The sequence below is a fragment of the Talpa occidentalis genome, unplaced genomic scaffold (genome assembly GCF_014898055.3).
Source record: "Talpa occidentalis isolate TD23 unplaced genomic scaffold, MPIMG_talOcc4v2.1 talOcc4.7, whole genome shotgun sequence".
Lineage (NCBI taxonomy): Eukaryota > Metazoa > Chordata > Mammalia > Eulipotyphla > Talpidae > Talpa > Talpa occidentalis.
The window spans coordinates 4,374,957-4,437,904 of record NW_023605083.1 but is presented as its reverse complement, the minus strand read 5'-3'; the positions used below and the strand labels follow the sequence as shown (position 1 = coordinate 4,437,904).

At 60.9% G+C, this 62,948-nt stretch overlaps 2 long non-coding RNA genes across 5 annotated transcripts; both read right to left on the bottom strand.

Moving 5' to 3' along the window:
• Window positions 1–5,585: 5,585 nt before the first annotated feature.
• LOC119232015 (uncharacterized) lies at window positions 5,586–28,243 on the bottom strand. Of its 4 annotated transcripts, none has more exons than XR_008549596.1 (9): window positions 28,173–28,243; window positions 26,666–26,756; window positions 25,272–25,376; window positions 25,012–25,180; window positions 23,486–23,551; window positions 17,002–17,511; window positions 15,865–16,075; window positions 6,557–6,720; window positions 5,586–5,960 (listed from the first exon to the last, which is right to left on the bottom strand). It is a non-coding gene; the product is annotated as an uncharacterized LOC119232015 (long non-coding RNA). The 4 variants fall into 4 exon arrangements; XR_008549597.1 differs by lacking the exon at window positions 28,173–28,243 and adding an exon at window positions 27,162–27,283; XR_005121982.2 differs by lacking the exons at window positions 5,586–5,960; window positions 6,557–6,720 and adding an exon at window positions 11,517–11,852.
• A 13,090-nt stretch (window positions 28,244–41,333) lies between these two features.
• Window positions 41,334–54,967, bottom strand: LOC129144877 (uncharacterized). The gene is made up of 4 exons (XR_008549666.1): window positions 54,629–54,967; window positions 52,982–53,187; window positions 47,738–47,892; window positions 41,334–42,258 (listed from the first exon to the last, which is right to left on the bottom strand). It is a non-coding gene; the product is annotated as an uncharacterized LOC129144877 (long non-coding RNA).
• Window positions 54,968–62,948: the final 7,981 nt, after the last annotated feature.

The following is a 62,948-nucleotide window of genomic DNA, read 5'->3' as shown; positions in this document are numbered from 1 at the left end:
ACGCGCGCCAGCCGAGCCGGGAAGCGGCCGCGCTGAGTAACACCGTTGCCATGGCGACGTGGCCGCGAGGAACAGGAAGCGGCAGAAATAGCAGCCGCCGCGGCCCGCGCCGCCCGGCCCCTCCCCCCGCGAGCCCGTTGCCACGGAGACCGGCCGAGCGAGGCTGCGCGGGCGGCCGCGGCCTCCTGCGCCCCGGCCCGCGCATGCGCCCCGCGCCGGCCCCGCGCGGGCGTCGCGGGGGCACCCGCGGCCGCCCCGGCGCCGCGCGGACCCCAGAGCTGCCCGGGCGCCCGCTCGGGTGGGGAGTAAAAGCGAAACTGTTTATTGTCTGACTTTGGGAAGGAGCCCCGCCTTTGTTCCTCCCGCTTCCAGGCGCGCGGGCGGGGCGCCGCGGGGGCGGGGGCGCAGCAGCCCGGCTTCCTGCGCGCGGGGCGCTGGGGCGCGTCCGGGACCCCCCGGGGACGCCCCGCCCGCCCCGCCCCGCCCCGGCCCGCCCGGCCGCCTCCCAGGCCCGGCCCCACCTGGGCCCACGTCGGCCCTGAGCCTGGGCGCCCCCGCGGGTGGGGCCGCCGCCCGGTGGGGCCCTGGGGTCCCCGCCTGCCCAGAGCAGCGGGAGAACGAGGTCCCGCCGAGCCCGGCCTCACCCCCACACCCTGTTCCCGGGAAACTGCGACACAGGCCACCCCCGAAGTTGAGGGGAGTCTACATGTTTCCTGAACAAAAGCCACCCCCCACACACACACAACTTGTTCCTGAGGAAGCGCAGCCGCAGCTGGCGTGTCTGGGGGCCCTGCGAGTTAGGGGTACACACAGCATCACCCGAGGCTATTGGGAATGTTTTTCTCTCCAGATTTGGCCCGGTTTCAACAAGGGTCGGGTCCAGACTTCTGTGGGGAGAGGGGAGGGTCACCTCGGAGGGACAGGCCAGGATCGCACCCGAGAGGCAGGGGCTGGAGCCCAGAAACCAGAGTCTCCCCATCTGGCCTGCTCCCCGAAGCCAGGGGAGTCGTGGGCGCCCGTCTCCCCGTGGCAGGACAGCTGCCATTCCCGGCCCCTGCCCTGGCCGCGCCGGCCGAGAGGGCAGCAGCAGAGTGGCTGGGCCGGGGGCCCAGGGCGCACGCAAGGTGCTTCTGTTTTCCGCCGGGAGACTTCCAGCACCGCTGACCCCGGGAGGGTAGGAAGCTTGTGGCAGGGAAGGAGCAGCAGCTTCCAACCTCCCCCACCCACCACTCAACCTGGCCCCCCAGTGCGGCTGTGGGCAGACTGGGGCTTCAGGCGCTCAGCATCCCCGGAGCCCAGGTGAGAGGGAGGGCCCTTGGCTGCTCTTCCTTCCTACCCCGCCCCAGAGGTGGGGGTGACTGGCGCTGCCCTCAGGGGAAGCTGGTCTGATGTCCACCATGGCCCCCCACTTGGCATCATATCTCCCCTCTCCTGGAGGAGGACATGAAGAACTGGGGAGAGGAGAACTGGGAGCAGTTGTCACGGAGCCGGGCCCACCTGTGCCCAGAGGGCAGTGGCTGGGGCTGAGAAGCAGGCCTGGAGTCAGTCCTGGTGGGGACCCACAGCTCCACCGAAGCCTGTGCATGGGTAAGATGGGGACAGTGCCGTGCCACCCCCAATCCTCCCTGCCTCCCCTGGGCCCCACATGCTGTGATGGTTCCATGAGCCGAGGCATTAAAGTGCTTGGCAGCACCTGGCACGGAGAAGCTCTCAAAGCAATCCTGGTGTCACCAGGACTGCCCCGGGGGCTCTGACCTGGCTGTGTCCCAAGGCAAGTCCATCTTCGGCCCTGGCTCTGCCACCAACCCATCCTCCAACCCAAGGCAAGTCACTGGCCTTCTTTGGGCCTCAGTCTTCCCCTCCGGCCGGTGGGGATGAGAATTCCAACTCGGATCTTGAACTTACTCTGCCATCTCCTCACTGAATTTAGCCCTCCAGCGCCCTGCAAGGGAAGTAGCCTGGTGAACCCAATTTCACAGAGAGGACAGAACCTCAGAGAGGTGGAGTCACTTGTGGTGGTGGCACAGAATGCACCGTGGCCCCCCACAAGTATCCGTCTGCTATTTGTGTTATTCTCATCCCCCCAAGTTCTCCCCGCCCCCCCACCTCTGCACCCTTGCTCCAACCATTCTGGATTGTTCTGAGATTGGCAGGGGAAGAGCCAGGGGGGCCCCACGCAGTCCCAGAGGTCAGCTTGGCAGCTCACGCCAGTGGCCCCACCCCTCCGCCCCTCCCTGCCATTTACACGGTTGGGCTGGGGTCCCTCACACACCCAGGTGGACGCGTGGCATCCAGATGGTACAGTGATCACTGATTGCACTGGAGGCCGTAAATCTCCGTTATTGTCCCAGCGCCACTCTGCCACGCTGAGCTGTCACCTCCAGGAGCTGATGGGAGAAGCCCCTCCAGCCCCGCCCACACGCCCCAGGCTTTGTTCCTGCTCAGTAGCCAGGCAGGAAATGGCCCAGTTGTGCCTCCACTGCTGACGTTTGAATCCTGGCCTTGTCCTTTCCTGCCTGTTTTCCCAAGCCTCCACGTCCATAAATTAGGGATGGCCCAGCAGCTGCCTGTCCGGGAGCATCAGGGCCCGCTGTGGGTGAGCCCTCTGCACTGCCCTGCTCCAGGGGGGCCTGGGGATGCTGCTGATTATAGCATGCTGGGGGACACAGCAACCCCCATTTCACAGGTGACAAGGCTGAGACTCAAAGAAGGGAAGTGAGTTGCCCAAAGCCCCACAGCCAATTAGCAGAGCAACGGGATTAAACCCAGCAGGCCGGTGCTGGGCTAAAGCCCTCCCCATGACCTAGGGTTCCTGGCCCTCCCCCAGGGCCCCCCTGGGACTCTCTGCCTAGGTCTGCAGTGACAGCATCGTTAGCCTGCCCAGAGTCGCTTTCTAACCCCAATCCAAAGACACTGGGTTAATAGGTCCTTAATAAAGCCAGTGTTGGCGTCTGTGTCTTCCCCAGGCAGGGGCCAAGGGGCCAGGGGCTGCAGATGCGTCCTAATGAAAATGCTGGGGAGGGGGAGGGGCCGGGGGTGACCGTCTTTGAATGCTTCCCAGAGCAGGGGACAGTCAGCCCACACTGACTCCGCATCACTGCCATCACCTTTGTTCATTCACTCACACAGCAAATATTTATTACTGTGCTCTGTTCCGTGGGCTGGGCCCCAGGCCAGCTGCTGGTACGGATCCCAGATAAGAGTAGATCCTACAGTCTAGAGGGTGGGGAACAGGTGTCGCCTGGACTGCCAAATCCACAGTTGGGAAAGACTATTGGGAGGATTCTAATCTAGATTTAGAGGGAAGAGATCTGTGATTAATTAGTAATGTCTGCCACAAACGCAGAGAGAGGAGCACAAGCCAGCAGTGCATTTGCCTCAAAATTGAAGAACAGGAGGACCTGAGACAGGTGCCCCTTGGGCTGTAGCAGGTCTGCTACCTGAGCTTGGGCAAGGCTACCACCTGCCGTGTTGCACCTCTGTGTGAGTCAGATGCTGACATGGAATTCTGCATTTGTAGAGGTAGAAGGTGCTAGAGCATGACAGCTCAGCTTTCCTGTTTGAACCCTCCAGTTCTGGGGAGACATAAAGATCAGCTGGGAGGTGTCCCCACGGAGCTGTGGGGTTCCCCCAATCCTCGGACTGGGACCTGGGAGCAGTGGGCCAGAGGACTGAGGTCAGGCCTCTAGCTTCTGATTCTCCCACTACCCTGACAGCAGTCTCTGTGTTTTTTTTTTTTTAAAGATTTATATATTTATTTATACAAGCACTGGGTATAGTCAGAAGCACGGAAGGGCGAGAGAATTCACCAGAGTCAGAGCAGAGAGCAGAGCAGGCAGACTGTCGAAGTACACTGCTGAGGGGAGCAGCGGGCGGCAGGAGAGGTCTGCGCACCATGTGGGACCCTCACCCGGTGGCCTGGGATCGAACCAGCACTGCAGAGGCTGCGGGCAGCTTCGCAACCCAGCGCTCAACCGCTGCACCACCGGGGAGGCCCAGCAGTCTCTGTTTTTCTCGACTATGTTGTTGCACAAAGATCAGAGGGAAGGCAAGGCAGAAGGCTAGGAGGCCTGGAGAGACCATCGGTCCTGAAACAGATCTGCCAACTCTCCATGTACAGACTTGGGGGTATGGAGCTCTGAGTGAAGTCCTTGGGGTGAAACCCAAAGTCCTCAGAGGCAGCACATGCCACTGGGTGTGAGCTGGGAGCCCTGGTCCAAGTCCCAGCCTGGCTGCTCTCCGCTGTGTGACCACCAACAGCTTACCTAACCAATCTGGGCCCATTTCCTCACCTGTCAATGGTGAGGTCTCACCCAGTGGGATTGTTGGAGGGCAGTGTGCCAGGTGAGCGTGGCACCGTGCAGGGCACGTCCTCTCTGGTCAGTGCCAGGGTGGCTATTGTTGCCATTAGTGTTATTGATTCTGAGATTTGGTAGAGCCAGACCTGGAGACCCTATCTGCTTCTCCTGGACATCAGCCCCACCCTTTTGCCCACCCCACTCTCCCAGCTCTGGTCTGCTCCCAGCCCAGCACCACTCGTGCCCCTGGGCCTTTGCTCACGCTGTGCCCTCTGCCAGGAACACTCCTTCCCTCCAAGCTGCTTTCAGACCCCCGGTGGCAGTCAACGGCTATGGGGCCCGCCGCCTGGGGAGGCGCTAGGCATCCTCTGGGCACACTGGGTGGATGGCAGCTGTCCCAGGTCACCGCCTGCGCTGACCTGGGGCTGATCCTCCGGCCGCAGCGTGCCCAGCACTGCACTGGCCCGCAGTAGGCACCCGGCAGAGTAGGGCGGTGGTGGAAGCCATCTGTCCCCAGAGCGGTGAGCACTGCCGCAGAGGACACAGACCACGCCTGCTCCTCCCTGCTTATCAAGGACAAACAGGCCGCCTCAGCGCCTCCCTGATGATTCCCGCGGGAGAAGCCTCAGTGAAATGCTGGGGCCTCCAAGAGCCTGGAGCTAGGGAGGCATGGGAGGCCCCACAGCCTGGCCTTCTCCCCCCCGCCGCCCCCCACCCCGGTACCTGTCTTAGCCCTCCCCTGCTGACCTCACCTGACCTACTCCTGTTCCCATCCCCCTGTGACCTCAGGAGAGGGACTTGGTGGCTCTGGGCCTCTAATGATTCATCTGCAAAGTGGGGACCATGGTATCTGTCCCCAAGGGCTGCTGTGGGGGCTCAGTGAGACAATGTCGGGGTGCAGAGTCTGGTGATCACAAGCCTTCCAGGGCCCCATCCTTTTCACGAAGGATACTGCTGTGGAGAAAGCGCTTGTCTTTGGCTGTGGAACTGGCCTGAAAGACCTGGTCTCGGGGCCTCCATTTCCCAGGGCGTGAGCTTCAGAGCTCCTGGGGGGAGCTGTGGGGTCCCTCCGGAATGGAAGCCCCATCTGGTCGCCCCTCGGCCCTCCCTGTCAGTCCACCACGGCCACCCCTCTTCTCCCGCACTGGGGGCTGGTCCCCGGCCCCACCCCCACTCCCGCTGCTGCTCGCTGTCCTTAGCAGAGGAGACAGGAGGATGGGCTGAGGGTGGGGTGTACACTTACCAGCCATGTTTCCCTGGCAGCTCTGAAAAGTAATTGGCCTTTAATGTGGCATAGTATTTATTTTAATTAGCAGGAAATTGACCAATTTCTTAATAGGGGGCTTTGTGGAGGCTCCATCTTTGGGGTTGGGGTGTGTGTGTGGGGGGGTGATGATCGAGCAAGAGTAACACCCACAGTCCAAAAGGGGGTTTGTGGGCGCTGCATTACCTCCCTGCCTGTGACTCCCCAGGTGGGCAGAAGAGGGGGGCTGCCTACTCCCAGGAAACCAGGCAGTAGTGAGGAGTGGGGCTCTGGCCCTGGGCCTCCTGGGGCCCAATGACCCTGATTCTGCCTTTGACCTTGTTGGCTGGGGTCCTGGTCTGGATCACTGACCGCCAGGTGGTGGTTTGCTCCCGTACCTTCACAGCATCACTCCGAACCTGGAGAACCCACAAAGCAAACCAGCACCGATTTCTAAAAGGACCGACTTGCTTTCCTTTCATGTAACATTGTCACAGGCGGTCTGCGCTCGGCTGAGTTGCTCCTTCACAAACGGGGAGGTGGGGCTGGGGAGAGTGCAGTGCCCCCATCTATGCCGGGGCCCCTACACCTGGCTGCCCAAGAAGGGGGAGCTCCCGGGCCCGGGCCTCTCGGCCCCCTCTTTCTCCTGTCCTTCCGCGTCCTGTGGCAGTGAGCACGAGCCTGCCCAGCGGGTGGCAGGGACTTTAAGCCCCCTGGGCAGACTCTGTGGCTGGCACTCAGCTTTATGCCCCAGAGCCGGGCACAGGGAGGGGCCTGCTGCATCTCTGTGGAATGGGCGAGGGAATGAATGAGAGAGAGAATGAGGGTGGGAGGGAGTGAGTGAGCGATGAAGTCAGCCGAAAAACAGCCTGAACACTTCGGGGGGAACCGTGGCACCCCCCACCCTACCCTGTCATGATTTTATGCTTTAATCGTGGTGGGTGCTGGAGGGACTTGCCTCCTCTCTCTGCCCCTCTCGCTCACCCTCCGGGACTGTCCTTATGCCCCGTATTACCTGGGTCTGACCAGGAGGCTGTGTGTCCGTGTGCCCGTCCAGGGGGAGGCGGAGGGGGCGTGTTCCTTCCCTGGCGGGGTCCGGCGGCTGGGCTCAGGGGCGATGCCTGAGAGAAAAGCCTGGCTTGGCAAGTCCTCGGGGCGTCAGGGAGTAGGTTCGATGATCTGGTGTGGAGGGGAAGGAAAGAATGTAAGGCTGAACCCAGATCTCTAGACAAGGCCTTGGGGTGACAGCGATGCTCTTTGGGGGAGATTGATGAACTGGATTTGTGCTCCTCGAGCGCCAGGTACCCAAGACAATCTTAGTGGGAGGCTCTGCTGCCAGTGGCCATGGTGTCCAACACCCCGGGGAGCCAGAGCCAGAGGTGGGGCCCGCAGCGGGGTGGGGGGAGGCACGGGGGGGGGGGAGCTGCTGACTGGCCTGACTGCCTTTCTCAAAGAAGAGTTTGGGTCAGCCTTCTTTGTGCTGTTCCCGGCTGAGCTGCATGATGTCTTCAGTATAGAACATTCTGGAATCTTGACTTTTCCCCAGGTTTGTGGAGTCCTTCAAAGTCCCCACCTTGCTTACACATTCCTTCCATTGTGAACCAAAGTATCTGATGCTGACAGGGGAAGAAGGGGCCCCTGGGGGCTCAGCTTGACCCTCTCTGAGCTTTCAGAAGCAGGCATTGCCCTCACCTCCTACGTGTGGGGTCTGGTGCCGTCTTCACCCCTGGGACCTTGGGAATGATGATGGGGTAGAGATGGTGGGGTGAAGCCGTGACCTCACGCAAGCAGGGCTGGGGGGTCCTGGTTATTCCTTTGGAGAGCATTCCTTCCACCCTTGGGTGGGGGTGCCGTTTCTGTTTTGTCCCTGGTGCCGGGGGCTGGGCAGGGGCCCAGCTGGGCTCTGTTGCTGGGTTTTGCAGACTGATGGAGAAGGGGTGTGTGTGTGTGTGTGTGTGTGTGTGTGTGAGGGAAAGAGAGAGAGAGAGAGAGGGAGAGAGCGCGCGAGAGGGAGAGCGCCCGCCTGAAACCTAATTGTCCGCTGTCTAATCCGTCAGCCCGAGGACAGCGTGCCAGCCCCTCCCGAGCGGGCTGATAAACGCCAGCGAGGCCCCCCCTGCGCCGGAGCCGCCTTAATTGGTATCAGGACGTGCCTGGCCTCCAGCCCCAGCCCTGCCTTCCACCTCTCCCGCTGCTGCCTCCAGCCTGCGGGGCTCACCTGCTGCCTCAGCCCCAGGAGGAGGAGACCCAGACCGCAGCTCTGTTATGTGGCACCGACTGTGTGCGTGGACCCGCACCGGCTCTGCTGGTCAGACTCAGCCGCCCCTCCCTCCCACACACACACACACACACACACACACGCACACACGCACACTCACGCACACATGCACGCTGGGCATGGGGAGGCACCAGGGACAGACTTGGGGACTGCTGCCCCCTGCTACCTGGCAGGAAGGGGCTTATACCCAGACAGCTGGACCCGGAGGGCTGAAGGGTGGCAGTTGGCTCTGCCCATTATGGGAAGCCCAGAGCGGTTTGGCAGCCTGCCTAGGATCACACAGCCAGAAAAGGAGGGCAAGGGAACCCTCAAAATGACCACTCGGTTGGTTGTCTGTGTCAGATGTGTCCAGATTATTTGGGGTGCTAGTTAGAGGCTCGGATGCCCCCACCCCGAGATTCAGAATGACAATTCAGACTCTGCATGGACATCCCACTAGCCGGTGAGCGGGCGGCCCAGGCCCCTGACGGGGATGTCCCGATGACAGGCAGCCGGGGGGGGGGGGGGGGGGGGGGGGGCAAAGCGGGTAGGACGGGAAGGTGCCTGGTTCGCGCGTCAAGCCCACACTTGCTGAGTGGCTGTTGGCCCAGGCGGCGTCCTGGCGCGGCAGGACTGGCCGTGAGTCCAGCCCCGCGCGGAGGAGAGCAGGCCCCTTGCGCCGGGCGCGCTGAGGGCTTCAAGACGCTGACACGTGCGCACTCCCGGGAGCCGGGCCCGAGGCGCCGCACAGGGGGCTCGGCCTGGAAGCCAGCCCTGCAGTGCGGGAGACCCCGGCCCACCAGCCCCACCGCATCCTGACTGGCCCCTGAGTGGAATTCTGAAATTAACAAAAGGTCAATCAACAACAGCCGGGTTCTCTTGTGAGAGGTTGGCAGACTCATGTGGAGGCAAAAACCCGACCTCCACGGACAGGAAACTATAGTTTTATTTATTCCCCTTGATGTGAACATTTGTACATGTCATCGCGGAGATATGAATGTGTTTGATTGTGGGGACCCTGCTGGCCCAGCTGGGGTGACAGCTAATACATACCCCGCGTGCCCCATCGCTCTTCCAGAAGGAGCAGACGTGAGTCCCTGGTTGCCTCGGGCCCAGGGCTTAGGGGAAGGGGCTCAGACTCACCAAGAACCTCTGTCTTCACCCCTAACCAGACGACGACCCTGTGCCCCATTTATTCTGCATGGCCCAGAGACGGCGTGGGGGGACGCCGATCTGACCATGCCAGCCCCGACCCTGGGGGCGGGACCTGGGCTGGCTGGGAGCAGGGTCCTTTTGTTTGGAAGGAATTGGGGGAGGTCAAGCCACGCAGCAGTTTTCTCAAAAAAGAAAGGAGAAAACAGCTTTACTGATGAAGGAAGTGTAGTGCGTATCCACTGTTAAAGAAGAAAGTCACGCAGAAGCAGCCAGGAGGGGCAGCCCGGACCCCAGCCTTCCGCCGCCGAGGCTGCTGCTGAGGTTGCCGCCAGCCCCCTTCCTTGCGCATTTTCCTCCATCTCTCTTTTTCCCTCCAGCGCGGGGACGACCCCCCTCGCCAGCCTACCCGGGTTTTGCGACCTCATTCCACCCCCAGCCCCAAGCAGCACGCTGTGGCCGCCTCCCCACATCTCAGTCACCACCGTGCTCCAAAGGGAACTCCGGGGCGCCTGTGTCCCGTCGCCAGGTCAAACCACGCCCCTGCGCAGTCTGTTCCATTCCCACGGCTCATTCCCACGCACACCCCCACGATGGCACCCCTGTGCCCGCACTGGCCTATTCCAGTGCTTCTGTGCATCCCAGAGGTCCGCAGAGCTGGGACCCTGGGTCCTTGCAGGGCGCCCGCATGTATCAGGGGTAGACACGGCCGGGGGGGCGTGCCCCAAGCCTGTCTGTCCCCAGAGGCCGTGCTCTGAGCATCCAGGCCAGGCAGGGGGCTCCTGCCAGAGCTGCGCCCCAGCCCCGCGGCTGTAGGGGTGGTGGGGAGCCAGCAGGGGCACCTGGTCAGCACCGCCACAGAGCCCTCCGGCCACCTTTGCAGGATGGGCTCCCCTGCCCCTCCACTTGCTCACAGCCCACTGTCCCCGGCCCCCACCACCGCCCCCAGGGCCTCTGGTTCTCTCTTCTCAGCTGGGGGTACAGTCTGGACCCCAGGCCCCATCACACCCTAATCACTTGAGCTTTCTCCTGATTTGCATGTCCTCAAGGAGCCTGATTAACACCACTTCCTAGGACCTTCTCTGCTCCAGCCACGAGGGCTCTGATTGCAAAGTGGCCTCGACTTCTTTAAAAAGAAGACAAATCCTCCTCACGCAAGCCCATGCTTCCCCGAACAGTACGAGATCTGGAGGCGTCTTCCAGGATTCCCAGCGGCAAAGAAACATCGAAACTACTGGAAGGAACCAGACCATTTCTTTAACTGTCAGGCCGGCTCCCAGTCTCAGCACCAACATTAACCCTCACGGCTGTGGTTGGACGTGGACATCCTCTCCCCATGCAGACAAGAAACGGGCTCAGAGGGGGGTAAGCCCCTTGCTCAAGGTCACCCAGCCAGGCAGGGTTCAGCTCAGTTGGATTTGAGCTCAACACTGTCTGATGCCAGCCGGACCTTTAGCTGATCCTCTTCCCTGCTTTGCTCATCAAGCAGGCTGGGCCCGAAGCCGGGGTCCCGGGAAGGCTGAGGCTGAAAGGACAGACACAAGGTGGCTGGGACCTCTGCCCTGGGTGTCCTTGCAGTTGGTGCAGCCGGGCCACACCCCTGAGGACAGAACTAGTGTCCCTCTGCTGTATGTTTTTGATATCTGGAGTGCTGTGGGTCTAGTGACCTTTTGCCATGGTGCATGGTCCCACGGGCACCCCACCCCTGCGCCCCCATTGTAGCTGCGCACTTCCCATACACGGGCCTAACCCCCTGTGCATTCTAGTCTCCAACGTTAGAACGAACCCAAAATGCCGCCCTGGACCAGATGCTCTTGCTGCCGGCCCAGCCCTCAGGGCCCTGTGCCGAGCAGGATGGTCCCAGGGCAGCAAGACACGGAGATCTGGCTAAACTCCCTGCCCTGCCACCCTCTCCACCTCCCAGCAGCTCCCTAGTCTGCCTCCCGCGGATCTTCCCGCTTCTCAGGGCAGGCTGGTGCGAGCTGCAAGGTTTAAGATGCTGTGAGTGTAGCACAGTGTTCGCCTTTTATCTCCCTGGTGGAGCAGTTTCCTGATGTGCTGCTGCTGCCAAGACCCTCTCCCAGGCGCCCCCTCTCCAGATGGGGCTCGGCTGGGCCTCCAGGGCATTTTGCAGAGCCCGAGGTCCTGGACTCTCCCATGAGTACCTGCTATCCCTGCCCAACCCAGGCTGCGACCTACCAAGCCACTGGGCTCTGGAGCAGGGGTGCACACCACACAGAACACCCGCTCTGACCTGAACACAGCCTGCTTGACACACCTTCCTGGGGAGCTGTGACTAGCTGTTCCCGCTCCAGTGGGGGGCGGGGGGAATGGCAGGCTCCTGGAACAGTAGTGCCTGGACCCTCCCCAGCCCCTCTCCTCTCTGCTGTTCCTTCCTCCAGCTGGGCCTGGGTGAGTGCGTTGAGGGCTTCTGGGGCACACACCCTAAGATTTGGGGTTTCCAAAGAAATTTCCAAAGAAAATTTGGGGAAACTAGTAGGTGATTCCAACATTAAATTCCCTGCTAGGGAAGGATGTTAATAAGACCAAGAATTCCATCATCAACTGTCACTTCATTTCATGAAATGAATTACATTCTAAGGCCCAAAAGGACATAATCGTTGAATGAAGGCACATCCTCCACCAGAAAGGATATTGGCGGCTCCACACTGCCTCCTACGCTGTAAGATCCGGGAAAGGTTGCCACAGTCAAGCATGAGACCGTCTTCCCTAAGGAGCACTCAGGAACACTTCACGGCCACAAGATGGCTGCCCGACCTCGGGCCATCACGCCTGCATTCCAGGCAAGGTGCAAGAGCTTTGTCATTTAATTTGGGAAGGGAAGCTCACCCAAGATCTCCTGCCTTCTTCTGCCTGGCCAGAACTGGGTGTCTTCCCCGATCTGTCAGGGACCATGAGAAAGGAGTATTTTACTTTTTTGGACCCTGTGACAGAGGAAAGGCACGGGAAGGGCTTGGGAGAGGTGGGCGACTGCACCATCGTTTTCTTCATTTCACGTCCTTCCGCCCTCGAGTCTGTGCGTGGCGCACCAGGCCCCCATGACTCACTGCGGCTCCGGCACCCCGTTCCTTGAGGAACGGCCCCCCGCCCCCGGCTCCTTCATCTGTGCACGTCAGTCCCCGCGTGAGGACTAGCAGTATTGCTCGCGCCTGCTGCTGGGTTTGTAGGTCAAAGAACCCCAGTTGCTAAGTCGAAGTCCACCCCCCACCCCGAGCTGCCAGGCGAGTTTCAGGACGGCCAGTTCAACGGGAACTTCAGCTAGTGAATAATTTTTTTGCTGTAAATTTTGCATGGGACACACTTACACAAGGATGTTACTCATCATAGGTTCCGGAATACTAATGTAAGGGAGAATCCTCTATGTTTATCTGTTAAATCTGGCAACCCAGCCCTCAGGGTCTACGTGTCAAATGCCGAGAGGGGCAGGGAGACCCCCCAGGACAGGTCTCTGCTGCGTGGCTCTGGGAAGGTCACCTCCCCACTGCGGATTCCAGAGTCCTCAACTCCGGGTGGGGGTCACCCTGCCTGAAGTTCCCACCCATGGCAGACACCCCAGATCATTGTAGGGCACCCCAGATGGCTGGGGGGGGTCCTTGCAAGGAGAGCATGGCTGCTTATACCTGACCTTGCTTTGCTCGCACCTTAACAACAAAGAACCACCGGGAGACGCAAGGGCTGCTGCTCTGGTGAAGTGACCAAAAGTGAGGTACAAATGGGTCAGAGCGCAGACCCGACCCAGCAAGGAGGGGAAACATCTGAGGGGGCCCTGCCACCCTGGGGGTCCCCATCGACCAGTCTCCTGCGGGCAGCTTCTCCTGGGAGTCTCAAGCTTTGGGTGGTGTGTGGAGGGGCGTGTGGGTGGGGGTGCTCCATCAAGCTGGCCCGGAGACCAGCGGCTGTCCTGGCGTCCCTTCTGCTGCAGCCTCAGTGAGACCATGCACCCCTAAGGGCGCCCCCCAGAGATTGCCCAGGAAGACTGTGCCCCCCAGTGCCTCTGCTGAGCACTCAAGTCATCCACCAGAGGGTACTCCCAGGGGGCCTTGCTTCCACACCCCACGCCAGTTGTTGGCTCCCCAGGAAGGACTGCGGGGGTGAGGGGGTGGTCTGTAGCCTACACCTGAGCACACCTGTGTCTTTCATCCATCACAGAGTCTGGACCCCAGAGTGAGCCCAGAGACCAGGGACAGAGTCACGCACGGTGCGGTCACTGAGCAGCGGTGGCCTCCAGAGCAGGGGCGGGGGGGGGCATTCTCTGTGCTACCTCCCTGTGCCTGCCGCAGGTGTGCCAGTTAGTGAACTGACTGCCCCTCTTTCTCGCTGGGATCTATCTCCCTGCTGAGCCTGAACCTTCAGACCTGCGGAGGGGAGGGGCTGGCGGCGTGCTCACAGGAGTTCAAGGCCATGGGGGGAGTGTTCTGCCTGGGTCCTGAGGTCTATCTTATATAAATCTCTCGTTTTCTAGATGAGGAGTCCAAACCCTGAGAATGGGCCACCCTGAGCTGGGCTCCCCGCTCCCCAGCAGCCAGGATCCCGCCCTTGAGGCAGGGCAGCTGAGCCCTGGGGCGGCAGGTGCAGGCTGGGGCCTGGAGCGGTGCTGGTGGGCTCTGAGCAGGAAGACCCAGGCGCCTGAGTTGAGTGGGGTGGGGAGCAACTAAGAAGAGGGGGGACTGAGCTTCTTGCGCATCAAAGCTGCCCCCACACTAGGCCCCCAAAAGCTGTGAACCCAGAGGAGGCCACTGTCCTCCTGGCCCTCGCCCCTCCTCTCCACTTCCCTCCTTTATCCTAGTCCTCCTACCCCCCAGCTTTGCAGCTTTCCTTGTCTTTGCTTGGAGAACAGGCAGAAATTCCCCTGAGCTACGGGGTGTGTGTGTGTGTGTGTGTGTGTGTGTGTGTGTGAGATGCTGTGTGCATGTGTGCCTTGGTGCACACGTGAGCGTGCATGCACACGTGTGCATGTGTTGTGCACCTCTGTGGTGTGCATGCGTGTGTAGTGTGCATGTGTTCGTGCATGTCGTGTGTCCTGCTGTGTGTGCATGTGTGTATCAGCATCATGCTGTGTGCACGTGTCATGCACCTCTGTGCGGGTGTGTGCAGTGTGCATGTGTGTCGTGCAGTGAGCGTGCTGTGGCTCTATGCGCGCGCGCGTGTGTGTGTGTGTGTGTGTGTGTGTGTGCTGTGTGCAGCATGAGGAGGGGGCCGCCGAGGCTCGGAAGGGGATTTAAAGCTGCTTCCGCGGCTGGCGGTGTGAGCGCTCCTGATAAACAGCCCGGGAGCCGGGCGCAGAAGCGCTGCCGGCGGCGGGAGGCTGGTATCAGAGCTCCTGGCAGGCTCGCAAAAAGCTGTCCCGGCCCCGCGAGCCGCTCTATCAGCCCACGGAGGGCGGGCGGGGGAGGCGGGCGGGAGGGAGGGAAAAGTATTTGCTTCAGCCCTTAATCACGGAATTTGAAATCCCAGCGAGTCGGTGCCATTTATTTTCAGAGGCTGTCAAGGCTGGTTTCGGCGTTTAAAAGAAAGGGGGATGAAAACATTTGCATTTCTCTCCCTCTCCCGGCTGCGGCTCCAGGCGCTCCCCGCGCGCTCCCCCTGCTCTGGCTCACCTCGCCGGGCTGGGCGCGTGGGGGAAGGACGGGCAGAGAGATTTTTAAAGGCCTTTCGGGCACCGGCCCGGGCGGAGGGCTCCGCAGCCAGGGCAAGCGCGGGGACCGACTCTGCCCTCCCGTGTCAGGCGCGGGCCGACAGCTCTGCTCAAAGGATGGCGGCGGGAGCCAGGCCGGGCCAAGGTCGCCAGGCCGAGGGGTGCGGGGGCCGGTCTGCAACGGCTCCCCCCGAAAGAAAGCCTAGCATCCAAATCCTGCCCTGCCTGGGTGGGTGGGGGGCCCACTAGCCCTCCCCGCTGCCACAGTGGGAGTCGAGGACATCGGGGTTGTGAGGGTTGGGACGCCCCCTGCACAGAACAGGGATCTGAGGGGGCCGGAGACTGCGGATGACGCCGCCAAGGTCACAGGCTGGCAAGCAGGCGGGGAGGCTCACCTCGCTGTGTGAGCCGGGCGTGCTGGAGGCCAGGCCCTGGCAGTGCCAAGGACAAGGGGCTCTGAGCACTGGGCCGGGCTGCGCAGGGGGCCCCTGGGCCAGCAGCAGGTGTTCCTGGGATGTTTTCCAGTTCGGTGGCCTGGCCACTGCCCCTCCTCCACCCCTCCCTTGGGGCCCATGGACCAAGTCAAAGCTCTCAGCACCTAGTGGGGAGAAGGGCTGTCACCTGACCCCTCCTGTGCCCCCGCCTTCCTTGACTGGTGACTCTATTGCTTCTTGGGGATGGCTTGGGGTTCAGGGCCTGGGCGATCCTATTCTGTAAGAGATTCTGCAGCTGGGACACAGGCCCAGGGCCTCGCTGGTCTGCTCCCCAGAGCCCCCGAGATTCAACGTCCCCCCTGGCAAGTGAGACTCTCACAGACCTACAGTGGGGTCCAGTGTTAAGGCAGCGAGGCTCCGGGTCCCCCCCCCCGCCCACCGCCACCGTCTACCGACCTCACGTGATCACGAGGGTGATGTGCCCATCCACGCCGCAGACACAGGCTCTGAGGCCAGGACCCTGCCATTCACCTGAGATGCTTCTTGGCCCTAAGTTAGGGGGTCGGCTGCAAACCCCCAGGCAGTGCTGGAGAGGACCCAGGGAAAGAGAGCAGGAGAGGAGAGAAGTAGCCCGTGCCGTTCACCAGCTGCCTCTTGCTACCTGAAGTGAGGCTAGGAAGAAAGTTCTGGTATCTCTGGCACAGACTGGGGTAACCCCTTCCTTCACCCCCCACCATTTGCTTATTTTTTAATTACAAAAATGAGATTTCTTCACTGTTACAGTACAAAAGGTACAGAGGAAATAGTAATATTTTCTCCCTCACCTCACATTTCTGGTCCCCAGAGAATCAGCCTCAAGAGCTTGATATGAAACCTTCCAGGTCCTCTGTGCATACAGGCATGAATAGATACTGTTTATAAGAGTCGGAAGAAGCTCTGCATCCTTTTTGGCGATTTATTTTCTTTTACACATTATGGTCTCCTTTGCAAGCGCACACGTGTGGCAGCCACTTTAACCTGCCTCAGTTTACCCACCTGCAAGACAAGGATAATAATAATGAGGTCACAGATTGCTTCAGTCCCTCCTTCCCGTCCCAGACAATGGACAGGCAGGGCAGAGCAGGAGCTGCCCCCAGGAGCTCCACAACCGCAGGAGCCCCTCCCTGCTCAGGGGTGCACCCCTCGGACTCAGGTACCACGTGGGCTTCTGGGGGGATGCAGGACTCAGCCGTCCCTTTGCTCCAGAAGGAGTGGATTTATTTACATACATCCTGCCCTGCCCTCCCTGGGCCCTGCTTTGGCAGGAATCCTAGATTTGCAGGGCAGGGTGGGCAAGGTAGAGCTGAGCTGAAAGATGGAGTGTGGGCTCCCCAAGGAACAGGCTCTCCCAAGCGCTGGCAGGGTGTGCAGCTGCCTTGTGAGGTCCTGCCCCCACTGAGAACTTCTTGGGGCCAGTTGTGCTCCCTGGGGCTGGCTAGTCCTGACCCGCCCGTCCTCGCCAGCCCCTTCCAGCTGCAGCTGAGGAGACAGGTGACTGGAACAAGACCCACCGTGGAGGCCCCTTGGGTTCACAGATCTTGTTTCTAATTCCAGATCATGACAGTCTCGTCTCCTTTCAAAGCCTCAGTTTTCTCATCTCTAAAACGGGACCTAGGTGGGAGGCTGTGGGCACCAGGCCCAGCCTGGCCAACGTCAGCCAGCGTGCTGTTAACTACGGTGGCAGATGGCCCCACATCCCGTGCCCCAGGAGACACGAGAGCCTGCCCCGTGGCCAGTGACTCCCAGGGCCTCCCGACGCCCCCAGACTTGTGCCCACAGACAGCAGGATCGGCCATGTGGCTTGTTCTGACCAATGTCATTGACCCCATGCTGGGCCTCCAGAGGACAGAAAAGCTCCCCGTGGCTGCACCAGCTCTCTGCCTCTGTTCTCTCTGGTTGAACATTCTTGATTGGGGCCGCACCTCCAGCCTGGATGCAGAATGAGGATGGCGGTGGGCGGAGCCCCAGCCAGAAGGCCTCTAATGTGAAGGGGCAGCTTAATCATGAAAGGTTTATGAAGCTGAACCTCGGCTGTGGTCATCCATGGACACCCAGGGGTGTCTGTCACGCAGCACCTGACCACATCCGACCAGCACAGGAATCGGGCCTGGAAGAGGCTGCTGCAGCAAGTACGGAGGATGCTGGTAGCAGGCAAGTAGCAACTCCGATTATGTGGCTTTAGAAGCAGGTAACAGGTGACAGGAGACGCACTTGTAGGCGGGAGGAATGTGACCCACTTTATGCAGCGAAGATCATTTGGGGGGCTCTGGCAAAGCTGGTGCTGGACGAGCTGAGGAGCCTGGGAAACAAAACGGGCTCTGTCCTTGGACGCTGTTAGCTGCACCTTCGGGGAGTGATGGCCCCTTCCCTTGGGCAAGCTGAATCCTTAAGCCCCAGCACCGCAGGACCTGATTACACTTGGGGGCTGGGTCCTAAAAAGGTGAATAAAGTAGAACAAGGTCACCAGGGTGGGTCCTAATCCAACGTGGCGGCGTCCTCATCCGCACGACATTTGCACACACGTGCACAGAAGGAAGGCCAGGGAGGAGGCTCGGGAGAAGGCAGCAGTCTACAGATCATGGAGGGGCCTGGAACAGATCTTTCCCTCCAGGCTTTCAGGGGGAAACACCAGCTGACATCCTGATTTCCAGCTTTGTTCCAGCAGCCCCAGCAAAGGAGCACACCCCATTCACAGCAGGGGTGGAGAGAGAGGAGCGCGGGGAGCCTGCCGGTCCTGAGCAGGGGTGAGGACAGGGAAAGTGCAGAGATTCTGGATTTCGGGGTTGAAAAATGCAACTATTTCTTGTGTCTACCCAATGCAGGTGAAGTGACACCCCAGGACCTCCAGGGCCTGAAGGCCTCGGGACAGAGGAACCGTCAACCCAGAGGAAGTGGTACAAGGCAGCCCCGACATAAAACGGGTTGCCTGACTGTGGGTCCTCACCCGCGCACTTAAAAGGGACTTAATACTCCACTGCAGTGGAATTAGCTCAGGACATCCTTTCCCCCGAACAGAAGCTGAGCTGAGGGCCTCCCCGGTGGCGCAGCGGTTGAGCGCTGGGTTGCGAAGCTGCCCGCGGACTCTGCGGCGCCGGTTCGATCCCCGGCTGCTCCCCGGCCACCGGGGGAGGGTCCCACATGGCGCGCAGACCTCTCCTGCCACCCGCTGCTCCCCTCAGCAGTGTACTTCGGTCCTTCTGCCTGCTCTGCTCCCCGCTCTGGCTCTGGTGAATTCTCTCACCCTCCCGTGCTTCTGACTGTACCCAGTGCATGTATAAACAAAACAAACAAACAAATAAATAAATAAAAACATGCAAAAAAAAAAAAAAGAAGCTGAGCTGAGACTCAGACTCCCCAGCCCCAAGTGGAGAAAGTGAAACCCCCACCCTCCTGCAGAGGACCTAGAGGGATGGCTTTGGGGAAAGGGGCCATTTTTGTTTCAAGACTGCTCTTTGCACAACAAGCAGGCGAAACAGACCCAGCCCCTGCCCTCTGGCAGGGAGTTGTTTCTGCAAAAATGGAGTTACAGATGACATTTTAGCAACACTTCTGACATACTGGCGTTTGGAATACATGATACGATCTTGGAGCAGATAAGAGTTTTAAATTTAACTAGGGCTGCGTCCCTAAAAGAGTATTGTTTGAGAAGCCTCATTGTCAACTTCAAACTTTCTGTGGAGACTCTTCCAAGGGGGAAATCCACAAATAGTTCACGGAGAATATTCTAGAAAAAATAGTAAAACTATGAATGCTCTGTGGGACGGCATCCAGCGAAGACTCCATCTCAGGGTGCGTGTGGCCATGGCGACCTTTGTTAGCCCCTTCAAGTTCAAGGTTGTCAAGCTCAGGGTGCCCTCAAAAGTGTTCAGGTCTGGAAAAGCACTGGTTGTGTCTTTAGCACAAGGAGCTGAGTGGAAATAAATAGCTCAACAGCCAGCTAAGTTCTGAAGAGGGAGACAGCAGTGAAAGAGCTATCCCTGGGGTAGAAGAGGCTGTGACCTTGGACTGTCCCACAGTGGGTCCCAATGGGGACAAAACAGATGAAGAAAGCTGCTCAGCCCTCAAGGAGGGCCCTGGGGTCCTTATCCCAGGTGGGCAAGGAGGTGATGGAAATAGAGGGTGACCCGGAGAAGCACAGAGGGGCCCATTTACAGAGCCTTTCCTTGGCCAGGAGCAGTAGCCCTCCCAGTATCAAACAGGGCTGTGGAGGACTCAACTCGCCCCCTTCTAAAGGAGATGCCAGGGGATGAGACTGCACTGGGTCCACCACCCCAGGCTGCAAGTCCAAGATCAAGGTGGGAAGGGCTGGTTTCCCCTGGGGCCTACTCCTTGGCTTGCAGACACCCCTGCCTTCTCCGCGTGTCCTCTGGTCTCTCGTCTGTGGTGACCTGTGTGCCCAGACTTCCTCTTCTGAGGACACAGTCTTACTGGATTGGGACTGACCCAAATGGTCTTGTGTTGTTAGCTCTTGTGAGACTGTTAGGGGGAAAGGATGTCCTGCAACCCGTTTTGTATCGGGGCTGCCCTGTAACAAGACCTGATCTCCAAATACGGTTGCCTGGACGTGTGGGGGGTTAGGGCTTCAATATATTGAACTGGGGTGGGGGGGGTGGCAGACAATTCCATCTACAGAGTTGTGAGCCCAGAAAGCTTTCCCCCATTTATGGATCTTCCTCTCATCCTCTCAAGAGAAGCAAGGGTTGGGATCGTTTGCTTGGCTGCAGTTAGCCGGCGGCTGGGCCTAGACGGCTTCTTCCCCGGGCCTGGCTCCTCGGCCGGCCTCTCTCCTGGTCACTGTCGCCGGCTTCCTCACAGCATGGCGGAGGTTTTCACAGCGGGGCAGCCACTTAGGACTGCAGATGCCCCAGAAGCTTCACAGCATCGTACCTGCTGTCTTCTGTGATTCGAAACCAGTGCTGGGACCAGTCCAGGTTGAAGGCGCGGGGAGAGCAACACCCGCGTCTGGGAGCAGGGCGGGCCGCGCCGGCAGCCATCTTGAATCGCCGCCCAAGATGGCGGATCCATCACGGTTCCCAATAATTTGCTGTCTTCCCGCTGATTGGATTATCCACGCCGCTTTTATTTTCTTCATTCGGCTTATCTGTATTGTCTACAGTAGCTACAATAAGCACGTTTTTCTTCTGTAGTAAGAATGAGGTTTGTTGGGCGGCAGTGGGGGTGGGTGGGGGTGGATAAACCCTCCATTTTAGATTCGCCTCAGTTCATTTGGAGAAAAGGCGGTCTGCTCACTGAAATCAGAATGCTGGCAAAGAGAAGGTGCGCCATGGACGTTTGGGTTTCATTTCAGTCTCACACCAAAGCCGGGAGGAGGAAGCTGCCCCTTTCTGGGACGGGCCCTGCTCTCCTGCCTGAGCAGACGCGCTCCCGCCGCAGGCTCGCTGTGGGCAGGGCCGGGCTGCCGGGGCGGCGCTCCCTAGAAGCTGGCTGTAACCCGAAGTCAGCTCTACCGGGGTGGGTGAAGTCTCCTCCCAGCTCTGAGTATCTCCAGTCTCCGGGGGCCCCGGGGCAGTCAGACTTGCAGCCTGGGAACCCCGAGGAGCAAGCGCTGGAGCCGCTGCTGCTGTCCTGACCTCCCTGTGCAAGGCCCTCTGGCCTGTCTCCTCCCTCTCATCTTATTTCCTGTCACCTGGCGGTCCCCGGGGATGGAGCGCGGGGTCCCAGGGCCACACTCCGCTCGCCCCCCTCCCAGCTCCTGTCTTTCCCCGCTGCTTCAGCTCCCGCTCAAGGTCAAGGAACAAACAGATAAAACCCTCTCCCTGGAGCCGGCCGCGGAGAGGACGCCTCCAGCTAGCATCCAATTCTGAGTCAGGGCCAGGGCTCGCTCTTCCCTGTGAATGTGAAGGCAGGAAGGAAGTTTCTGTAACCATCAAATCAGTGAAAAATGTTTTGTAGGCAGAGAAGAGGCCAAGCGGTTGGCTTTGGTTTAAGGCACAAACAGCAAGCAGGAGAGGCCAGACCTGGGGAGGGCCTGGGGTAAAGGCTCCCTTTGGGCGCTGCCATGGAGTCTCCTGCCTGAGGGCCCCGGTGCTGCTGCCTGGCTCCCTGGGGCAGAGCATCTCAGCTAAGTGTGGGAGGAGCCGGTCAGTTGATGACTCAGGACATTTTCTAGGCTTTGGCCAAAAGAGTCCAGGGGCTTTAGAGACCTGTCTCTGCAGCACTGAACTTGACCAGCCTCATGTCCTACAGAGACAGCTTGGGAAGGGCAGCTTGGGGAGGTTCTTAGCGACTATGACAGGGCTCTAGGACTTCATCCAGGGAACTAGCAGGGGGGCAGATGTTCCAGAAAGAGCTCGCTGCTGCCCAAGGAGACAGCTACTCTCACCCAGGTGGGTGGAGAACCACAGACACAAGGACATCAGAGCTGGAACTGACAGAGCAGGGGCACAGTGGAGAAAGGCAGGAAGTGAGGAGGACCCCCTGGGTTTCCAGCAAGGTGACTGGTTGGATGAGAGGGGTCCCAGGAAGAAAAGCGGGGATTTTAGGGGACCAGTGCATAGTTTTTCAGCTTTGGCCAAGCACCTCGGGGCAGGGCACAGCAAGCATTAGTTACAGCCCCGATGCAAAGAAGCTTGAGTTCACACATTTCACGAAAAAGCCCTGACGGGTGCAGCCAGAGAGCTCTCCTGCTAGTCAGGACAGGACTAGGCTGCTGTGTCTGGACCTTTCACTTCCCTCCCACCCACCCGTGGGTCTGTGGGCCAAGGAGTCCCAGCTTTGGGCCCTGGCCCTGCTGCCTTGAAGCCTCCCTTTGGTCCTGTTATCTGCTCTCTACATTATACATCGACCGGGGCAGCTCTTGTCCTCGAAGACTGCCCATCCGTGTGGATTCAGGGGTCTCTCTTTCCTTTTTGCCCGTCTTCAATAAACTTGCCATGCAGTGATGAAATAATAATTAATAAATAAACAACAACCAGAATGCAGCCTCTGTTCCCCTAAGAGGCCTTTGAAGACCACTCTGTCTCTGGGTGGGGGGGTCACTCTTCCCTCTGCAATTTACCTGGATCCCCCAAACCTTGTTTCAGTTTAGATGGTCTTCCTCCTGGAAACCCTCCCTGAGCCTCTAAAGCTAATGGGTGTGTCTTTCCCTGAGCTGAAGAAATAAATGGGATAATGGGCATTAGGAACAGGGGTGGGAGGTCAATGATGGGGTGTGCAAAATGGGGAAATGAATAAATGGATGGCGGGTGTGTGGATGGGTGGGGGATGGGTGAAGCGATGGGGATGGATTAATGGAGCGGAGGTGTGTGAATGGATGGGGTGAGTGCATGGAAAATGGGTGAGTGCATGGGGAAGGGGTGCGTAGATGAATTAGTGGAGGGATGGATGAAGAGGATGATTAGTTAATTGAATGGATGGATGGGTGGGTGGATGGATGGGTGGGTGGGTGGGTGGGTGGGTAGGTGGATGGATGGATGGGTGGGTGGATGGGTGGGTGGGTAGGTGGATGGATGGATGGGTGGGTAGGTGGGTGGGTGGGTGGATGGATGGATGGATGGGTGGGTGGGTAGGTGGATGGATGGATGGGTGGGTGGGTGGGTGGGTGGGTGGATGGGTGGGTGGGTGGGTGGGTAGGTGGATGGATGGATGGATGGGTGGGTGGGTGGGTGGGTGGGTAGGTGGATGGATGGATGGGTGGGTGGGTGGGTGGGTGGGTGGATGGGTGGGTGGGTAGGTGGATGGATGGATGGATGGGTGGGTGGGTGGGTGGGTGGGTAGGTGGATGGATGGATGGGTGGGTGGATGGGTGGGTGGGTGGGTGGGTAGGTGGATGGATGGATGGGTGGGTGGGTGGGTGGGTGGGTGGATGGGTGGGTGGGTGGGTGGGTAGGTGGATGGATGGATGGATGGGTGGGTGGGTGGGTGGGTAGGTGGATGGATGGATGGGTGGGTGGGTGGGTAGGTGGATGGATGGATGGGTGGGTGGGTGGGTGGGTGGGTAGGTGGATGGATGGATGGATGGGTGGGTGGGTGGGTGGGTAGGTGGATGGATGGATGGGTGGGTGGGTGGGTGGGTGGGTAGGTGGATGGATGGATGGGTGGGTGGGTGGGTGGGTGGATGGGCGGGTGGGTAGGTGGATGGATGGGTGGATGGAAGAGCAGATGATGAGTTGGTTAGGGGGAGGTAGGGAAGTGGGTAGATTGGAGAGAAGGCTGGGCAAGAGGTGGATGAAGAGTGATGGTGAATGAAAAGAGACAAAGTTGGCTCAGGCATGTCGAAGTCTGTGGAATTCCAGCACACCAAGGCCGGGATGGAGTGGGAGCCTCTCTCCTCACCCCTCCCTCTGCCCCTCAGCATCCTCTGGGCACCTTCCTTCCTGCACGGAGGAACCCAGCTCTGGGCACTGCAGCTGAGATGTAATTGGCACCAGAAACCTTCCCTCTTACCTCTCTTCCATAACTCTTCACCAGGTGGGTGGCTTTTTGCCAGTTGGTCTGATTATTAGCAATGACCTGGTATTTAAGGTTGAAAGGAGAGATTTAGCATCCACACTCCTCCCACTTCCTGCCCAGCCTACTGTGTCCTCCTCCTCCCACATCCTTCCTGCAGCGAACTGGATACCCAGTTGGACTGGATCAGGCTGGAAGCACAGCCTTCGCCTGCATGGCTGCCCTGGGCCCTAACAGCCTGGTCCCTGCTGCCTGGTGCCCACCCCCGCCCAGCAGCTCCAGTTTTCAGCTCTGGTTTGATCGCCTGCCAGGATCTCCCAAATGTCAGCTGCAACGTTAGCATCTTTAAGAGAGCGCCGGAGGCGATCTTTAAGCAGGGAGGCTGGGGCCCCATGCTGATGAGAGGAGCCAGCGTGGAGCTGACAGCTCTGCTGAGCCCCCACCCCCCCCACCCCAGCCGGCTCTGGGCGCCTGTGGCCTCCCCTCCTTGGGCCTGGACAGCGCCTGAGTGTATTTTAAAGCCTGCGAAAAGCCCAGCTTTGCTGGGAGTTGAGGTCAGTCCCCTTAGCACCCCCCTACCAGGGGGCCCAGGAGGGCAGGGAGATTCGGGTCTTATTGCTGCGCTACCTCCCGACCCAGCGAGGGCCTGGCCCAGAAGAAGAGTGGATAAATGCTCCTCCTTGGAAGGAATGCATGCTGATAGAGGATGCTGACTGAAGGTGGGCCTTCACCCCACCCTCTCCTTGGAGGAGAGTCAGTGCTCAGGCTGATGGCGGAGAGCAAAGGCCGCAGACCTTGGAGTCAGACTAGTGGATTGTGTCCCGGATCCAGCACGAAGGAGCTGTGTGACTTTGGGAAAGTTGCTGGCACTCTCTGAGCCTCAGCTTTCTCCCCTGAAATGTGCCAGGGGACCCTATGTCAGCCACGCAGAGCTGCTGGAGAGCCACTGGGGAGATAATGTGGGAGCACCAGACCCCAACCCTCCTTTCTGCTCGAGGGCTCTCCTCCACATCCTCCTCCTTATGCTTCAGATCCCGAGTGTGCCCCAACCTGGACCCTCCTCCCACCCAGCCCAGGCACAACCAACACCCTTCGTAGGACCCCCAAGACTGAGTTCACACAGGAACAAGCACCCAAACAATGTGACTGTGGTCTCCATTCAAGCCAAGTGTCAGAGTGTCTCGAGGTCAAGAACCATTTTCATGGAATTCTACATCTCTGGAGCTGAATACAGACCCTAGAACCCGGATGGATGGGGAAATAGCTAGCTGATCTGAGAACCAAGGGGGCTTTCGGGAAGGTTTCAGTTATAAGAGAATGTGTGCCCCAAAGGTTGATCCCATCCACCCTTCATAAGACTCCCCATGGGTTGGGAGGGCTGTCCCCTTCTCTCTAGCTCCCTACTCCCCCCGCCCGTCCCACGCTCAGGAAAGGGGCTGCTTTCTCAGGGTCACGCCGCGGCTGGCGGCAGGAGCAGCTGCTGCCCAGTGCCCAGTCCAGTGCCCGTCCTTCTCGTCCCATACCCTGGTCAGGTGTGCTTCGGCCCAAGCGTGGCCATCCCCTGACGGTCAATGTCCTTTGTAGAATGGCCTGGCTGTGGAAGTGACCACTGGGCCAGCAGCTTCGTCTTTTCCACATGTTGGAAGCCTCTCTCTTGAGACTGAAATGCCCAGGGGGGAGATGAGGTGACTCCTGAAAGAAAAGAAGCAGCAGCTCATCCAGCCCTCCCAGTGGAGGTGAGCAGAGAAAGGGGCAACCTGAGCCTCCTCCCCTGGAGCTGTACCTTGTGTGTCTGGGCAGTGGGGGTGGTGTGCACCTCCGGAGATGCCAGGCTCCCCATCCGCTCACGTAAGTGTATGTTTTAGAACCAACGGTGTGGGAACAAGACCTAGATATGGTTGTAGAATGAAAACAAAATAGATAACAAGATGGTGGGTGGGAGGGTGGCAGGGTCAGATGACTGGGTGAGTGGATACAGAAATACATGGATGGGTGGGGGGATGGGTGGGGGGTGGATGGATGGGGGTAAATGGGTGGAGGATGGAGGGATGGGGGTGGATGGGTGGGGGATGGATGGGGGATGGATGGGTGGGGGATGGATGGATGAGACAGTGGGCAGATGCGTGGGTTAGTGGGTGAGAGGTGGATGGGCAAATGGGGCTTAGATAGTGGGAGGATGGGCAGATGGATGGATGAGAAAACAGGTGAGGGTGGGCAGAGGTAGCACTGGCATGTAGCAAAGGCCATACTGGCTGGGGGTGAGGGCACCTGCCTTTGCCCTGATTCTGTCTGCCATGGCCTACGGGGCTTGCGTTGGGTCATCTCATCTTCTTACACTTCAACTTCCTTATCTGTCTAAGGGGGGACAAGGCCCCCCCGATACTTCGAAATTGGAAAAGATCTCTGGGCTTGAGTGGCCCCCGGCACCATGGCCTTTCCAGCCTACTGACCATCTCGCCCTGCCCACGTGCCTGGCCTGGGGTGAGCTTCCTCTTTTCTGTGCCACAGGGATGGCCCTTCTGTGCAGTTCCCATCAACACTTTCTAATGGGAGCCCAGGGAATTCTGCTCACGGTGAACTCCCACACAGGAAACACCCACGCCGGCCCTGCTGCGGCCCGGCTGACGGGGGCTGGCTGAAGAGGTCCACCCTCGGGCTGAGCCACCTTTCAGACTGGAGTCTCATGCCAGCGCTGGCACTCATTGCTGTGGGCCTCAGGCAAGTGACCGCACCTCTCTGAGCCTCTTTCCCGCTCGGAAAACAGGGATACCAGCAGCAGCCACTGCCGGGGGAGGCTCTGTGACAAGGCACATGTGGGGCTTGCCCCGTGGGGGGCTCCGGGCTGGCTCAGGAAAGCCGGCCGTCCTGGCTGTTGTTGCCACCCAGAGCCCCATGACCACCGTGGGGCTGACGGCCAGGTGCGCGCAGGTTTCTGGAAGGGGGAGCTGCAGGGTGTCAAGAAGCCCAGGAAGCTGGCGGGTGCCCAGCCACAGAGGCCAGCTCTGCCACCAGCTCTGTGTGGTCGCTTTGTGGCCTCACGCACATCTCATCCTGGACAACCTGGGCCCCACCCGCTGGGTGACCCTGGGCAAGTGACTTGACCTCTCTGTGTCTCACTTTCCTCAGGTTTTTCTCCCAGCCGGGTGGGAGGAGCCAGCACCCGGGGACTGGACGCACCTGCTGAGACCCAGAGGCCTTCTGGAGTGGACTCAGCGCTGGCCAGGGTAAAATCACAGGCGGCTCGGGCAGCTTCCTCCCCCACGAACTGCTGTGGACGTGAACCAGAGAGCACATCAGCCGGCGCCTGGAGCCGCCTCTGGGCCCCGGGGCCCTGGGTCTGTGCAAAATCCCTCTGTGGCTACTCCTGGCCAGTACCTAGCACTTCCTGGTCAGTGGGAGTCCTGGCTGCTTGCTAGGGGGGGGTCACGGGGTGCTCCTGGGGTGGAACCTTCAGACCCTTGGCCCCTGCACCCTCAGGGGACCCCCAACACCTTGCAGCCCCAATGGGACTCCCAGTGGGGCAGGTGTCCTTTCAGACCTGCGCTCGCTCCGGAGAGGGGCCCAGGTAGAGAAATGGAGACCATGGGGCGGCAGCGGGGACAACGCCAGGCCCCAGCCCCCCTCCCTCGGGCCTGCGTGCCCCCTTCCCCAACGGCAGACTCTGGTTATCCACCATCTGTCGTCCTCCGTGGGCGCGGCTGTGACGGGGCTGGCTGGCCTCATAAACAGGCGCTGGATCCCCAGGGCCAGGCTGGTGACAGGCCTGGCGCTGCCCAGTGCTGCTGAGCTGGGAGGAGCCGTGGGTGAGGCAGGATCTGGGTACCAGGAGGGCTCCCTGCCCTCCCACTGCGCCCCTACTCCCTGGGGGTGCGGGATGCGCTCCCTCCTGCCCCACCCCCTTCCCTCCCCTGGCCTCTGGCTCTCTAGACCTCTCATCCCTCCCTTGCTGGGTTTAGAGGACTGCACATCAATGGGGGATGGGAGGGCGCTGGCAGCGGGTCCCTCCCTGGTAGGGGACACCCAGAGAGCACATCCCCCCACCCCTCCACCCCCAGCTGGGAGTGGGCTGGAGCTCCCCACCCCCCAACACCACCCCCTGCTCTGGCTGTGACTCTGTCTCGGGTCAGAAGCCTGGAGAGGGGCCGCGAGGGCGTCGGGGTTGGTCCCCATCGTGGACGCGGCTTCCTGGGCTCAGTTTTCCCATCTGGGGAATGGGGGAGCCCAGACAGCTGCAAAAGGCCTTTTGGGCCAGAAGCACAGGGACTTGCCTCCTCCAGACGCTCGGGACCAGGAGGGAGAGGCTCTGCAGGGGTGGGGCACCCAGGGGAGTCCAGACCGGAATCTCCCCCCCTTCGGCCCCCCCACGCCCCCACTTCTGCGGGGCTCCCTCCACCACCACAGAGCTGTCAGCTGCGCCTGACTGCGGCTCCTCCCGGAGCCCCCAGACCCCAGCTGCAGCGCGTTTATAGCTTTGACCAGCCGCTGGGCACCCCCCTCCTCCCTCCTCCCTCCTCCCTCCTCCCCCTCCAGCTTCCCCATCCGGCTCCCGCCGCCCGCCCTCCCCCCTCCCGCTCCCCCCTGCTCTCCCTCCTCCCTCCCGCCCTCCCCCTCCCCTGCCCCTCCCCGCCTCTCCCTCCTCCCTCCCTCTCTCCGGGGGAAGAAAGGTCACCGCGCAGCTGATTACTCAGAGCTCAGTTGCTGTAGCAACCGGCGGGGGAAGAGGGACCGGCTGGCTTTGAGGACGCGCGAGGTCGGCCGCGGGCGGCTGGAGCCGGCGCGGGCCCGGTGCTCCCGCGCGGAGGCTGCCGGCGGCCCGGCCGCTGCACCCGCGGGCCGGCTCCGGGGGCTCGTTTCTAATGAAGGACTCCTGCCCCCTCCCGCACCCCAGCCCGCCTCCTTCCCGCCTCCCGGGGGGCGCCGGCCCTGCCCCGTGGGCCGCCTCTCGGCTCAGTCCCTGACGCTCTCCTGCCGGGGTCCGCCCGCGGGTCCGTCCTCCGCCTCTCCAGCTCCAAGGAGCACGCCCGTGCACACCCAGCACACAGAAGCAGCGCGCGCACACGCGGGCGTGCACACGCAGGCGTGCACACGCTTGCACACACGTGCACACTCCAACTTTGTAAGGGACCCGCTGGAACCCGCAGCGCCCCATCCCCAGAGCCTTTGTCACTGCCCAGGAGGCCCCGACTTCCACCACACAGAGAGGAGGGTCCCGGAGCTGTCCAGCCGCTGCTCCCTGGACATGACCTTGACCTGGCACCCGCTGCAAGCCCACCCTGCCCTCCAGGAGCTGCTGGGCCTCTTGGGAAGGCAGCGAGCTGCTCCACCAGGAAGCCCGGCCAGGGGAGGGGGGTGCAATGTGGGAGGGGCCCCCCAGTCCCCTGGTCATTCTGCTCCTGCCTCTGCCCAGGAGGTCTGGACTGGGCAGTGAGGGACTGGGCTCTGGATCAGACAGGCCTGAGGGGAGGGCACAGGGGTCCTTCCTGTCCCCCCCCCCCCCGCCTCCATTGCCAGTGGGATTGTAAGGTGGTTCAATCACTTTGGAAAACCTTTGGCAGCTTTTTAAAAAGTTAAACATACCCTTACATAGGACCTGGACATGCCACTCCTAGGCCTTTATCCCAGAGAAACGGGAACTTCCGTCCATGCAAAAACTTATACATGGAAGCTCACAGCAGTTTTATTTGTAATTGGCAAAAGAGAGACAAACCAAACCTCCCTCCAAGGCGAATGTCCTGGAACAGCTCTCCCATGCCACAGGCACAGGGATCAGAAGAAAGCACTGATCCCGCTACCACCTGGGAAGTCTCAGTCACGGTGCTGGGTGGAGCCAGGAGACAAAGAATACATGCCATGTGATTCCATTTCTAGAACATTCTGGAAAATGCAAACTCACTTATGGTAACAGAAAGCCACTCAGTGGTTGACTAGAGACACTGGGAGACATTGGAGACACTGGAGACACAAGGGAGCACAAGAAAAGTTTCTGGGGTGGGGGTGGGGGTGGGTGGCAGAGGTGGTTTTATGGGTATGTCCATATGTCCAGACTCATCAAGTTGTGCAACTGAACTGGGCAGGTGTGCTATGGCTATTATACCTCAGGAAACGGAAAAGCCAAATCCTGCCTCCCACTCACCCAGTGACCTTGGCTGGGTCACATCAAATCTTCAAGCCTCATTAGTGAAAACGAAATAACCGTAGCGGCCACCTCACCTGTGGCTGCAAGGGTTCCGTGGTAGAATGTACGTAACTCAGCTTCCTCCTGAGTGTCTCTTCCAGGTCAGAGAAGAATGGGCTGAGTCCACTCCTGACGGGTCGCGAATGTGCAGTTTTAGGTTGACCCCCTTCACTCTCTCATGCCTTCAAGGTGAGACAGGGCCCCTGCTCTGTGCCAGGCAGGCCATTTCCTGGGTTAACGGGAGAAACAAGCCTTAGCTCCCTTCTCACGGGCGCATGCTCCGGGCGAGAGAGTCCAGGCATGTGCAAAGGCCCCGTGGCAAGTGGGAGCACAGTGCCTCTCAGATTCCATAGGGAGGGTCTCTGTGGCTGACATGGAGGCACTAAGAGGCCTCATCGTGTGAGTCGGTACAGGACTCCTGAGGTGTGGTTTGTGGGCACCGCAGCTTTGTCTTTACCTCAGTGCCAATCCCAGCTCCCAGTCACTGCCACTTTCAGATTCTCCATCTGGCAAATGGGGGTAATAATCCCTCATGGGCCTGGCCCAGAGCCCAGGGATGGAGAGCCCATGGATGGAGAGGTCCAAGTTGTGCCAAATTTGTTGTGTCAGGCTCGAAAACTCACTGGGCCTGTCAGGGCTCCTGGGGCGGCACCTGCAAACCCCCCCAAACCCCCCAGCCTCTGCACCTGCACAAGCAGGCCCCCGAGAAATAGCAAAGGAGGCGAACCGGGCCACGGAGGGGGGGACAAAACCTTGCTTCGGTGGGCCTCAGCGGTGGCTGCAAGACAAAGAGGCAACTTCTGTGGGTGGGCAGGTGTGGGCCCCAGGACGCTGAGACCTCCTTTCCCCGCCCCTCAGCTTTGCCCTGAGGTCTTCTGGCACTTTCCCCGCATGCGGGGCTGTTTGCGCGGCTCTCTGAGCGGGTAGGTCTGTCGGTCCCTGAGAATGGCTTTCTCCAGCCAGGTTGAGGATGCAGTTCTGGGGAGCACAGGACTCTGAGCCCAGGTCCAGCTGCCCAGGACCATCAAGGTGGGCTGGGGCCAGGCTGGTGGGGGGGTCAATCAACCTCCACCTTATGCCCAGCAAGGGGGCCCAGCTGACCCAGGTGCTCAGTGGAGTCATGCCAGCCCCGGCCTGGGGCTCAGTGGCCAGCGTTCTTCCCTGGGGCAGGCCAGAGGCCCACACAGGAGCCCTGACAGTGACCACCTAGGCCAGGAAGGAGGCCTGAGAGTGCCTCGCAGCTGCCTCCCAGGTGAGCGGAGTGTGCCCCCCTCATGCCCCAGGAGTTGTCCCAGGGCCAAGGGAGCTGGCAGTCTCAGCCCTGATGCTGCAGAGCCCTTGGGCTCTCCCGGTACATGGCCAAGGGCCCACCTGCCAGCCAGCTTCAACGGGCCTTCCTGCCTCCATCACCCCCTCCTCACGAAACCTCAGAGAAGCCCCAATGGCTTCCCATTGCACCCACGCCTGCCGGAAACTTCCCACGGCACCCATGCATCTCCGCCAAGGTCACCTTGGCCACCCCCTTCCGCTCCCCCTCCTGCTTCTGCTCCTCCAGACCCTCACACTCGCTGTTCCTGATGCAGTTCCCCTCCCCAGCCTTCCCAGGTGGCTCCTATGGATCCTAAAGGCTCAGCTCAGATGTCACCCCCTTAGGGATGCCCCTGACCACATCCGTCACCCCTTGCCTCACCGTCCTCCCCACTGCTGCAGCCTTTATAGTGCATGTCCTCAGCTGCCTTCAGGAGCTCCCGAGGGAGCACTGGGCCCCTCACTCACCTCTGGTTTCTGTGGCCCACACAAGGCCTGAGTGAGTGAGCGAGCGAATGAGTGAGAGTAAAGGAATAAGCGAGAGTGACAGAATGAATAAGTGAATCAATGAGGGTGAATAAATGAGTGAGAGTGAATGAGCAAATGGGTGGGTGGGTGGGTGGCGGTCTCTGTATTTGGGGAGGCTTCTGGGGTCCCCAGAAAGCGGGTGGGGCAGAAAGGTGGCCACTCTCAGAGCAGGACCCTGGTCCCCTGAAGACCTCCCCTGCAGGCAGGCCTCTGCGCTCTCTTCTGACAGCTTCCCACCCTCCCTGCAGCCCGCCAGCTGGAACTACTGAGGCCAGAACCCAGAAAGGTCCGCAACTTGTGCAGCAGGGGTGACTCCATGGGCCGGAAGCACTCCCCATCCGTTCGCCGAGGGCAGGCCAGTATGGGGCCGAAGTGAGGCAAACCAGGCCCAAACCCCAGTTCTGCCATGCACAAGCTGTGAGGCCCTGGGCAAGCACCATCTCTCTGTGCCTCCATTTCCCCCTCAGTACAATGGGGGGAATGTTCGCGCCACCCCCATAGGGCCAGAGTGAAGACTCCACAGGCTTGAGCCTGGACAAACACCTCAATCCAGCAAGCTTAGCACATGGTAAGTTCTGGATAAATAGCAGCCCCTCCTCGCTGCCCCCCCCCTCCCCCCCACCCCCAGCTGCTGAGCTCCTGACCTGGGCAGGCCATGCAGCCTGGGCAGACACCTGGCTTGGATGTCAGGGTCCTATCACCTCTGACCAATGATGCATAGCCACCTCCCCTTATAACCTGGCTCCCTCCACCTCTCTGGGTGCCACCCCACCCCCATCCCTGGCTCTCTCTGCACCTAGGACCCCTTCCAGCCTTCTGGAGCCAGCCTGGGGCTCCCTCTATCACTCACCTTAGAACACCTTAGAACACCTTAGAGAGCCTGGAGTCTGGCTCCTCCCCCTTGCTCCATGGGACCAACTGGGAGCCAGGCCCAGGAGGAAAGAACCCCCCCAGAGCCCCAGCTCCGCCCATTGTGCCTTACCTGTGTCCTGGGATTGCTCCTGCCTTGGGAGTACTGGGGAGAACCCCCTGGTGAGGGGGGCTGTCTTCCCTTGGACTGGGAACCCCATCCAGGCAGGGATCACCACGGTCCCCTTCACTCTGTGGTCCCTGCGCTGGCCCGAGCCTGTGAGTGAGTGAGAGAGTGAGTGAGTGAGTGAGTGAGTGGGTGAGTGAGTGGGTGAGTGAGTGGGTGAGTGGGTGAGTGAGTGGGTGAGTGAGTGGGTGAGTGAGTGGGTGAGTGAGTGGGTGAGTGGGTGATTGAGTGAGTGGGTGAGTGAGTGAGTGGGTGAGTGAGTGAGTGGGTGAGTGAGTGGGTGAGTGAGTGAGTGAGTGGGTGGGTGAGTGAGTGGGTGAGTGAGTGGGTGAGTGAGTGGGTGAGTGAGTGAGTGGGTGAGTGAGTGAGTGGGTGAGTGAGTGAGTGGGTGAGTGAGTGGGTGAGTGAGTGAGTGAGTGGGTGAGTGGGTGAGTGAGTGAGTGGGTGAGTGAGTGAGTGGGTGAGTGAGTGGGTGAGTGGGTGAGTGAGTGAGTGGGTGAGTGAGTGAGTGGGTGAGTGAGTGAGTGGGTGAGTGGGTGGGTGAGTGAGTGAGTGGGTGAGTGGGTGGGTGAGTGAGTGAGTGGGTGAGTGAGTGGGTGAGTGAGTGAGTGGGTGAGTGAGTGGGTGAGTGAGTGAGTGGGTGAGTGGGTGGGTGAGTGAGTGAGTGGGTGAGTGAGTGGGTGAGTGAGTGAGTGGGTGGGTGAGTGAGTGAGTGGGTGAGTGAGTGGGTGAGTGAGTGAGTGGGTGAGTGGGTGGGTGAGTGAGTGAGTGGGTGAGTGAGTGGGTGAGTGAGTGAGTGGGTGAGTGGGTGGGTGAGTGAGTGAGTGGGTGAGTGAGTGGGTGAGTGAGTGAGTGGGTGAGTGAGTGGGTGAGTGAGTGAGTGGGTGAGTGGGTGGGTGAGTGAGTGAGTGGGTGAGTGAGTGGGTGAGTGAGTGAGTGGGTGGGTGAGTGAGTGAGTGGGTGAGTGAGTGGGTGAGTGAGTGAGTGGGTGAGTGGGTGGGTGAGTGAGTGAGTGGGTGAGTGAGTGGGTGAGTGAACGCATAATGAAGGAGCGAGTGATGGTGAGTGAGGGGTGGGGGGAGGAGAAGATGACCGAGGGAGTGCATGAGGGGCAAGCACATGACTGAACGGCCAATGGCGAGTGAGTGAATGAATGATGCGGGGTGAAGGAATGAGTGAGGTCAGGCTCCATCTGCCACCTGGAGCAGCCTCTCTAGACGGAGCCCACTTTGGCCCAGCTCGGGGGTCACAGGCCAAGCCTGACCAGGGCGGGCGGAGGTTGCCAGGGTTGCCAAGGGTTCAGAGGCTTCCAAGTCTTTTGACAAAAGGATCAAAGGAAGCAGATGACAGAAGGGCAGGAAATGGCTGCGGGTGGGGTGGGGGGGCAGAGCCCCTGCCCGGGAGGGATGAAAGAGGCACAGGAAGAGGACACAGATGGACCAGCCCTGGGGGGCGGGGGTGACGGGATGGGAGTGAGGGTCTCAGCCTCTTCCCTTTGCACAAAGGATGACCTTGATCGTTTTCTCTTCAGGGCAGGACCCTCTTTTCTGCCCCAACCCCAGCATCCAGCCCTGGACCTGGCACCCAGAGGACACCCTTGATTCACTGTGTATGTGGGAGGGCAGGTGGGTGGGTGGATGGCTGGAGGGAGGGAGCGATGGAAGGGGGAGGGGTGGAGAGAAGGAGGGGGAGGGGTGGAGGGAGGGGAGGGGTGGAGGAGGGGTGGGGGGGGGGAGGTAGGGGAGGGGTGGAGGGAGGGGGAGGGGTGGAGGGAGGGAGGGGGGAAAGGTGGAGGGAGGGAGGGCAGGACAGAGGAAGCTGTTTCCAGTGGTCCAGGAGAGGGGCCATTCCAGGGGGGTTTCCCATAAAGAGCTGAGCAAACCCCACTTGTGGTCTCCAGGGGAGACCAGCACCACCTGTGGCTACCCTGGCCCTCGGCGCTTCCCGAGCAGTCACTAGTAGCCAGCAGCCAGGGGCACAGCAGAGCCCTAAACCCGTGTTCCAGAGCCCACGAGCTCTGCTCCGAAGGACACTCCCGCGGCTAAGGCCAACGTGCCTTCTTGGCTCGTCCCGCCAGCCATTCGCTCACCCAGCGTTCACTCGCAAGCGTGTCACTCCGCAAGTGTGTACGCAGCAGCTCACCGAGACCCACACACAGCTGGGCACGGGAGGAAGCGCTAACACACAGCCCCCGCTGTCACCAGCCTGCTGATCGGGAGGGCAGCGCTGCACCCCCATAATTAATTCATCATGATTTTGGAAAGTTCTGGGACCGAGGAGGCTGGAATGCAAAGCGGGTGTATGCAGGTGACCTACCCGCTTTGGTGGCTTCAGAAAAGGCTGAGAGTGCAAATTGCAGGCAGGGAGGTGTGAGCAGGTGGCAGAGACACTCCAAGTCTGGGGAATGGATGAGAGAAAATAACAGTCATAGTCCTGATGTGAGCAGCGGCGCTCAGAGCCTTTCCTCTCCACAGCACTTGCCCGGCTGGCTCTGTAAACCTTTACGGTGAGATGGAGATCCGGGTGCACATGCCGGCCCCGTTATCACACACCTGGGTCTGGTTGACCTGGGGGTCTCAAGCTCCAACCTTGCCCGCAGCTTCTGCAGAAGGGGGCTTCCTGCTCGGCAACTGGGGGTGAGCTAGACCCCAGGGCCACAGTATCCACTGGAGGTCATGCCCCTCCCTCCTGTGTCACCCCAGTCCTGCCGGGGCTGAGAAGGGCTTTGGGACCAGAGGGGATATTTAGAGGAAGGAATGTCTCTGAGCTCAAATCAGCTGGCACTGCATCAGGACAGGACCAGCACAAAGACCCTGCCTGGCCTTCTGACCACATTTGAGAGGCTGGTACCTCAAATGTGGTACGAGGTAGAGTCCTTCCTGGCACCCTGGTAGCCAGAAGCTGCTACGCTCCATGGGGGCAGTTGTGGGGACAAGGCTGCAGGACCCCAATGTTCCCTGTCTTGCTTTGTCCTCAAGCCCTGAAGAGAAGACTCTTTCCTGCTTTACCTTTGAAAGGAGAGAGGAGGCCTGAGATCCTCCCAGCCTGGACTGTGGGGGTTGCCTGGGAGTGCTATCTCCCCATGCTGCTTTTCATTACCTACTGGGTGCAGGGTGAGCATCTGGTGGAGGCTCCAACAGGTGCTCTGCAGCCAGAGTGGTCCCAGGACTCAGACCTCAGTGGGGTCCTGTATCCCTTGGGGAAATACAAAGTACACCCCTGTAATGCCAGTGATAATGGCGCCCATTCCTGGGCACCAGCCATGTTCCTGGCCCTGTGTCGAGGGCTTCCCCAGAGCCTTTCCCTGTATGAGATGGTCCCCTCTCCCATTCCCAAACTAAATCCTGCCGGGGCCAATGAGAGGGCGGCCACACACCAGCCTGGATGCTGCCTGGGTCCATCAGTAGGCCGACCCCAGGCCTAGACTGGAGCCTGCCAGGGTTGACCGAGAGGCTGGCCCCAGCACCAGGCTGGATTCTGCATGGGGGGACCTTGAGGTTGGCCCCAGCACCAGCCTGGAGGTTGCCTGGGTCAATCAGTATGCCCACCCCAGGCCCAGACTGGATTCTGTCTGGGTGGACCTGGAGGCCAGCCCCAGCTCCAGCTGGAGGCTGCCTGTGTTGATCAGGAGGCCGGCCCCAGCCCAGACTGTATACTGCTGGGGCCGACCAGGAATCTGGCCCCAGCACCAGCCTGGATGCTGCCGGGGTTGATCAGTAAGCTGGCCCCAGGCCCTGACTGAAGGCTGCTGGAGTCAATCATAGGTCGGCCCCAGCCCCAAGCTGGATTCTGCTTGGGTGGACCTGGAGGCTGCCTGGGTCCATCAGTAGGCCAGCCCCAGCCCCAGCATGGAGGCTACCAGGGTTGACTGGGAGGCAGGCCCCAGCCACATGTGGAGGCTGAGAGGGTTGACCAGGAGGCCAGACCAGCCCCAGGCTGGATTCTGCTTGGATGGACTTGGAGGTTGGAACCAGCACCAGCCTGAAGGCTGCCTAGGTTGATCAGTAGGCTGGCCCCAGCCCCAGGCTGGATTCTGCCTGGGTGGATCTGGATGCAGGCCCCAGGCCCCACCTGGAGGTTACCTGGGTCCATCAGTAGGTCAACCCTAGGCCCAAACTGGAGGCTGCCAGTTCGACCGGGAGGCAGCCAGGGTCAATCAGAAGGTTGGCCCTAGCCCCAAACTATATGCTGCAGGGGTCGACCAGTAGGCCGGCCCCAGGCCCAGCCTGGAGGATGCTGGGGTGGACTTGTAGGCCGGCCCCAGCCGCTGGCTGGATTATGCCTGGGAGATCTGGACGCTGGCCCCAGCACCAGCCTGAAAGCTGCCTGGGGCCATCAGTAATCTGGCCCAAGCCCCACAATGGAGGCTGCCAGGGTCTACCAGGAAACCGGCCCCAGCCCCAGACTATATGCTGCCGTGCTCGACCAGTAGGCCAGTCCCAGCCCCAGGCTGGATTCTTCCTCAGTGGACCTGGAGGTTAGCCCCAGGCCCAGACTGGAGGCTATGGGGGAGGACTGGGAGGCTGGCACCAGCCCCAGGCAGGAATCTGACTGGGTGGACAGGGAGGTGGGCACCGGCATCAGCCTGGAGGCTGCATGGGTCCACCAGTAGGCCGGCCCCAGTAACAGGCTGGGTTCTGCCTTGGAGGACAGGAAGCTGGCTCGAGATCCAGGCTGGATTCTGCCTGAGGGGACCTGGAGGCCGGCCCTAGCACAAGACTGGAGGCTTCCTGGGTCAATCAGGAGGTCGGCCCCAGGCCCAGAATACAGGGGTTGATGGGCAGGCTGGCCCCAGCCCAGCCTGGAGCCTGAGGGGGTCTATAAGAAGGCAGCCCCAGCTCAGCCTGGAGGCTGAGGGTGTGGACTAGCAGGCCGGCACCAAATCACCCTGGAGGGTGAGGGGGTTGACCAGCAGGCTGCGGCAGTTCAGCCTGGAGGCTAAGGAGGTGGACAGGCAGGCCGACCCCAGGTCAGCCTGGAGGTTGAGGGTGTTGAACTGGCAGGTTGGCCCCATCTCAGCCGAGAAGCTGTGTGGGTCGACCAGAGGACTGTCATATCAGTCTCTAGCCAAGGGGTCGACCAGCCAACCGGTCCTACATCACTCTGGAGGCTGACGGGTTCTACTGGAGGGCCAGCCCTAGCTGAGCTTGGAGGCTGAGGAAATCAACCTAAGGACTATCAAAGCTCAGCCTAGAGGCTGAGGGGGTTGACTGGCAGTCCAAACCCAGCACAGCCTGGAGGCGAGGGGTTCGGGTGGCAGGCAGGCCCCAGCTCAGCTTGGAACCTAAAGGGGTTGAGCGGCAGCCCGCCCAACTCAGCCTCGAGGCTGAGCGGATCTAACAGTATTCCAGCGCCAGCTTACCTTGGTGGCTTGGGGTTCCACAAGCAGGCCGGCCCCAGCTCAGCCTGGGGGTTTGGGGGTTGACTGGCAGTCCTGCACCAGTTTGGCCTGGAGGCTGAGGGTTGGGTTTCCACCGGCAGGAGGCCCCAATTCGGCCTGGAGGCTGAGGGGGTCAACAAGAAGCCCGGCCTCACCTGAGACTGGAGGCTGAAGGGTTTAACCATCAAGCCCGTCCCTGATAAGCATAGGGTGAGAGGTTCGACCACCAGGCCGGCCCCAGCACAGCCTGGAGAAGCAGGCCAACCCCGGCTCAGCCTCGAGCCCTAGAAGACTCAAGGTCCTTCAGCCCTAGAAGACTCAAGGTCCTGGGTCGAGCTCCTCAGCCTCCAGGCTACGACTTGACACCCTCAGCCTCCAGGCCGAACTGGGGCCGGCCTGCCAGTTGACCCCTTAGCTTCCAGGTGCAACTGTGGCTGGGTTAATTGTCAAATTCCTCAAGCTCCAGATCGAGCTATGGCTGGGCAGCCGGTGAATACCACGCCAGCTCAGCCTGGAGGCTGAAGGGGTCAACCGCAAAGTTGGACCCAGATCATCCTGGAGGGTGAGAGTTTCTACTGGAAACCGGGCCCCAGCTCAGGCTGGATGCTGAGGGTTTTGACCTGCATGCAGGCCCCAGCTCGGCCTGGAGGCTGAGGGAGTCCACCGGCTGCCCGGCCATAGCTCAGCCTGGAGCTTGAGGAATTTGACGAGTAGCCCAGCCACAGTTGCGCTTGGAAGATAAGGGGGTCAACTGGCAGGCCGGCCCCGCTTAGGCCTGGAGGCTGAGGGTGTCAAGCTGTAGCCCAGCCCCAGCTGAGCCTAGAGGCTGAGGAGCTCGACCAGTAGGCAGGACCCAGCTTGGCCTGAAGGCTGAGGTGGTCAACCAGCAGCCCGGACCCTGCTCGGCATAGAGGCTGAGGGGGTCAACCAGCAGCTTGGCCACAGCTCGGCCTAGAGGCTGAGGGAGTCCACTGGCAGGAAGGCACCAGCTTGGCCTGGAGGCTGAGGGCTTCAGCTGGCCGCCTGGCACCAGCTCGGCCTGGAGGATGAGGGTTCGGTCGGCAACCCGGCCAAAGCTGCGCCTGGAGGCTGAGGGGGTAGACCGGCAGGACAGACAGAGATCAACCGGGAATCTGAGGGGTTCGAGCACAGGCAGACCAAACTCAGGTTTGAGGCTGAGGGGGTCGACCTTAGCTAGGTAAGACCCAGCTAGGCCTGGTGGTGAAGGGGGTAGAAAACCAGGCAAGCCCCAGCTCCACCTGGAGGCTGAGGGGATCCACTGGGGGCTGGCCACAGCTAGGGCTGAGGCTGAGGGAGTCAACCTGCCCCAGCTTAGCAGGGAAGAGCCTGCTGGTCTAACAGCTCAGCCTGGATTCTGAGGGGGTCGAGGGCACCGTCTAATCTCAGGTTGAGGCTGAGGGGGTTGACCAGCAGGCAGGCCCCAGCTCGGCCTGGGGGCTAAGGGTGTTGACCTGCAGCCTGGATCCTGCTCGGCCTGGAGGCTGAGAGTTTCCACCTGTAAGCAGACCTCAGCTCAGTCTGGAGGCTGAGGGAGTTGACCAGAAGGTCTGCCCCAGTTGGGCGTGAAGGCTGAGCAGATTGACCGGCAATCCGGCCCCAGCTGGGCTTGGAGGCTGAAGGGGTCAGTTGACAGGCAGCCTGGCACCAGCTGAGCCTGGAAGCTGAGGGGCTCGACTGGTAGACAGGACCCAGCTCAGCCTGGATTCTGAGGTGGTCGTGCGCAGTCAGTCCAAGCTGAAGTTAGAGGCTGAAGGGTTGGACCAGTAGGTCAGACCCAGCTCGGCCTAGAGGCTGAGGGTGTAAACCAGCACGCAGGCCCCAGATTGGCCTGGAGACTGAGGGGGTCGATGGCAGGCCGTACACAGCTCAGCCTGCAATATGAGGGGGTCGACCGACAGGTGGCCCCCAGCCTAGCCTGGAGGCTGTGAGGGTAGACTGGCAGTATGATCCTAGCTCTGCCTGGAAGCTGAGGGGGTTGAGCAGCAGGCGGGCCACAGCTCAGCATGAGGTCTGAGAGTCTTTTTTGTAGGGCAGACTGGTTCCTGATAAGATGTAGGCTGAGCTGTTAGACCAGCAGGCTCTTCCCTGCTAAGCATAGGGTGAGAGGGTTGACCAGTAGGCCGGCCCCACTGCAGTCTGGATTCTGCCTGTGTTAAGTGGAGGTTGGCCCCAGCACCACCCTGGCGGCTCCCTAAATACACCAAAAAAACATCACCAGCCCTCATTGGAGGCTGCCAGGGTCAGCCAGGAGTCACCAGCCCCCGCCTGGAGGTTGCCAGGGTCGACCAGGCACTGGTCCCAGCCTGGGTCAACCAAAGGGTGGGCGCCATGCCCAGCTCCAGCCTAGAAACTGTCGGGGTCAAACAGAAGGCCAGCCTCAGCTCCAGCCTGGAAGCGGCAGGTCAGTTCTCTGCGCCCCAGTGTCCTCCTCTATAAACCAGGAATGACATAGATGGTCACCGCCCACAGGACTGTCATGCGGATTTCACATGTTTCTACACAAGCAGTGCCCAGGTTGAACCAGTCTCAGCTAAAGCTCAGTTCATGAAGGTATTTTGGCCAGTGATAATCAGTTATCATCAGTGTTATTTCCAATCATTATAATAGTGAAGGTTAATGGACATTTTTTTTTTTAGAGAGAAAATCCAGTGTTGTTTTTTTTTTTTTAAAAAAAGATTTATTTGTACAAGCACTGAGTACAGTCAGAAGCGCAGGAGGGTGAGAGAATTCACCAGAGCCAGAGCGGGGAGCAGAGCAGGCAGAGGGACCGAAGGACACTGCTGGGGGGAGCAGCGGGCGGCAGGAGAGGTCTGCACGCCATGTGGGACCCTCCTCCGGTGGCCGGGGAGCAGCCGGGGATCGAGCCGGCGCCGCAGAGTCCGCGGGCAGCTTCACAACCCAGCGCTCAACCGCTGCGCCACCGGGGAGGCCCCGTTAAAGGACATTTATAGACGACTATCAGGGAAAGGAACACATGTGAACGTGGAAACATGGCAGTCCTGTTGGGAGCCCAAGGGCTGGTAGGCCGGCCCTAGGCCCAGCCTGAGTCTGCCGGGGTTGACCTTAAGGAGGCCCCAGCCTCAGCCTGGAGGCTACTGGGGTTGACCAGAAGGCCAGCCCCAGGCCCAACTCCAGCCTGGAAATTGCTGGGGTCAAACACGAGGCGGGACCCCTCCTCAGTCCCACTCAGGGTTCTGCTGCTCAGTAGCCCTGTGGGTGGGAGGGCGCCTTCTCCCAGCCCTCTGCCCACATCCCCAGCTCCCTTTCCCAGTCTGTTTCAGAGCCAGGTGGAAAAGAAGTCAGGGCCTCAGCTTTAATGGGGGGTGAGTGGCAGGTGATTTTTCCCACCAGCCTCACTGGGTTGGTCAGTTATGTTAGGAATGGAAATTCCCAGTTTCAATACTGAAAAAGACTTCAAAGTTGCCTCAGCTGATGTTTTTCCTGAGTCATGGCTATGTGTACACACACACACACACACACACACACACAACCTGTCCTTGAATACCTCCCCAGGTGGGGTACTCACTACCCACAAGGCTACCCCAACTATTATGTAGTTATCTTGTAAAACAAAATTGACATTTCTGGGTGATGTCCCCTCCTTCTGTTTTCAGGATCCTCCCAGAACAAGCTCCCCACGCTGCCCCCACTCCAGCTAGCCCACAGGCTTCAGCAGCAGTGACCACTGGATCTTTTCCTTCCTACCTGAAGCCTCTCCAGTGCTGGGCATCGTTCCCCCTCCTGGAGCAGGTAAAGTGGGGCTGCCATTATGCAGAGCACTGGATAAGGTGTCCCCTGCAGAAAAGCCAGGGTGCTGCGGGGTGCAGTGCCCAGTGCCCACCATCAGACCTGGTTCTGTCAGTTTCTTCCCTTTTGTACCAGAACTGCAGGCAGAGAAAAGGCAAAGATTTGCCTGAAGCAAATACATCAAATCCTTCTGCAAACACACATTCCCCAGAACGCTGACTCCAAAGATACCAAGGAGAAGAGGCTTACTTGATTAGATTTCTTTGGGGCCTGTCGCCTGATTTTGTCACACTTCTGAGCGTGGGGTCCCTGTAGTGACGCGGGAGCATGTTTGATTTTCTGCAGCCTTTCACAGGCTGGCATATGAACTCTCCTCTCTGAATGTTCTCGCAAGACCCTGGCAAGTTACACCCTGGAGGTGGGGGCCACCAGCCTGCCTCTTCTCTGGGTAGTGGGAGGAAGGGCTGGCTGTGAGCTCCGTGGCCCTGCAGACACTGCTCCTTCCAGCCTCTTCATTCCACAGTGTTGTGTCTTCTGTAAGCCACCTTCGCCTTCCCAGGTCTCAGTTTCTCCATCTGAAAAATGGGGACAATTGTTGCTACTTTGGGTGAGGGGGTTGTGAATATCCAATGAGGTAGACTATTGAAACATCAGGTCCAGACTGGGACACACAGTAGGTCTTTAGTAAGTGTTCAAAAATGATTAGCTTGAAGCTGGAAGATGAGCTCAAGGCACTGGTAAAATTGACCAGAGTTAAGGGAACTGATCCCCCTTCAGGGCCCCCAGTCAGTGAGTTTCAAACTTCACTGCTTGAGATATACCTAAGGGAGTTGCAAAATGCAGAGTCCCAGGTCCTTGCCCAGAGAGTAAGGGCCCAGGGAGTAAGCCCCCTGCCCCCGACTCCCCACCCCAAGCTGCCATCCCACAGTCTGGAAGTAGATATTACTGCTGAATGTACTTTGCCCTGTGCCCACACTGTGCTGAAAGCTGGGCTGCTCCTCCAGAGAAGACAGATCTGGAGGGGGAGCTCACCACCTACCAGGGGATGGTCTGTCAGTGTCAGCTGAGGCGACTGGGTTCCAGAATGAGCAGAGAGCCCTGGGAATGGAGAGGTTGGAAGAGACCTGCCTCCTGGTTCCGAGTGCTGGTCTTCAGGCCGCAAGTCTCCTAGCTGAGCTTTGGGCCTGGAGACTGGGAAGGAAGGAGGGAGGGAGGCAGGAGAAAGAGGGGAGCAGAGAAGCAGAGAGGGAGCGGGAGGGGATAGGGGAGCACAGGAGGGAGGAGGGGGAGACAGAGGGGGGAGGGTGGGAGGGAAGGCGTGACATAGGCAGCAGCAAGGGAGGGAGCAGGATCTCTCTGATCTAAGCAGAGGGGGTACAGGAGAGTCCTGGAGCCCTCGGTGGCTTCTTCAGGCTTCTATTGAGTTTACCAGGAACAGGGCAGGCAGGGGTGCTGGGGTGCTGGGGTGCCAGGGCTAGGGCCGGCAGGCTGGCAGGCCTCCCAGCCCCCAGCACGTCTTCACTCTTTCTGGGCTCTCTGTCATTCTCTCGTGGCCTCTGCTTCTCTCTCTGCTACGCTGGATTCTGCGCCCTTATAAGCCCAGTCTCAGCCCAGGTGCACCCACCTATGCATGCCCACACCCCACTCCAGGTGCCGCCATCAGGCATGCATTCAGGACCTCAGGGATCCATCATCCATCCCAATGGCGGGAGGGCGGAAAAGCCTGACAAACATTTACCCTACAGCCAGTCTGAAGGCAAAGGAGGCTCTCCCTGACCCCGCCTGGGCTGGCGGTGGTGGGGCAGGGGAGCAGGCAGGGAGTAGAGGCAGCCTCTTAAGTGTGGCCTGAGGAATAAAACCTGGGCTTAAACCTCAGGTTTATTCTTTGCAGCTGTATGACCTTGGTCCAGCGACTTCCCTTCCCAAGCTTTGTTTCCAGCTCTGTAAAGGGATGCCAATTGGGTCTGCCACCTACAGAGCCATTTACCAAAAAGCCAATGAAGCTTTAGCTCCAGGGACTCTCCTTTGCCTGGGCTCTGTCAAGGCCCTGGGCTTAATTGTGTATTCATAAATTTGCATTATTTTTCTTAAAGAGGTTCCCTAAGATTGCAAAAGCCTCAGGACTCACAAAAGCCAGGTCTGCCTAAGATTTGGTGAGAACCAAGTGAGCCAGGATCTGCAAAGGAAGCCTCCTAGACTTGACCTTGGGAGGAGAACACGCTGGCACCCAGGCAGGGGTGAAGTTTGCCCTGGGAGGCCAGGACCATCCTGAGAGCTGAGCCCTGCTCCTTTTCTGATGGGCACGTGACTTCAGGGCCCAAACCTGGATGGCCCAGACTGGAAGCTGGGGGAGCAAGTTGGAGGGAGAGTGGAGTCGTTGGAGGAGATCAGGGAGCAAGAGGGTTAGACCGAGCATTAAGCAGAACCCTCTGGCCGCCATATGCAGCAGCCTTTGAAGGGCCAGGCTGGCGGAAGCCAGAGGTGGGGCATGGGCAGAGGCCTTGGGTGGCTGTGGCTTTGACATTAACCTTCAGATGTCTGCAACCTGGGGAGGGGAGGAGGCCGCTAATCTGGACCCACAGCTCTGGCAGATGGGTGGGTCTGCGTGGGGAATGGAGTATATTGGGCCCCTCCTGGACATGTTTCTTTCCATGTAAATAATATCCCCCCAAGAGGCCCCACCTCCCAACCCCCACTCTGCAGGGGTCCTGCGCCAGCACCTATTTTCACTGAATCCATAACCCGCCTCCATCTTGCAGACAAGGCAAGGGAGGTTCAGAGGGGGCCAGCTCTTTGCTAAGGGCACACAGCAGGGGAGATGCCAGGCGCTGGATCGCCTCTGGCCCCACAGTCCTGCTCCCAACCTCCTCCTACCGCCCGCCGCGGGTGCGGAGGCCCGGCGGGGGGCGCGCAGGCCAGGTGGGAAGGACAGAACGCACAGGCCAGGCTCTTCCCACGCCCTTTCCACCGCTGGCCGCTGCCCCCCAGCCGCTTCCCGGCTCCACCCGGCGGGCTTCTCGGCCGGCTCTCCCGCGGCCGTCCGCAGGCTCCCCGCGCGCCTCGCGTTCTCCCCGCGGGACCCCGGCGTAGGGTCGCCCGGCGACCCCGAGGCCCCGCGGGCCGCCGCCGCCCCGCCCCTCCCCCGGCGGCTAAAGAATTGATTCGCCCGTAAATAACAGGCCCGCGCGGGCGCGCGCTCTGCCCCGGGGGCGGGGGCTCCCCAGCAGGGTTGGGGCGCGGGGCCGGGCGGGCACGCTGGCGGGGCGCACGAGGGGCGCGCAGCCGCGCTCCGCGGGCCCTTCTCTCGCCCTGTCCCTCGCGACGGCTTTTTCCCTTTTTCTTTTCCCTTTTTTTCTTTCCTGGAGCGGAGCCCGGCGCCAGGAGTCTGGAACCAGCTTGACAAGCTTTTGAGTTATGGAGGGGGGCGGGGGGCGGGGGGAGGGGAGGTGGGGGAGCGCGCGCGGGCGGCGCGGGGAGGGGGGGCCGCTGCGCGGGGGGCGGGGCGGCGGCTCCCGCGGGCCGGGGCGCGCGCACCCCCCCCACCCCGGGAGAGGCTCCCGGGTCTCGGGCGAGCGCGGGGCGAGGGTCCGCCGGCGGCGCCGGGAGGGGCAGGATCTCGCGGCGGGGAGGGCGGGTGAGTCACCCCGGGAGCCTGGCGAGCCGCCCGGCCGGCGCAACGAGCCGGCTTTAGAGCCGCAATAAATGAGGCCCGGGGAGGGCGGGGGGTTTGCAGGGCCTCGGGGCCGCGGCTCCCCCGCCGCGCGAGACATTCCTTTCCGCTGAACCGGGCGCCTGGGCCCGCGCCGCGCTGCGCCCTGCGCCCTGGGCGCCCGGGCGGGAACAGCGCCGGGTGGGCAGGCCGGGGAACCGGGAACCACGCCTGGGTGGCCCCCTTTGGTCCCCACGATCTGTTCCCAGGAACGTTCCGAGTCCTCAGCCACCCCCGACGGCCGGCGTCTGCGGGCCCATGGAGGGGGGAGCCTGAGTCCAGAGGAGGCCCTCGCCGCTCGCCGGGGTGTCTCTCCTTCCCTTACTGCAGCCCCTCTGCTCCCCCACCCCCCACCCCCTGCTTAGACTGGTGACAGCCTCGGGGTGGGGTCTGGGCCAGCACACAGCAGGGGCCCCAGCAACCCTCTGGCTGAATTTGACCGGAGCCCTTGCAGGCAGCCCCGGCCAGCGTGTCTGTCCATCTGACCGTGCTGGGCCAGACGCACAGCCCCAGGACCAGGCAGGGTTGGAGGTTTGCCAGGGCCAGAAAAGAGAGGTTTCCAGATCCCTGGAGGTCTCCAGGAGGACACGCCTAGAGGCTAACAGAGACCCCAGTTCCAAGCATGCCTTCTGTTTCTGGCTGAGCTATGGTTGCCTCTGTGGTTCTCAGCTTGCTGTAGGGGCCCTGGGCGTATCCCCCATTGCCTTCCATGACCTGGGTCTGCTGGACTCTGGAGTGTCCCAGGCCTGGGCTTGGCTGCGTGGCTTGGGGCAGCTCTACCTTCATCACTCTGAGCCTCTCTCACTCGTCCATGAGATGGGTTTGTAATCCCACCTGCCTTGCCTAGGCTCCAGAAGGTTCTCGAAACCATGCAAGTCTTGAGGTAGCACAGCAAGCTCTCAGCAGGGTCGCTGTTACTGGAGCTGCTTGTTTATTATTACTGTTTCTGAGGGTAATACCAGGCCCAGCAAAGCCCCCTCCCCCAGAGCAGAGCCGGGGAGATGCAGAGCCTGTTGAGCAGCCTGGCTCCTCCCTCCCCGCCTCCAGCCCAGTGTTGAAATCCGCTCCAACCACGACCACAAAGCTGCTGAGCAGAAATTTCCAGTCTCCCTGGCAAAGCCGGGAAGAATTTGGGTGTGACTCAGAGACATAAGCAGGTTCCGTGGGGCTGGGGTTAGGGCTGGGGTATCTCCCAGAAATTATGCGAGATCTGGGAAGCATCCCCCACCCTGGGGAGTGGCTGGCCTCCCCAGATCTGTAGCTTCAACCCCAGATCTGGAGGCAAAACCACTGTTCCCAGCCACTGGGCGACTGGGCAGGAGGGTGGTGGAGTTTGGGGTCAGGTGGGAGTGCAGGTTCTAGCCCCACATCCGGGAGTCAAAGTGAGCACCCCTGGAAGATGGGATAACAGGGTCCTTGTGAGGACTGAGGTGCCTGTGAGCAGGCAACACAATTCCTCACTGTTCCCTTTAGTGACTGTCCCACTTCCGTTTCTGAGGCGTCCACCACACTCATCCCTTGGCCTCCAGAAGGAGCAGAGCCCCGAGTCAGGGTGGTGGGTCTCACTGGGAGCTTGGCCGGCAGGCTGCCCCTTACTTCACTCTGGGGGCTGTGTGACCCAGGCTGAGCAACTCAACCTCTCTGAACCTAGTTCTCCCTATCTATAAAACAGACCTTGACCTCTGACCCTCAGGCGCCAGAGGGAAGAAAGAGCATGGCGTGTGTTTTCCTAGGACTGCCTCCAACTGGACAGGTGCCCTTGGACAAGTCTGAAGAACCGGTCAGCCACTTTGCTTCAGACCACGGATGACTGTTTTACACACACCGTTATCTTACTGCTTTTCTTGGAAGGAGGTGTGATTATTAACTTGATTTTCCAGATGAAAGTAACCGAGGCTCAGAGAGCTTGATTCGCTTTCTAAAGGACACACAGCTGGGAAACAGAGAATCAGGATTTCAACCAGCCCTAATCCACCGACTGACTTAGCACCCCCGCCCCCGAGTCACTATAGACCAAGTAAAATGAAAAGGCAAAGTTATTTCACAAAAAAAACAACAGAAAACATTTCAAGCCCTTACTGTGTTTAAGACATCGCGCTGGGGAGCAATAAAAATCGGGACACACGGCCCCACCTCTGAGAAGCTCACAGTGTCCAGGGGACACCAGACTCCTTGAGGGGGGATGTGCTCGCAGTGCAGTGGGGACACCAGGAGGAGGTGTGCTCTGGTGTGTGGGGTGGGGAGCTTGAAGGCCAGAGGTTAGGGAAAAGGGTGAGCAAGGAAGAGGCATGAGCAGTCACGGACCACTCCGGGGGGCGGAGATGGGGGTGCAGGAAAGGACTTACACTGGGGAGGGTCACTGGAGTGGTGTTGCTGAGGCTGGACAACAGCAGAGGCCTTGGAAAACTGCCTTTGCTCTATAAAAACGGGGAGTCACGGAGGTGCTGGAGCAGATCTCATCCTGCGGGAGTTCTAGAAAGTTTACAGGCAGAGAAATGTCCTGGAAACACAAAAAAGCCAGGAAGACAGGGTCAAGGTGCATTGCATGAACATTTACAGCACTTCCTTTATAAAACAGTTCCACCACACAGGTAGGACTATTCCCCCAAAAGGAAATGTTCAAAGTAAAGAGGGTGCCAGCAGGCAGAGCCGGAGGAGGCACTCAGGAGTGAGCCCGGGTGGGGCCCGCCTCGCCACTCCTGGATCTCCGGCTGTGGCTGTTTGAGTGATGGGCGAGCTGGCAGCACTGACTCAGAGGTCCGCCCGGAACTGAGCTGAGCAGGTGGGCCCTGGGGGCCTTGACACCCCCCCCCCTTACCTACACCCTGGAGCCTTCCCTGACCCAAACTTCGGCCTGTCCCTCCCCTGTCTCCACCCCCCCCCCCTTGCCCGCCAGGAAGTCTGTCCTCTCTAAATCCCAAACTCCTCCGGGCTGGGCTAAGTGGTGACAGCGACCTCAAGGCCTTCGCCCTGTGTCCTTGGGGACAGACTGTCCATGTGGGTGCATCAGGGGTGCTGTCTCTTACTCTGAATATCATCCCGCAAAAATGTGTTGCTTTCCCCACTTTACAGATGGGGAAGAGGGGCTCGGTGGCTCGCCCAAGATCTCCCAGTAGGGGATTTTCACCCAGGGTGGGCGCCTCCAAGAGACCCTATCTGCAGGCTTTTCCGGAGAAGCCCTACAACTCCCCAAATCTCACGCCTTTGCCTGAGCTGGGTCCTTGAACAGGGGCCGAAGCACCCCCCACCCAGGCTGCTTCTCCTACCCTCTGGCCCCAGCCCCCCATGCGCCTGCCAAGCCCCGCGAAGCCCATTGCTTGCTCTCCAGAGAGTCCTGGGCTGCGTCTCATCTCCTGCCCCCTTGTTTGTGTTGCTGCGTGGTCCCCTGGGAGGGGAGAAGGTCTTGGGGGACATGAGTTCCAGCACAGGCCTGCGCGGGCAGGGAGCAGGGAACAGTCAGCTTGTTGTGGGTGCTCAGAAGAGACGTGAGAGGATGGCCTTGGCTCACCCCCAGAAGGATGATGGACCGGCCCCTGGGATTATTTGGCTTAGAGGCCAGAGGAGGCGGCCAAGTTCCAGAAGGAGAGAAAAGCGACGATCTAGACTGCCCAGCGTGGCCTGACCAGCTCCCCAGCAGCCCAAAGACGGCACAGCTCTTCTCTGGCACCCCCACTTACCCCCTCGCAAGAGCACCACTGCCTCTGGGGCAAGGCTGGCAGTGGGAAGCTGCCTTGGGCACTGGTGCCCCGAGGCCCCTGCCACTAGAAGGGATGATGGCAGGCCCCTTCTTAGATCCCAGGATACCCCCCCAGGACCAGCTTTGGAAATAGTGGTCTGGGCTCCGTGTACACTTAGAGACCCCCCACGGCCGACAGTGACAGGCACGTAGTAGACAGTCGAGCACTTGTTGGATGGATGGATGGATGGATGGGTGAGTTGGGGAGGGGGTGAATACATGCCCCCTGCCCCAGGGAGGAGGGCCAGGTGCCTTGAAGTCTGTTTGCCTGCTCCCCTGTGAAGCAAGACCTCCTGTGTCCTGTGGACCCCCTGCTGTGCAAGGTGGCTCAGGGCAGGTTTGGGGGTAGGGGAGGAGAGTGGGGGAGCACTGGGAGAGCCACAGCAAAGCAGCCTCACTTGGGAGGGAGGGAGCTGTGTTTCTGACACAGACTTTCAGGTACCCCCCAGATCACTCAGTAGTGCCGCCCTACAGTTTCACTGGGGGCAGCATGGTGCAGTGGCTGAGACCAGGGGCTCTGGACTCCATTCCTGTTTCTGGACTCCAGCTCCAGCCCTCACTAGATGAACCAGTTGCCTCAGTTTCCCCGTGTGCAAAGGGGACTGACAGCATCCCGGCTACACAAGGTCACGGAGAGGCATCAGCTCAGCACATTCTGTCTGCTATTGTTATAAGCAGCAGCATGGGGCTGCCGGGAGGGGGAGATGGCTGAAAGCCAGGGCCTGGGCTCTGGTCCCTTGTGGGGTGACTTGAGATCAGGCCCAGTTTCCCTCCAGGCCTCAGTTTCCCCATTTGTGCAGTCAGGTCCTGCTCACCCAGACCACCCCACTCCCTCGGCCAGCCCAGGCGGACCTCCACTCTCAGCTGCCTCCCGCAGCCTGCACCCAGGCCCTGGTTGCCAGAGACAGCGCCGAGTGCCCACAGACACGGGGTGCAGAGACACGCGCGCTCACACAAGCAAACACCAGGCGCGCCAGCCCACGAGGGCGCGTTGACACAGACCCGCGGGCGCGCTGGGCGCACAGCAGCCCCCGCCCTGCGCCCGGCCCTCCCCACCAGCGCGCGCCTGCCCGTGGCTCCACACCTGCTCACACTCATGCTCACACTCACACACACCCCAGATCTGCTGTGCACCAACTGTTGGCACGGGCGGGGCTGGGAGCGGGAGGGAAAAAACCCACGACTCAGCCGGGAGAGGGGCGGTGGGTGCGCGGGCGAGGGAAGTGACAGCCCGCGGTCCCCCTCGAGTCCCGGCTCATGAATATTAATGCGGCGGTAATTAAAATGCAGGGACGCAGCAGGATGGATGCGGCTGCCTCCGGAGCGCCGGGGAGCGCGGCGTCTTCGCGGGCGGGCGGAGGCCGCTCCTCGCCGGCGGACGCGCGGCGGCTCCGGGGCCTGCGCCGGGGCTGGGGGGATTTTCCGGCGCGGCCGAGCGCGGCGTCCAGGCGTGTCCGCCCCCGCCCCGCGGCCGCCCGCCAGGCCGCCCCTTGCCGGAGCCGGCCGCTCCCGCCCTCGCGGGCCCCCGCTGATGTCATCGGCCCCAACCCTCGGCGGGCCCGGTCTCGGGGCTCTGAGTCATCGCCGCCCCCGGCCGGCCGCGCCGTCTGTTTGCGCCGCGCTCGGCCCGCGGGCCCGTGGGGCGCCTGCGGGGCCCGGGGCCGCGTGGGGCCGCCCACCCGCGCTGCGGCCCCTGGGGGCGGGCACAGCTCGGGGCCCTGGAGAGCACGCGGGTGAAGGGCACGCCTGGGGTTCCAGGTTCCACTAGAGGCACCTTAAGCAGATGGCTTGACGCGGGCAGGCCCTTTAAGCTCTCTGCACCTCGTTTTTCTCCTCTGCCCGCTGCTGGGTGCTCAGCAAATGCTCCCGGGCACAGGGAGGGCATTCGGTGCACAGCCAGGTGAGCCCAGGCCCAGCGATGGAAAGGGACTGGCCCAGGGTCACATGGCAGGCGGGCAACAGAGCCGCGTTCCTGAGCCCCAAGTTCTCCCTGCTGGGTCACAGGTGGTCACCCTTTCGTACTGGTCCAGGACCCTTCTGGCCATGTGCTGAGAAGCCCGCCTCACCCCGGGGCGTGGAGCAGGGCCCCTGGTGTTGCGCCCGGCCAGGCCAGAGGACTTTGGGTCTGTTTTCTCATCCCGAAACAGGGGATGGTCTGGTGTAGAAACCACAGGGTATGTATGAGGACAGAGGCTCAAGCTATGAAGACGCCCAGTGGCGTGACTGCTGTGGGGCACTGTGGGGACGGGTGAGGGGGGCATTTTGGGGTCAGGTCACCTACTCGGCTGCGGTTCTCAGCGTTGAACAGGGATTAGGCCCAGGTCTGGGATCCCAGGCTGACTGCTCAGCTCCTCTGCCTCCTGCCCACAGACACCCTGAGACCAGCAGAGAAAGGCCTGCCCTGCACCCCCCTCGCCTCCCCCCCCCTCCCCGCCCCTTACTGGAACGCTTTCAAGTCCTCCAGTGCTCCAGGCGGCTTCTTGCCTCCAGGCCTTTGCTTGTGCTCCCCTCCCCCCCACCTCCCAGATTCCTGCTAACATCTCCTCCTCCATCTTGCCTCAGCCCGTCCCCTGGGGAGTGTCCCAGTTACCACCACCCCACAACACACACTCTCTCTCTCTCTCATATGCACGACAGCGTCTTCTCCCCCACAGCACATGCCACACCACACACAGAGCACAGACACAGAGGTGTGTACATGCACACACACACCCTCCCTATGCCACAGACCTCTGCACACATCCCCACACATCCCCGGACCACTCTGGATACACACGGTGCGGCCCTGACCTCACAATAAACACACACGCACACAGACCACCCAACAAGTGCTTCTGTCAGTGGCCCCCGTGTGTGTCCCAGGGAATCTTCCAGAACTTAACGGTTCACACATCCTGTCTATGAGCACCTCTGCCTGAAGCAGGGGGCGGATTGATCAAGGGCAGAAGCAGGACCCCTCCTTCTGCTGTGTGCCTTTGGGCAAGTCACTGTCCCTCTCTGAATCTCCATATCCATACAGACCTTCCTCCCTTAAGAGGTAAAATGGGGACGAACCCCCACAGGGGTATTGTGAAGAGCCCCTGAGATGATATGCTGAGCTCTTGGTGGGGGACCCAAGCTTGATGCTGCCCCAGGGCCCATTACCCTGGCCCCTGTCCACCAGGCCCCGGGCCCCTAGACCTCGAGCCTCCAGTCTGCCTGAAGCCCCAACCCCAGCAGCTCAGCCCATTTGCATCGCCAGCCTGGGAGGGCAGGGGCAGCACCTGCAAGATGGCAGCCAGGCACCAGCCAGCTCCGGCGACAAGACGGCAAGACGGCCAGGCGGGGACAATCAGGTTACCTGGCCCGGGCTTAGGGGTCGCTCCTCTGAATGTTTCACATGGAGGTGAGTTCTAAAACCACATGGTCAATTTGATTGGGGGAGCCAGGGACTCAGTTTCCTGCCTGCTGGGAACCCCCTGATTCAAGAAGGAAAATTGGCCACCCTCCCCCGACTTGAGCCAGGCACGCTGAGAGGTTCCTACAGCCCCGTGATGATTGTTCCTCTCAAGAGAGGCAAAACAGGAGAAACTGAGGCTGGGAGGCTGGGGTCCTGTGCCCCACCCAGGCCCCATGGCTGCTCCACGGAGGAGCCAGAATCTGTACTGCTCAATTCTGAGGCCTGACCTCTTCCCCAGCGGGCTGCTCCCTGCCCTGTCTCCTCTGCCGGGAACAGCTGAGCAACAGCCTAACACAGTACCTACCTTCCCAGCTCACACTCAGATGACCTCCCTGTGCCCAACCCCTGGGCCTCACCCCTGGGGTGAGCCCAGAGAACCCTGGAGCGAGCCTGGGGCAGGGGACAGGTGCTCACCAAGGGGCTAGTCATTAGGGGAACTTTCCAGAAACGGTCAGGAGACCTGGCTGTGCGAGAACAGGCAGGTGGCACCATTCCGGCCAATCCTGTTGCACACGCGGAAAAGCTCCCGCCGGAAAGCTGGAGACATTGGCTGGGGACTGGGCGGGAGGTGGTCTGCGCGGCCAGCTGTGAGGTGCCTTTGAACCCTTGATGTCCTCGTGCTGTAGGAAGGGGGAGAAAATTCCTGTTTCAAAGGCGGCAGTGAGAAGGCGGGAGGAACACGCGCCCCGTGCTGAAAGTCAGGACTGAGCACGGCGAGCCGGTAGATATTCGTGCCCGTTCCCGGGCTTGCTTTCTAGTCCAGTGCAGCCCCATCGGTCCCGTGAGGCTTCGCGTCACCCCTTCGGGGCCAGGTCCTCTGTTCTCTGCTGGGAACAAGCCCAAACGACTCCCCCGCCCCGCAACCCTGGCGCTCCGGTCCAGGGGGGGAGTCTGTTCGTTGCAGTGTGGTTGCAGCTGGTCCAGGCTGTCTGGGGCTCCCTGGGCAGGGGACCCCCGGGCTGAGATTGGCAAGATGAAGAGCAGAAAGCAGGGTTCTAGGCAGAGGGACTGACAGGCGTGAAGGCCCCCGGGGTGGCAAGGACCTAGAGCTGTCCAGCCTGGAGAGAAGGCCCAGTGGCTGAGCTGAGAAATAAAGGGAAGAGGAGAGGGGAAGAGGAGGGAAGGGGGAGCCAGCACCCCCACCTGGGAATGACACAGAGAGCCGGGAGAGCTGGGACAGTCAGGGAGGGAAGGAAGTGGTCAGAAAAAAATGTCCGGCTGAGCCAGAGGGCAGATGGACATGGGGAGCGGGCAGAGAGGGAGAACCGGGGGCCAGAGAGGGGCCTGGAGGTGCAGCAGCGAGGCACAGGCGCAGGGTGAGGGCAGCTGGCAGGAGGGGGAGCTCCCTGGTCTTGGTCAGTACCGGGCTGGGGCTGGAGGAGTTTGGGGTGGCATGTGGTGGGGAGCATGGCCGGAAGACGGGGGAGAGCAAGCTCGAGGAGGAGGGGGAGCCTGAGTCCCAGGCCGTGAGAGCAGCGTTCTGGCCCTCTGGCCTGTGCCCTTCCTCGGGGGCCAAGGGACCCTCGCAACCGGGGGCCATTCCGAGCTAGAGCTACTTACTGCTGCCCAGTCCACTTCCCACCCCCGTCCTGAGGGTGGTGCCGGAGCGGCTGTGGCCAGGGGGTGTCGTCAGAGCTTAAGCACATGAGCTGCAGTATCTCCACCTGAACGCTTAGACCCTTCAAGGAAAAGGGGGGCAGGGAGAATCTAGGGGGTGAATGGGGGAGCTGTAGGGGGGCTGCTCCTTGTGTTGCTGCCACCAACCCTAGTGCAGACCCAGGAGTAAGAACTTGGCCTCCAGGTGTGTTTGTCATTCGGAAGGTGTGTTTGTCAAGGAAGGAGGACAGAACAGATTGTATTTAGGACTTTGTTGATTCATAACTGGTAAATACTTAGTCACGAGGCACGTGACTCTCCCCTGCACTACCGTCCCAGTGCTGCCTAGGCCCACATCAGCATCTGGGTATCCACCCCAGGGGAACCTCCAGGCTTCCTGAACCCCTTCATGTACCCCCACTACGCTCTTTCCGGTCCCTCTGCTTTGTCTGAGGGTCTTCCTACCTCCCTGGTTGAATGTTCAACTGCAGTGCCTCCTCCTCCAGGCAGCCTTCCTTTCCTGCTCTCATGCCTTGCTCTCTCCCTCCCTGGAGTCTGGCTTTCCAGTTTATCACTGGTTTTACCGGGTCACGGTGGGTATGATGGTCTGATGAGCAGGGGATGTGAGTCCTGGTCCTCCTGCCCCTGGCGCCCCCCTCCAGCCCCGCCCTCCCTCCATCTCAGGGGCGGGTTTCAGCCCGGGGACTTCCTTGCTGTGTGACCTTGGGCAGCAGCTTTGCTGCTCTGAGTCGGTTTTTCCTTCCGAACCCCAGTAACCCGTCCCTGCACCTCCTGCGGTGAGGAGGCGAGGCACCGCGGGGCGCCCACGCGCGCCGGCGCTCGGCTCGTGCTCGGAGGCGCGGGCAGGGCCGGCGTTACCTCACGCCCGTCTCCACAGGCGGAGGAGGCTCAGCGAGGTGAGGCCGGCGGCCCGAGGTCGCACAGCCCCCGGCGCGGGAGGCGCCCCAGCCGTGCGGCGCTGGCGGCTGTGCTCGGCCGCGGCCCACCCCGCGTCCCCTCGCCCGGTCTCCGCGGCCCCCGCGCGCCCGCAGGCCCCGCGGGGGCCGCGGACACGGGCGCCCAGCCCGGCGGGGCCGCGGCGCGCACGGGGTTAACGGGCCGCCGCAGTGGGCCGGGCTCCGCGGGACCAGCCAATGGGCGCGCGCCGCGATGAGGTAATGCCCGCGCCGCGCGGAGGGGGCGGGGCCGGCGGGGCTCGCGGGGCCCGGCGCGCGCCCTACCTGGCCCTCACCTTTGACCTTGACGTCCCTCGCCGCGCCCCAGCCTTGCGCCCGCGGGGCCGGGCGCGGGAGCTGGGGGCCCTGGCTGCGGCTGCCGGGCGGGGGGGAGCCCTCAGCGTCTGAGCCAGAACCCCTGGAAGCCGCGCCTCCTTGCGCCCCAGTTTCCCCTTTTGCAAGAGGCGAATCCACGACCGCTAAAGGCCGCGGCAGGGGGGGCCGTTCTTGGATCCCAGGACAGTTTTCGGCCCCCCGCAGCCCTTGGCCCCCCCTTCAGCGGGGTCCCCGCGGTCGTGCCCAGGGCCGGCCAGGCGTCCTCGGCGCGCAGAGGGCGCCTCCCGGGCCCAGGCGCACCCCACAGGGCCCAGGCACGCCTCTCCCCGGGGTGTCCGCGCCTACGCCCCGCGGTGCCCCTTCCCGCAGCGGGGCCTGAGGCAGCCGCGCGGGCGCGGGCTGGGGCTTGGAAGACGGAGGTCACGTTTCCGAGCATGCGACGTTAACTGGGCACCCAGTTCTTCGGGCTTGGGGGTGACCTGGCGCTCCTCGCCGCCCGACAGCGGGGCCGCGCCTGTCCGCAGCCGGGCACGAAGCAGTTAAAGCCTTTCTCGCCGAGCTGGCACCGCGCTGCGCCCGGCTTATTAGTCAGCTGGCGGGGAGGGGGCCGGAGGGGGAGGAGGGGCTGGAGCGGAGAACCGCAGAAAGCTATTCTCAGGGGCTCCCAAGTGTGGGGAGGGCGGCTCAGCAGGAGCTGCTGCTTCCCAGAAAGTTGATTATTTTTAACCCAGGAAGAAGAAAGGAAGGAGGCGAGGGAGAAGGACTAGAGAAAAGAAGAGAGGAGAGGAGAGAAGTGAGGGGAGGAGGGGACCGTGGGCAGGAGAGGGGAGCCGGAGCCGAGCCCGGAGAGGTGCCGCGGGGGCTGTGCAGGGGCTGTGCAGGGGCGTGGTAGGAGAGGTGGCTCGAGAGCCGGGCAGCCAGCTGGCTGGGTCTCTGGGAGGAGGCCTGACGGGAGAGGGCCCGCCACTGGCCCCGGCCCCTCCCTGCACCCCTCTGGCTCAGCTCCCAGGCCCCTCTCCTCCAGCTCTGCGGGGGCTCTCCTGCTGCACCCATCCAGGCGTCCACCTGCCATCCAGGCCTGAACCCAGGGCAGCGCCCCACTGGGCTTGGAGAGGGGACACAAGGCAGCCACAGCCCTGCCCTGGGGCTCTGTGACAACAGGCAGCACCCCAACTGTCCTTGCTGTGGTGATCATCCAGTGATCCCTCTTGGGAGCATTGGGGGAGCAGCACCGAAGCCCCATGCCCTCTGCAGGGAGGGGTTCCTGGCGGGGAGGGATGCAGGGCTCCCCTTCTCCTGTCCTGGAGTGGCGCCAGGTTGAGGCACGAGGGAGGCAGAGGCGGCACAGTCCGCTCTCAACACAGAGAGGGCACGGGCTGGTGGCTGGTCGGGGCTGGCCTCTGTGGGGGTGTAGGTGTCCCTGTGGAGCGTGAGGCCCAGGAGTGGCTCTGGAGGTGCAGGGTGACTGGTGGAGGCGGCAGGCCGGTGGGACGAGGGTCCCAAGGCCACAGGCCCGAGAGAACATCAGTGTGGCCGTGTCCTGGGGCCAGCGAAGCTTTGGGGGTGTTTCTAGAGTACCGTGCAGGTCTGCCAAGCTCACTTGGGGCCAAGAGCAGACACAGGGACGTGGCACAAGGTCCAGGAGAGCAACAGAGCAACGTCAGCCCAGCCCAGCGGGAGGCCGGCCTCAGACATGGTGTGGGAGGACAGGAGTTGGAGTCCTGGTGTGGAGGCTGGTCAGGGAGGTGCCCTGTGCGGGAGGGAGGCTGCTGCTGTCCCTGGGGTGGCTGGCAGCTGAGGGAAACAGGTTCCCAGGAGTCAGGTGTGTGAGCTGGGACCTGGGCAGAACAGGTAGAAGGAGCAGCTTGCACAAAGGCACAGGGAGAAGGGCAGCAACTGCATGTGGAACTGTGGAATGTGCTGGAATCTTCCAGAAAGGGGCTGGATCTGGTCTGTGGAGGCCTTGAGTGCCATTAAAGGGGTCTGAGTTGTAGTCCTTGTTGAGCGAAGGAAACATGGGGCAGAAGGGTACTTTCTAGCTCTGGACACAGTGGAGAACTCAGCAAATGTGGGGGGGGTAGGGCAGGTGGGGCCTATCCCCCAAGACTGGAGGAGGGGTATGTATGAGTGGAACATGTCAGGGTCCAGACTCTGGGGTGGCCTATGGGTATGTGTGTGCCCTCCAACTGAGGTACCACCCGTCCCTCCAGGACCAGGGTATGGCCTGGCCACGTCAGCCCAGGGGGCACTGGGTGGAGGGGGGCCTGGTTCCCTGCTGCTGCTCTGGAAATGAGCGAGCACTTCCCTCCACTACTGTGGGACCACGGTCTGGCATCTGGCACCCCCGGATGCCCAGCCTGGAGCTGCCCCAACACCAGGGCCCAGTGACTCTGCCCGCAGCAGGAGGCAGTGTTCTGGGCCCCTGAGCCCTGACCCCTCTTGCAGACTCTTGGACCACCAATAGCGCCCCTCCCCAGGTGGGCATCTCTGAAAGCTCTGGTTAAGATTAAGGGACAGGGCCCTCCCTGGTGGTGCAAGGGGTTAAGACGCAACCTATGAAGCTCACCGCAGCCTCTGCAGCGCAAGTTCGATCCCTGGCCAGGGAGGTGACCAATGGCGCATATGGCAGACCTCTCCTGACTCGCCCGCTGCTCCCCTCAGCAGTGGATTTCAGTCAGTCTGCCTGTTCTGTGCCCCACTCTGTCTCTGGTGAATCCTCTCAACCCCTGCATCTCTGGCCTGTACCCCAGCTCTTGTATGTATAAATAAATAAATCTTAAAAAAAAAAAGTTTAAGGGACAAACCTGAACTCAAAAGGTGCCTGTCAAAAGGAGCTCTGGCCTCTCTGTGCCTCCGTTTCTTCATCTGCAAAATGGAGATAATAATGGCAGAGGCAGAGACATCGGAGACAAGGCCTGAGCCAGGCAGGGGGCCAGTCTCAGGTTCCTTTGGCTCCTGGGTGTGGGCTGCAGGGTGTGGGCTGTGGCTTCCCCCCACCCCCCAGGGAGAATTCAACTCCCCACCATCTCACCATTTTGCAGGTGAGGAAACTGAGGCCAGAGACCTTTGTCGGTGGCCCAGGGCTGCCCCTCAGACCGGTTCAGAATTCTGTTCCCACTGCCACTGCCCCCCAAAGAAAGAAACACAAGCACACAATGCACCCCCTCCTGACCCCCCAAGACCCACAGGCGACCCTGGTCCGGGCCTGGTCCCCACGGGCTTCTCTGAGCTGTGCTTTCACATAGGAGCAGCACAAAGGGGGGCAGCGGAGCAGAGAAAGAGCCCCACGGGCGAGGAGCCGGCTCCGCGGGCGCTTTCCTCCTGCTTTCTTCCTCGCTGGCTCTTTGTTAAGCTCCCTTTCAGCTGAACCGGCAGAGCCTGGGTGTTCCGAGCTGACAATAATTGCTGTGTCTAGACAGTGTCTGGTGTGAGGCCTCCCTCTCCCGCGCCTCCCCGGCCTCCCCGAGGCTCTCTTTCCCAGCCCCGCTGGCCCTGCCTGCGCCCTCCGTTTCCCACACCCCTTCCCTTCTCTGGCTGCCCCTGCAGTCCTGCCTCCCTCCTGCTCCAGCCTCCCAGCTCCCAGCTCTCTGCTGCTCCCCGCCCACCCTCGGCCTCACACGGGCCCCATTCTGCCCCCCAAGTCCTGAAACCCAAGAACAAAGGTGATTCTGCTGAAGGTCTGGCTGGAGACCTGGAAGGAGATTGAGCCGCACAGGCCCCAGGAGCTGGATGGGGCTCGCAGGCCAGGAGCTGCAGGGGGGCTCGCTGGCTGCTCTGGGAAGGCGGGACCAGCAAAGGAAGGATTGAGGTTAGGTGCAAAGAAGAACTTCCTGAGATTCTGACCCTCAGGCGTGGACGCAGTGGTCTCAGGAGACCGGAGGGGGCAGAGAGTCCATTTTCACACGTTCTAGGATCTTTTCCTGCTTCAACTCAGATCAGCAACTCTGGAAGATTCCCCAGAAGCTGGCGCCTCCTCACTGTTGTCAGAATCGAGGCCCTCAGGGTGGCCTGAGACAGTAACAATAACAACCACTGTTTTCTTGGCCCTTTCTCCCCACCAAGCTCTGTGCAAATTCCGTGGACAGGTTCATCTATCACCTTCCCAATAGGAGAGAGACAGACAGACAGAGAGAAACCGAGAGGCAGAGACAGAGGAGAATATGAATTATCCTATTTTACAGATGAGGAAACTAAGGCCCAGAGGAATTAAGTAACTGGCCCAAATCACAGAGCCAGGCAATAGAGGAGCCCGGATTTGCAGCCGTGGAGGCTGCTCCAGAACCCAGTAATTCCCCATAATGGGAACATAAATGCTTACTGTCTGCCTGGGGCTGAGATCAGCACTTCGCATGTACTATTTCCTTTACCCTCACAAGACTGTCAGATAGGATCTGGGATCATGCCCGTTACAGACTAAAAGAGCAGCCCAGGGCTGTTGGGTGTGGGCAGGTGGTGACCTAGCTGGGCATCAGAAGCACCTAGTAGTCCAGGCCCTTGTCGGGCTGCTGTGTTGCATGACAAGGCACGAACTGGAAGCTTGATAAAATTGCGGGGCCATGTCCCACTTCCTCTCTGGGCCTTTCTTGAGCACACAGCCCAGGTCAGTGTGGGGGTCTTTCTCGTGAGGCCGTGGCCTCATAGGTACTGGCAAGTCAACCAATTTCCCTCTGGAGGGGAGTTAGGATGATGCAAGGGACATGGGGCCTCTAGGAGTCAAGGCGAGGGGGCCCTAAATCCAAGAAGACTTCCTGGAGGAGGTTGAATTAACACTTTGTACTGGCGGGTAAATAAGAGTTAAGCCAAGAAGGGAGGGAAAGGTGTTCCAGATAGAGGGAACCAAGTGTGGGAAGGTCCCTGAGTGAGAGGAACAGGAATCTCAGAGAATCTACACAGTTTTGTCAGGCTGGGGGAGGTAGGGGAAAGGCTGCAGAGAGGTGGATGGAGGGAAGCCATGAGGTTGGAGCTGGCTGATCGGGATGGGCCTGGATGGCTAGGCCTGCAGGGACTGGGACTCAGCCCAAAGCGGGGAGACCAGTGAGGAGATTGCCACAAGCCACTGGAGTCCAGCAAGAGGGCCGTGATAACCCGGAGACTGAGGCGAGGCCAGGCTGGGGGAGTCCTGAGGCCCAGATAGTCGAAGAAAGATTGTCTGAGGTGCGGGCGGCTGGCCCATATGGCTTTTGCTTTCCATGCCATCCCAAACACTCCAGGTGTGGACAAAGTGGACAAAGTCTCGGCGGCTCAAATGAGAGGATTCACTGGGAGGAAGGATCTGGAACCTTTGCAGGATGGAGCAGAGGGCAAATCTGGAGCCAGGGAGGGTGGAAGAAAAACTGCCAAGCGGGCTTTCCGTGCTGGCAGATTCACCCCGACCCCAGCCACTCCTCCTGCTGGGGTCATTTTGATTCTGCTGGGACCCCTCCCCACTGGTTCTCACCCCTCCTCCCCAAACCCCACCTGCAGAAGGAAGATGCTTCCTATGCGCAGGTCCACATCTGAGTACCTGGCCACTCTGGGCCAGCGCCCTGCCTGCCCGCTGCCTCAGGGCCACAGGCCAGCCATGGCTTCTCACCACGTGGCCTGGCATATGTGGCCTGAGTGCAACCAGGAGCCTTGGGCCCACGGAAACAGCGACTCCAGGCTGCAGGCTGAGAGCTGCACCCTGAGCCCACTAGGGACTTTCCCTCTGGACCAGGAGGGGCCAGGAGCAGGCAGCGAAGGCAGGGTGGGAGGAAACCCTGGCGGACAGGCTTGAAATTCTGCCCCCAAATCCCTGGGCAGGCGATTCCAGAACTCAGTACTTTTCTATTGATAGTTGTAGAAAAATAATGTGACCCAGCACCACGGTGTACCCAACACCCGAGTGAAGTGCGGGGCAGCCCCGGGCCAAACACATCAGTCCCTAAGTCCCACACAGCCAGCGCCACACAGTTTTCTCCCTCTGAAGTGGGGCGATGGTGGTTGCCTGGGAACCGGAGCCTCCCCAGTACCAGCCGGCGCCTCAGACACAGGCTCTTCCCAAGCACTTTGCACTTGGCTGCTCCTTTCTGGAATATTCCTCCCCACATGCCTCCTGAGATCACTCCTGGCTCAGAGGCCCCTCCTCAGAGGCTCTCCCAGCTCCCTCCGCCCTAGCCCTTCCTTTCCTCCAGGGCCCCAGGGGCTCCTCCCCGGCAGGCCGGACCCTCATCTGCCAGAGGCCCCAGCGCCTAACACTGTGCCTGCTCAGGCGCACTCCAATTTTTGTTGAAATCACTGTTATTTTGTCAAATGTCTGTCACATGTGCCTGGCACGTCAAAGGCCCATGGAGCCCAGCTGGCACCACCCCCTTTCTGTGCGATGGGCGGCGCTGGGCCACTATTATTATTATTATCATCGTTACTATGATGATGCTGATTGCTGTCGTCACAGTTGTGATTATGTCAGTCGTCGCTGAGCTGGTCCCGGACCTCATTTCTCCAGCCTGCGAAGTGGGCATCCTGGGGACTCAGGCGGCGGCCACTGCGGGGAGACAAAGAAGGCTGCCGCCCGGGAGCCGGCGCCCCTCGCTGGAGAGAGAGGCCCAGAAGCTCGGAAGTGCACCGGCGAGCAGGCTGCCAGAAGGCCATGCATAATTCATTGCCAAATGGGGCCGCGGGCGCTCTGGGCGGCGGCTGGGCGCTCACTGTGCGCCTGGCACTTTGCTGACTGCTCCTCACACGTCCCCTCATTGCATCTTCACGGATTTGCAGGGTGTGATCCCCCCCTTTACTCAGAGGGCTCCTGAGGTTCAGAGGACCAGCCGCTTCCAAGTTGCACAGCTTCTCAGCAGCTGAGCCTGGAATTGGACCCAGGGCCCCCAGTCACCGCCTCTCAGTGGAGGGAAGAGACAGGCCTGGGGGTGCGGCCAAGCGACAGAGGAGACCCCACCCCTGGCAGGGCTGGCTGGACGGCTGGTCACTGCTCAGAGGCCACTGTGCTCTGGCCCCCTCCCTGCCCTGTGCCCTTCTGTGCTCGAGGAGCTGCTCTTGCTGTGGCCACAGGCGAGCGGGCCCTACCACGGGGCTGGGGCTGGGGGGGGTGGTTCAGTTTGCTCAGCTGTGAAATGGGAGTAAGAGAACCCATCCCCGGGATCATGCAGACACGCTGGCTGGGAAGTGGCATCAGCAGGAGCGGGTGAGAGGGGGTCTGACAGTTGGAACGGGAGGGGCCCTGTGATGAGAAGGTTCTGCATCTTGATTGTGAGGGAGGAGATGCGAGCCAGGATAAACACACGCGCAGGAGCGCGCAAAGGGGATGTGGCAGTAAGACCCTGGTCCTGCCCTTGTTGGCCCCCGGCTGCCTGGCCTGGTCCTGATGGCTGTGTCCATTGGGGAAACTGGGTGAAGGGTACTTGGGGTCTCTCCGTATTCTTTCTTATAACCGCATGTCAACCTCTAATTCATCTCAGTAAAAATGCAGGTTAAAAACTCTCATCCGCCTCTGCCTGGGAGGTGTCCTGGGGCCTCTGCCC